This window comes from Hyposmocoma kahamanoa, unplaced genomic scaffold (genome assembly GCF_003589595.1).
Source record: "Hyposmocoma kahamanoa isolate Upper Pololo Valley unplaced genomic scaffold, ASM358959v1 95, whole genome shotgun sequence".
In the NCBI taxonomy this organism is placed as follows: Eukaryota; Metazoa; Arthropoda; class Insecta; order Lepidoptera; family Cosmopterigidae; genus Hyposmocoma; species Hyposmocoma kahamanoa.
In genome coordinates this window covers 58,074-129,483 of record NW_020654972.1, presented here as the reverse complement: position 1 = coordinate 129,483, position 71,410 = coordinate 58,074, and the positions used below count along the sequence as shown (strand labels likewise).

The window sequence follows — 71,410 nt, the reverse complement described above, 5'->3', positions numbered from 1 at the left end:
TATCTTCCTGAATATCGCCATATCTATAAAAAGGTTGTCAATATTTATTTGTAAGTCAATGTATCCAATGTAAAATTTATATATTATCAGTATGTTATGTAAAAATTTACTACTGAAATACTACAATAGTTATGTTTTTATCAATGTGTTGATATCTTTATGGAAATTATTAGACACCTACTCCTAAACAACATGTAGGCATTGGTTTAAATTTTTTAAAAGGAGAGTAAGAGTAAGCTCACGTGGTAACGCCAGCCACAACGACCGTGACACTGCGTCTTTACCATCTCATTGACGTGCAAAGAATCGCTAACTGGACCACATACAACTGAAACAGAGCCCTAGTCCATGCAACAGTCGTGTGTGATAATCTAAACCATAGAAACCTATGCTATGCTTAAATCTTGAAGCTGCGTGTGGCGGCTACGGGCGTCACCGTGTAAGAACCGCCTTAAACAATAATTTCTATTTTACGATATATGTTGCGTATTTAAGTACCTGGTCAGTATGTACTGATATATGAATGTTTACATATTATTTAAAAATAATACATATGTCATAAGTATTTAATGTTCTATATACATTATTGTAGGTGTTTGTATGGACAATTGTTATATATGAATGTGGGTATTAATCAAATATGGAAGAGCAGTCCTGAGTACCGAACACTGGAGTTTGAACGTTCTCACGTGTGACGATGAGACCTCCTCCAACGTCATTCCACCTTTTTATCACCTATCTCTGGTTCGTGACCACTTATTTTCAAATTTTGAATTACTCTTTATCAATCTCACTTTGTTTCGTTCCGTCGTCACTCTCTACCTACCTAATGTTTGAAATGAGCACTCCAGCTCGTCTTCATCACTAACTTATCTGCCTCTGCCTAACATTTGTATGGCCAGCATTTATTTCTCTCGTGAGTTTGGGTGTAATTTGTGATTGTCTATGTGTGTGTCCATGGCACCCGCGATACAGGGTTTCCCTAGTGCGGGGTTATGTTGAGTGTGTGTGTTATTATTATTATCACAAAGTTTGATCTGTTTTTACCAGTTTCCATTTTAAATCATGTACTCCATTTTAAATCGTGTTTCCATCAAAATCCTGTAATATTTGTAAAAAATGCGACCCTTTCGGGGTAAATTTTACTGTCTCACGCCTTTTATAATATTTAAGTAAGGAGTGTTTTTGATATTGTACCTGTGATTTTATCATTCTTTTTGATATAGCCGTTCTATATTACACAATAAATTCATGTAGACCAAGTAATCAATTTTCCTGCTCCCCGTTGGCGATTTACAGCCTTTTCACACGTATATAAACAAAACATTTGATAACTTATACTCATTTATGAGCTTTTGGATACCCTATACAAATTTTTACCTGTATAAGAATACGCCGAAAATAACATTTGTAAACTGATCTCATTTAGTACTTACTTGCTTGATAAAAACGAACAGTTCTGAAACAAACGTTTCCGTCTTATCATCTATTAAAACTGTGCTCTGTAATAAATATTGCATGCAAATGCATACAACTGTCGCCCTAAATATCGGTTACATCTCGTTTGAACTCTGACCAGCAAAACGCAGTCGACACGGGCGCTCGTGATCGGCAGCGCATTTAATCGCCGCTCAACCGAAGCTCGTTAGGCTAATCGGAATCGAGTCGTGATCGGATCGATCGGCCCCGTTATGCCCTGGGACATAGCGTAATTTGGGGATCACCGCCGCCAACTATTCGGTTACGGGATGCAGTACAATTGGTGCACGATTGACTGCGATTTGCCAATTCGAAGCCAGCGTTTGCCTATTAAAGAGTATAATTACTTCATCGATGGGTACTTCACTGAGTTACTCCATCTAATGGATCTAAAGAGTACTTACCTACATCAGTTTTCTTACACAATTCAAATACTTTATAAAGTTAGCTGTATAATCGTATCGATGTTATCTACTGACAATTTTACTAATTTTAGCAATGCGTTACTTTTAGATGTAAACACCTCCGCGACTTTTCTTTACTTTGAATCAATATCACATGACCAACATCCATAGAAAATATCTCTAAAAACTCTATTACACAAAACAAAAATCCTTGTTATCTTTAAAGTCGAAAGATTTTAAAATCTCTACTAAAAATACAATCGAAAAAAACGAGTGTTTCCGTTTTTATCGATTGTATATTTATTATTTCAAATAGGCAAAGCTAATCTCATATTAAATGACGATGTGGCCAACGATGTTTGTCTAGTAAATTCCTATTCATTCTATCCTAGACTAGTCCTAAATAGTAGCTTTTGGAAAACACAGATGCCGGCAATTTATTCCATTCCTTTGGCGTACGCTACGTAGTCTTATTATGGAGGTGGTTGTGATAGCAAAAAAAAAAGGTGTTAAAGCAAACTCCCAGACTTTCGGGGTTCTTTCAGAACTCGAAGAGAGGCTCATAGAGATGTATTCAAAACATAATCGACACAGAATCTTTAAAACTAAATTCATGAACAATGAAGGTCTGTTTTCAGAAAAGTATAAGTATGTCAAAGTCAAGTTTGCGTCAATGTTTTGCCAAATCTATCTGAAATATATCAATCTGAATTTACAAAAAAACGAGCACACATTGCATGTTGAGCGCTAAGTAGTTGTTGACTTATATACTCCGCAAGATACTGCGGACACCAAAAACTGTTTACAGTCAAATCCGGAAATATCTACCATGAGTTTATTGTGACAGTTGTCGCTAACGACCGCGTAAATTACTTCACAATTTTGTATGGCAAATTATACAGCGTCATAGCAGTCACAAGAAGAAACAACATTTTGTATACAAACATTTAAGCGATAAATGGCACTGTAATCTCATGGCAGAGGTACTAGATTCACTAGTGGAACCAAAAATGGAAACAATCGGCCGAAAAGCAATTTTTCGACATTTCTCAATTCTGCCTCCTTGTCGTGGCTAACGCATTTCAATTTCGATAACTGTCGAGACTTTGGCGCCTAAAATTTTGCTTAACAATAAAACTAAGCCTACTTCAACTTCAATTTTTGTATCTATGGCTCCGTCGTTTTGAAACTAAACCCAAATAAGATATTAAAAACCGATTAGAGGGTGTTGTACGAGGGCGGTTTGAATTTAAGGTTAACTAAAAACTTTTTACGGAATTTATTTTTATTGCTTAATTTAGAACACTTTACTAAGTAACTGAAGTTACTTTTTAAAATTGGCGCGAAAACAAAAAAAAGTAGAAATAAAAAAGTTAGGTGAGGCCGATATATTTTTTGAAGATGGAGAAAATAGAATTTCGAGGTTGAAACAGAGGCTTTTTGATGACTTGTTGAAGAAGTTGGCATACCGCTGGTCAAGATATATAGAGTAAAACGGAGATTACGTCGAAAAATAAACCATAATTTAAAAAGAATGTTTTTTGTTCTTAAAGTCACGGACTTATCAAACCACCCTCTTAGATCTCGTTTCGCTGATTCCTTGTTAAATTGTCGATTATGGTGATTACGACAAGGAGGGCAGAATTGTTAAATTTGTTTTCTATCGAATTATTAAGAATTTTTAACAAAACGATTTTCCAAATTCCATAGCGTTGCCACAAAATTTATTTACTTCCTCCACATTACAACATCATTAAAGAACTTACATCCGTTCCTAGCTTTCGATTTTGAATCCCCGTACAAACGAATATTAAATCGGCTAACGGTCACACAACGAGCAGTCGCGCATTCGCGTTAATGTCTTTTGTTCTTTCAGCAATTAGGCGCGCGCATTTTGCTCGTACTTCGCATATTTTCCTCTTTACACAAAAAATGCTAATTTATTATCGAATATTGACCTTTGCCACATTGAAAATATTGACAATAATGCTTTAGTAATAGAAATAATGCTACGATTTGTGTGGTTATTTATAAATAACCACTCGAAAACTGTAACAACCTATTCACTACAATAGAGCTTTATCTTATGCCCGATTTACCTTAGTATTTATCATTATTGCGTTTATTTTAGTATTTATCTTTGTAGGTGATCTACACCGCCTAAGTAATTCATTCTACTTACTTTAATCAAATTTAAAAATTCTCCACATTCAATTTAATTTCAAGGTGCCCTAAAGGGCTCTACGTACGATTTCTTGGATAAAGTAGATCAAACATTACATTTTAGCAAAATTATCTCAATATTTACACTACGCCTGTGCCAACAAAGTTTACATTGTCTGTCTTTTATTATTAATTAAAATGCATAGAACTTATAAGGTAAATAAATTAAAAGCCCCATTTATATCCTTTCAAACCCCCCGATGCAAAGTAACGATAGTAAATATTGTTTACATACAAACCCGAGTCCAATGCATATTGTTCTTCCAAGTCAGTAAGTCATATTCGGCCTCGGCGCTTCCTACATCTCGTCGCAACACCTCATTACCGCTTCCTCTATTCGCCGCTAGTGTATATTCGCTTTACATTTACCGCACTCACTAGGTCAGTGCGCAAGGGCACTAATTGGGTTACGCAATTGTTTGTTTTATTTAATCATATATGTGTAACTAGTTGTAATTATTATTATGAGTAACCGGTTACGAAATTTTGATAATATAATGGAATGGTTTAAAACTGTTAAATAAACAATTTGTTTCGCTTCTTAACACCAAAGTTCTAAGCAAAATCAAGGCAAAGTCAAAAAATCATTTATTCCTAAGTAAATAAATTTACACTTGAAAACATAATTTTTAAGCTACACTTCCCTGAAAAAAAAAAGAACAAGCAAGGAACTCTAGGGGTTGCTCTTTTCAAATAAACTTAAACGCTATGGAATACCCTTTCAATCATCTTTCCATATATCTTTATCTAACACGTAGTCTTCAATTTTGTAATATGACATTTCAATTAAAATATTTTTAAAGTAAGTTTTAAAGTAATGAGAAAAATATATGCCCCGGAATCTTATCGTGAAAACGTATACCGTTCCCAATAAAAGAATCGTTTGCTTTAGTTAAACGAAATCGTGATACCATGTGTTTGGACTTAACTCTAAGGTTAATATTATAGATATCTTCTTTTGTAATGAAATTATGTATATTTTACGGTTATACAAAATATTTGCGTTAATGTGATGCCACAGTCATGATACCAGTCAGATTTACAAATTTCATGAAAAAAACATTAATTTAAATACTGCTTCGGGTCAATGCTTAAGATTATTGACTCTCATAAAGGATACCTTTTTAATTTAGAGGTCTGCAGTACGAATCCTTACGGTATACACCGTTATACTAGGAAAACCAATTATTTCACAAAAAATTTACTATAAAACAAATGCAATTGACATTTCAACGACGAATATTTCTTATAAATACCATGGTTCATCTACGCTAATTTGTAACCGATGATTTCACATTAAAATAGAAATTATTATTATATTATTTATATATATATATTAACACATACACATTTTACGGACACTATCAGGTAAATATTTACATTTTACATTATAATGTCGTTTTCATTTGCCTATAGTTAAGTCATACAGATAAATAAAAAACACTTATATACGTTCATTTATGCTACTACTAAACATGTAACTTTTCGCCAACTGGGAAGAAAACCATCATGATAAAACCTGGATACCGAAGAAGGTTCATATCCCTTGGAATACATGTGAAGTCCCCAACACACAATTGGCCAGCGTGGCGGACTAAGTCCAGCCCCTCCTTGGAGGAAACTCGTGCCCAGCAATGAACCGTATAATGGATTTTTTATTAAGTCCAATAGTTATATTGCCTTATAATTGGCATCCATAATTGAACAGAAGTTAATAGCAAAGTCGATAGAAAAGCATCGACTACTATTGCATTTATTTATTAATTTGCAGACACGTATACATTTAAAATCTTACACGCACCCAGTAAATAACAAATGCTATGAGCTGAAGTCAAATCGTTTTATTTTAATTATTTATTTTTTACATTTTAGGAAAATTCAAAGACAAATAATACAATTATAGAATATTTAAATATAAGTAGTAATCCAATGCTATTTACGAATTTCCACCAACATGAAACTATTTAATTTTAAAGTGCTTGACAAGCTAAAAAGAGATTTTAGGAGAAAAAACAAAGAACACAGTTACATAAAAAAAGTGATGCACTGTAGGAACGTAGAAAACTTCAAAATTGAATCGGTTTCTTTTCTGATGCACTTTATTAATATTGCTTGTCACAATATATTATAATTTTGCAAGCTCGTAACATTAGCAAATCCTTTAAGAACGCTTATGATACCAAGAGACGGAGCGAAAAAGTCGTGCGCCAGGTGGTAAAGGACACGCCTGTCCATAGCAGTTGTCACTGCCACTTAGAGCTTTAAATCGCAAAGATAAGAGGTTGACAAGTCCCATGTGCCTGTAATTTCACCAGCACCCTTCGAAACAGAAACGTAGTAATGTGAGTATTGCTGCTTGGCGACAGAAATAGGTAAGATAGCAGTACTTCCCGGGACGAATTCTTTCACAAGGAGCTCTACAGCTACTAGATCATTTGTACGCACACAGCTTCACTTAAGCTAACGTACTCGCAGCATTATAAAACACAAGTTTTGACAGTCTGGAATGTATGTATACGAAAGGTATGCTACAATTTCCCACACATCCATGAATAGGAGGCGGTTTTCTAGGGCCTAATCTAAAAAATACCACCTCACTGAGTCTTTGCGTGAACCGCGCATTTTTTATCGGATTACCCACAATACGTTAAAGCGCTAGCTGTGTCACAGATTATGAATTAATTACAGACACTAAGAGTGGTTACTATTGTGCAAGTAAACCGGGGGCTGGTGAGAATATCAGTTTAACTGCTCTTTAATTGATAATCATCAGTTCTTATTAGTTACAGTAATAGAATATCAATTATGTAGAATTGTTTTCCCTATTGCATAATATCAATAGCATACTACTTAAACTCTCATAAAGACGTAAGTTTTTTAGGATTGTGAACTTCGCAATGTTTTTCAACCCGTGCAGAGGTAATGAATGATACATAAAGATGTGAATAAGACCTATTTTTGTTTCTAAATTCGTGAGACCGGTGCGTCCTCGGACGAGTCGAAAAGCTGTTAAAGTACAGGCGCATGGGACTTGTCAAATGCCGGGTGACGAACGTAGTACGAGTAGTAGTGCGCCTCATCTCTTTCAGATTCTAAGTTAAAGCTTTCAAATCAAACCAAATTATTTATTTCGGACTAATCAAATCCATTTAGTACATGCAATAAAATGAAAAATGTTAATGAAACACATTAAGAAATAAATAATTAACGGACTATAAAAATTAATTACACAACATAAATGTTATAATCAAAATAAAAACGTAAATGAAAACACAACAAATGTCATTATCATTGAACTACAATTTGAAAAATTTACATTAAATATAATACTATTTTTTTGTGGCACTGCAACTGTAATGGATAGGCGTATCGGTTACCACCACCTGTTCCTTTATATTGTTCGTCCCGTCCCTTTATATCATAATAAACCTTTTTATTTTAAGAATTTCGTTATTATTTATGGGTTCACGATTTTTCAAAATCTAAAAGTTTATTTAATAATAAAAATGAATTTCATATTTATTAATTGCATTTATACATTTATAGTGCATACTGTAGCACTATCTGCGTAAGTATTTTAAAGTATGTATAGGTACTATTACAAATTTTCTTACAAGACTCGTTCTCATACTTTTCTAAGCGGGAAGCAAAGTATTTACATCTTGTCATCTGTACAACATGTCACTATTCACATGCTCTATGACCTAAGGGTATGTTCACACTGCGGCGTGCAAGACGGTAAGTGGCGGGCGACGCGCGGAACCACCGTTAGCTACGACACGCTACGCGTCACGTGACAAAGAGCGATTCGCACCTCATATCCGTCAAGGTAAGTTGCCGAAACGTATAAGATCGTTAGGGGTTAACTGCATTGCGAGTGGAAAAAAAACTTTAAACAATTGTTTTTGTTATTACAATTTAGAAATAATTTGTTTGTCATTTGATAATAAATTACCATGTGGACTAGGATGTTACACGCTTAGATAATGCCAAAATCACTCTTACCTCAAATATTGCTACATTATTATCTTGTATCAAATGTAACTATTGGTCGACTAATCATCACTGTTGAGTATCCTGTTTGAGATAGTATTTTTTACTTGATTATAACAGTTTAATCAGAATTAAGACTCAATTGCTCAGACTGCCGATTTTTAAATTTGTAAATAGTTTTCACTCAAGCAGCCCGTCAACCTGGCGTCACATGGACCAAAATAAGCACCATGACTGGTGCTTTCCGTTCTTCTCGTTTCGTTTTCTCTTTCATTTCTTTTAATAAAATAAAACGAACCTTCCAAATTGGAAAACTCGAAATTACGATGCTGAATTTACCCTATTGATAATTACAATCCGTCTAAAAGCTTTCTGATAAGACACGATTACTTCAGCAAATTATTGTTCACTTCCTCCCATTGTTCCTTGTAGCATAAATAAACGTAACTTCATTTAGCAGCAGTAGATCTCCTTATGAAATAGTTCGTCCAGGGAAGTACTACAACCTTGCCTGTTTTTGTCGCCAAGCAGTAATGTCAGCATCACTGTGTTTCGATTTTGAAGGGTGAAATTACAGACACATGGAATTTGTAAACTTATGTCTTAAGGTGACGGGCGCAGTGGCAGAGCCCCTCAGATCTTTACTGTTATGCACAGGCGTGTCGACTACCACCAGGTGCAAGACTTGTTCGTTCCTTGTTACCATAAAGAATCTTACAATTTTGGCGGAATAATGTTATGTTTTATCATATAATGAAAATAATTTCGTCACAATAGTAGTGCACATTCATTATAAAGGAAATAATAACATTAAATAATATTACGATAATATAATCGAATATGAAATAATATTTCACTATAATATGTTCGAATACTTAAATAATAAAACTTGCCATGGAAAGTAGCCTAACCCAAGAATAACCGTTTAAGCGTAAAAGTTTATTACAATCTAAAATTTTTAAATTGTTTTCGTAGCATATTTAAAAAAATTATAGAAACCATTTAATTGCAATGCCACAACACAAACATACACAGAAATAAAAAACAAGGCAAAAGTAAAACAAAAAAATCGAATCATCGAAACAGAAATTTTAATTAGTCAACACAATTTGAAGTACGTTAGTAAGTGTCATGTGTGCGGCTGTAGTGTACGCAAGAGGCCCAGCTAATGCCACACCCGAGATAACGCTGACTTTCTAGTGCACTTTAAACTCTACAGGTAGCTACAGCGAAATTAATACAATTAGATGTGGTTTTTGTATTTGACCCGTCGTCCATTTATTTTTAAGTCAATGCACATATACAAAAAAATACTGTCAAATTGAGAACCTCGTTCGTTTATTAAATTCCATTAAAAATGACTCCCTAGGGCGCGAAATTTTAAATCTGTCGCATATAAATCAAAAACAAAGCACTGCATTGAACCAATATCCTACGGCAATTTATTTATTCGGAAACGATTCAACGAAAAGCCATCAGCAGCTGTGCCCAAATTATTTCCAACACTCAAATCGATGCCGTTTATTTTAACTAACCGAAGCGAGGTCATAGAACTAGTACAAACAATTTTGTTATGCCAAACTCCTCAAAATGAATTAATATGCCAATTCGCAGAATTACTTTCTTGTTACAAAAATGTATTATTTGATTGACCAGAGCTTTAATAAAATTCATGTGAAAACTGTAAAACAAAACTGTAACAAAAGCTTTTTAATGTTCATAAATAATGTTGTTGGTTGTAAATATAATGTGGAACTAATTTATGACAATGTTTAGAATTTTCAGAAGGCTGTTATCATAATGTACGTTAAGCCTCAAAACAGTTTTAATACATTGTAGCTTTGACCATCTTGGGTTAAACATTTCCATTAGCTATCAAAAACATATATGCTCAATGACTCCTCAAGGACATATTTAAAGGAACGTCAAAAAAGTTAGAATTATAATAACATCGTTCATATAATCACTGACCTGGATATGATATCCCACTGATGTCGATTCTCATTCTGTATCTTGCATTTAGTCATATGTACGTACAACATACAGTATCTTTATCTTATCGATATACAGCCCACGAAAGATGCGAGACTTTTTCACATGAATAATTGAAAAAAAATGTCACGAATTTTTTTTTTTTCATTTTTTTTAGTATACAGTTTCACGGAGTTTATTTGCTATTTATTTCACCATAACAGCAACATTATTCTTTTATGTTTCTACTAATAAAGGAAACAAAATGGACACAAATGTCACAACTTATGTAGAACTTGGAACCAATTTTGCATACATGCTCACCGTCTCACTTTTTCTTATTAATTTGAAGTCATTTTCAACACTGATACAGTAGACAGAGCAAAAAAGTAACAAATAATACTCTCTACCCCACTTACCTCACATTTAGCACCATTTTGCACTGATGCACTTAGCGGTTCACTTTTATTCAACTACTGTATTTAATGAGCACACTGTACACTGCATCGGCTGTCTAAAATAATGATACTCCTTGTATTGTTTAGTGGTCACAGAAAGTGTCCTTGAAAGCTTGCGTGAAGTTCGCGCTTTAGACGCAGTGGCGGCTAGTGAGTGGCAAACGCGCGCAGCCCTCGACGGTTGGTCTCAGAGTGGTGTCTGCACAACTCAGCCTCCACTGTGTGTCCTCATCCGCGAAATGCTTTAACCTGGTGACTAAGGGGGGCCAACGCGGTAATCACTTCCCAAACCATTGGGGAAAAGAAAACTCCAGGTGCGAGCGGTCGTCACGCTCAATCCGCTTTATGTGACGGCTAATGAACTCTAAACGATTTCCGAAAATTGTGCCTTTCGCATTCAAACAACTGAATTTTCAAACGTCCAAATATCTCTTTGTTGATCGGAAGTAGTTTTTGAGGTCGCAAAAAAATTTGCGTAGACTTATCGCATTAAGTTCTTATTCTACTCTATCTAACCAGGTAATGGTAAATAGAATGATGGAAGAAATGTGTAACGCATACTTTTTTATACACGTATATTACGTATTTACAATTTCTATTCATGAATTTTTCCGGTGAGGGTTTACAATTTTTTTTATTTTAGGACATGACAATAAATATAACGCAAAAGCTGATAACTACCGTTGCAGTTTACTATTTTGCAACAATCAATTTCAAATGATAATAAATTTACGTAATATTAAAAAAATCGATCACTTAAATGCCGACCGCATACTTTAATATTCATCTACAATGCACATGCTAGACACTAGGATCGTAACCTACAGTGTATGTATCAATTTTGGATTCAGGTATGTATCCTAAGATCCTTTCCAACCTCAGAAGCAAGTTGGAGCCGACCACCACAGAAGTCACTGTAACCACCGCGATGGTAATCTTCATTGGCCTGTTAAAAACACATTAGGTGACTGAACTGTATAAAACTAAACAAATGCGTAGTTGAAAGGCTCACAATAGTCTTTGATGACAAAGGAACGTAAAGGATGAAAGGAAGGATTGAAAAGTTACGGAAGTCATTACGTACATACAATTCGTCATAAGAACACAATTTTAAGTAATTCTCAGCGATCTGGTAATTCGAAAACAATATTGTACGGCATCCATCACCCGTCGCCGACCGCCATCAAGGAAACCAGCCGCAGTGGAGTTTATGCCATCCGCCACGCCTAACGTGTGACATTCCGCAGAGTTCCGCCGCATTGTATTGCGTTAACACCTTAGCTATTTATTTACTTGCATTCCATAAAGAGCATTAGGTAGAGAACTAAAATACTTCAAATTCAAAAATGTGGCTGCAGAAAAATTACCCACTGTAGGAACTTCGTAATTATCCCTTTATTTGATTATCTTGATGATCTAGTGGATGCTAAATGAGAACGTCGCAGATTGGATTCACAGTATTTCTCAAATTGATCAATATGAGAAATTAACTGTTTCGTCTGGGTATTCTACGCCATACGAGATAAAAAATTGCTTAAATTTAAGCAAGAAATTTCAAAGTAAATTAAAAGTTTAATTTAATTTCGTGTTTAAACTTAGGTTACTAGCTTAGAAAACTAGCTTAAAGTTCTTTTTGTAAATCCAGAAAACTTGCTTAACTCGACATTCTTTCTTAGTCGAAATTAAAGTTCGTTTTATAATTGTGCTTTAATTTTCTTGCACTCGTAGTACAACGAAGTCCCTAGTTTAAGTCCAGGTGATTAAAACGGTTGTTTGGCACATTTCTAATTATAATTTCTTGTTATAAGTCGTCAATAAAATCGCCACTAATTAGCTTAGAAAAATATACATTTTTTTAATAAAAAAATAAGTAAGTAAAGAGAAACGCCTCTGCCTAACCCCTATGTAGATAAATCCCTTTTCGATTTTTGGAACCCATGGGCAGAAATGATAGTATTGTTTATTATTGGCAACTAAGCAGTAGAAGAAAGGGTTTATATTTACCCATCAGCATGGTGGAAGTAGAGTGCGGAGCGAAGCGTAAAGTACACAAGCTGCATGTAGCAGTAGATAAAGTAGTAGAGAGCCAGCGCTGTGGCCGTTACTGACAGCTGTATAAGGGACGTTATCTCCACAAGAATCCGCCACGCGCGGCACTGCGACTCCACCTGCTACATCAGAAAATGCTATTTTAAATGTAAAATCTTGTAACAAAAAATAGCACACATGATTGCGTAGTTTCTACTCGTCCTATTAGAAGACAGACTTGTCAATAATCGCCTCTCCCCCACTAACCATCGGTATTTGTTATTTTTGCTAACTGAATCAAACGATCCTACTCGGTTTTCATAAGCAAATATTCTCGACAAATCATCGCACTTTAAACATCGTACTAATTTTTAATATACGAATATAACCTCTTTGATAGAACAAATTTAAGATAAGATGAGATACAGTCGAAGATGTGAAATGTTAAACGAAAATAAACACGTAGTTCTGAAAAACTGCCTAAAGTTAGTTATCACAATTAGGGTGTCTCCGCACTTCTTGACACGGAGTCTTATACTACAAAAGCTTAATAATCATATAATAAGAGCGATAAAGGCGATCTGCGGTCCAAGAGGAAGTGAAAAGCGCAACGTTTTTTTATTATGTTTCAACGGTTCTGTAATAAGTGTTGGTTGATATTAAAAATTCGCAATTTATGAAGATTAAAACTATAGTGAAATGAAAACTGTACACTGAAGTTTATTAAACAGCTTCTGTGTACTTGGATGACAAAATCCATGTTAGTGACCTTTTTAGCTCTTGCAGGTTGTCTTGATCTATCATATTTAAAATAAATGTTGTATATAATAAATATACACTAATGTTTGTTTACAAAAGGCAACCCCAACAGTTTCTTACTCGTTCTTTTCAAAGGAATCTGCTTTACGAGTTTAGTCAATATGACGATTTCAAGTGTAATTGGCTTAGCTACGAAATAAATATTGAGTTTGATTTAAAAAAATATCCCCTATTTAAGTTGCACTTTATTTAATATTTAGGGAAACATTGCCCGCTGCCAGAATACTCTATTGTTTTTTATGACCCAATTTTTGGGTAATTTTTAGATTAGTTTTCTCTACCTAATTTCAATGTCAATTTTTGTTATTCGAGTATAATATAGTGAAGAATGAAATCATAATTCAGTTTACTACACTGGAATATGAAAATATGTTTCATGATAATATGCTACGATATTTAAATAATAAAAGTTGCCGCTGAAATTAGGTGGAGAAAACTAACCTGAAAATTACCCTTTTAAATTGTAAGCATAATAATTACCCCTATTATAATGCTTATAGAGGTCAATATACCTAAAAATTAATAAAAAAAGTTATAAGGTAATTAGCGCAACTATCAAGCGAAATGTTGACGACTAGCAAATTAACACATTAACAAAATAACCTGATTATACGAACATTAATTGTACTCTTGACCGAGAGATTCTTATCTTATTATACTTACCTTAATTAAAACATTTAACAAAAGATTACTGCAACCTCATTAGTGAAGGTTCCAATTTGTTAATCGTCAGCCGATCATTAGACGATGTGATTTTTTTTAAGTGCTATATCATGAGATGAAAAGATGAATGGAAGAAGCAAATATACTGTGCCGTCAAAGCACAGAAGAACAATAACGATAATCTTGGTTACACAACCATGTCATAAAACTTTGTAACAATTATGTTTACCCCTAGACTTCCATATGTCCCAGCCGACTAAGGCAACCACTTCAGTTCCAATGTTGGTGGCGTTGGTGGGTTCGCACATGGTTTGTGCAAAGATCCTCGCGGACTGCGGGCATGTGAACGGAAAAGCAAAGGGTATCCTTTTCAAAATTTTAACTGATTACCGTAGATGGTTGGGCTTTCAATTCAGTTCGTTACACTTAAGATCAAGCTCCGAGAGCCGTTCATCTTCAAAATTACAGACTTAGATTTTGACCAGCACAGCAAACTCGAACTAGTGTTGCTTCATCGTGTCTACCAATGCGTGGTTACCAGTCGGACCGAAGGAATTTCTTATTCGTGTTTGTTCTAGCGAATTGTTTGATCTTTGTACCAATAATAATAACAAACTAGTGGAATATTTTCACAACAAATATATGAAAATCATGGCAGAAAAACATTAAATAAATTTAAATTAAATAACAAATAAAAATATAATAAAAAATACGGATAGTATCATCAAACAATTCGCTATCCGCGATATCTACTTTATAAGCATAGAGCCTTCACGATACGCGATAGTCCATCCGCCGAATATATACGAATAGTTAAAAATGCTACCAACTTATTGTTATCGCGAAACAAAGACTGTACATACAAATTAACGCACACACACACGCACACACTCAACATAGCCCCGCACTAGGGAAACCCTGGGTCGCGGGTGCCATGGACACACACATAGATAACCACAAATTACACCCAAACTCACGGTAGAAATAAATGTAGGCCATACAAATATTTATCCCGGCCCGGGAATCGAAAATGGAACCTTTACGTGGCAGTTCGGCGATTTTTTATTTTATTGAAAATAAATTAAATTTATTTTATTGGAAATTATTTATTTTATTGGAAATTATTTATTTTAATTAAATTTTGATTGAATTGATATTCAATTATTTTTTGTGAATAATTTATTAAAAATCAATTAAATTTATTTTATTGGAAATTATTTATTTTATTGGAAATTATTTTATTTTTAACTGCCTCCGTGGCCGAACGGTTACCATACCGTACTGCCACGCAGAGGTCCCCGGGTTCGATTCCTGGGCCGGGAGAAATATTTGTATGGCCTACAGTTATTTATCTCGTGAGTTTGGGTGTAATTTGTGGTTGTCTATGTGTGTGTCCATGGCACCCGCGACACAGGGTTTCCCTAGTGCGGGGCTATGTTGAGTGTGTGCGTTATTATTATTATGTTATTTCAACGTTAGCTGTAAATACATTATAAATAAATAGTAGCAAATGCTGTAGCTATTATAATACTGTTTCAGCCAGGTATAGAGTTCCTAGAGTTTTTAATTAAGTTTAGTGCGGGGCTATGTTAAGGGTTATTACAATTATCCGAATAAAAATTAAACCATATATTGCTTTCGCAAAACATATTTTTTACAAAGAACAGTCTCGGGTATGCCTAAAACGTAACATCTGTATTGTGTTTAATCGTCATATCAGGTCATCTATGAAAAATTCCAGAGCCATTGCGTAGGCACGAAGAGCGTTCGCTAGCTGGGAACTATTGTCGCAGGCGTCGGCGCCGCGCGTCACGACTGTCGCGATATTATCGCCGCACGAGCGTCCATTACCGCATCTCTCGCCATAGGATCGGCATGCTTATACTGCTATCGCACCCTTGTAAATCTACGCTAGTTTTTATTTGCACGGATGACCTATGTCCTATAAGAAAGTTGGAAATGGTCACGCTGCTTTTATTTTTCCAATTTTATTAATTTTTTAGAATCATTTTGCTTCAGGAATATTATTGACCCGTCTTTGATTAAAGACCGCAGGGAACGGCACACTGTCTCAATTTCCTCTAATCCGAAGAACCTTTCGCCATAACAAAATCAATTTCTTACACCATATAACAGTAAGATTTAAGCGAGTGTTACGTGACTGTCTTGTTAGGCTTTCTCACCGTTCCTTAAGCACTGAAGTCGGTAACAAGACTTGACATTCCTCAGTAACGACAGCCCATATCGGCAGAAGCGCGGGGCGATGTCCGATAGGGAGCAGCGTGGGGGCGCACGACCCGCCGCCCCCACGTCACGACACCAGGAAACCCGCCGATACTATCACCTACCCACCAATTAGACAATAGCTCAAGACTCCACTCCGCCAAGGGTAGGTCGGAACACGACAAAATCTACAATCATTTGCCACGATTGCTCTTGCCTTTAATACCTGGGATTTATTTCGTAATTATAACGCCGCTTGCTTTCAAACCTTATGTAATTTTACAAAAATTGCTTAATATTTAAACTATATTTATAAAAAAGAAAGAAAAAGCTTAATATTGTTTATTATTCTTAGAACGGTGGGTGGCAATAAGAGAATTACGTTCCTTATACACTTGATGCTCCGACACTCTGCATGAGTGAAAAGCAAAAGTTTTCATTTCATAAGTAAATTTTAGAAAAACTATCAAAAACAAAGAAAAATCTTTAAGTGCCATTTTCGCAAAACTGTGATTAAATTGGTTGAGACGTTTTTGTTTATCAGCATTCAACTTAATAAAAAACGAAAGTATACTAACGTCCTTTTTCTCTTCCGGAACGCATTCCTCTTTAATAGACTGGGCATCACGTGTTGGCGGCAAAGGTTGAGCACTTGACGACTCATACAATGGCCCAGATTGGGTTTGTAGATGCAAGCAATGAGGCATGCAATGAGACATGTATATCTTTGAACTCGACTCACTTTGCTGAAATTATTTACATTACTTCATAATATACTATCATTAGCCATCGTATATCTATAACGTTTGTTTTACTAAAGTTCCAAAACCAAATGGTAACAGCCTTTAGTTATTAGGCTTTTACTCGGCGACGGAAATATATTTATTTATTTTCGGAAGATGTACAGCAAATTTTTTGACAATAAATATATTTTAAGTAACAAGTGAAAGTGCTAATTACAAATCTCCACAAGTGCTAATCAAGTAGCATAAAACACCATATTCTTTTCAGAAGCGCGTTCATGTCTTTGGTATGCTAAGTTATGTTTCTGCATAGTAAAGACTTTAACGCGAACTTACTTTCAATGAGTGCATAATTTTTAATATAGGATATCTTGATAGATCTTGAGGATCTATAGATAGGTACATTGAAGTTGGTAAAGTCAATGGTATCGTGTGGTATACAAAAGTCCGTATTATATTTAAATATTACATTCCGAAAAGACACTTTAGCATACTATGCCGTGTCATCGTATGGTCGCGCATAATAAGATAGGATATAGTATTTACAGGATTATTAAAAAAGGGAGACTCTTTGGGTGTAGGCGGCGGCGGCGAGGGAAAGGAGTTGATGATCCGTCGCAGCTTTTCACTTGTCTTAAGGCAGCCACAAGCACGCCGCCATGATTCCAAATCGCCACCTTCGTGAGTGCTGGACTTAGTCGTAATCATGTGCGCGTGGAGCGCGTGGTAGTTCTCGGATTCGCGGAAAGCATGCATTGCAAATACTGGAATCATGCATGAATAACATATAACACTGTGAGATAATCCAGCCGCAATCAAAGGAGTACATAGTTACTTAGTACATAGTATTTTGTATAAATTTCGTGCTAGAGTTATAAAATATATCATACCATTTACATACTGCAAATATAAAAAGATACAAAAGAGTACTTACTTGAGAATAGCTCTTTTGACTTTTGTTCCTTATAAATTAAGTATATGATATTGTTTTGAGTTAATGACGATTACATTACACAGGATTTTTCATAAAAATACAAATAAATAACATTAAAACCAAAATAATAATACAAAACTCAAAATAAAGTAGTTTTCGCTTGTTAAAATATTTTTATAAAAGTAACACTCAAATTTAAATTTCATTTCAACGGTTGTTCTTAGAGATTTTCAACAAAGAGATCCATTAAAGAAAAATTGCAATGGCCAGCAAAACCACTTGTCTCACTTAGACAAATATAACAATAATAATAAATGTTTTGTCCGCAAGTGGGTTAATTCCAGCTAGCCTTGCTGACAACTTGACGCATATAGATTTCTGTGGCATATCGGTTCCGGCAGATAAGGCTCGCATCGGTCGTCGGTTCATGAACCTGAGTCCTTGACTCTGGTCGACTGTATCATTGCCAGGAAATACCGCCTATCCCATTTTAAAATTCAAAATTGAATTTAACATTTTTCACTTTGATTATTATACATATTTACAATAAGTATTTTAAATATAAATTATAACAAAATTAAGGACGTCCTTATAAGTCTAAATCAAAAATAACAAAAGCACCCTGTTAGGAGCACTAAGAGTTCGTCCTGGGAAGTACGGTCACTTTACATATTTCTGTCGCCAAGCAGTCAGGTGAGCATTACTGCGTTCCGGTTTTGAAGGGTAAGGGTGCTGGTGAAATTACAGGCACATGGGACTTGTCTCTCAAGATGACAAATACAGTGGCAGTGCCTCTCTCATCTGTGTGATTTAAGGCTCTGAGTGGCACTGGAACAGTTATGAACAGGCATGTCGCTTACCACCGGACGCACGACATGTACGTGCCGTCACTTGGTGTCATACAAAAAACGGAAATGTATTACTCATCCTCACCCTACGGCTTCAACTTTTAGAGTATACAGATTTCGTATAATTGAATTTTAAGTATCCGGTAAATAACGGTTTTGTATTCTTCGGAGGGAGTAAATTTGCGCGAAATGGCACTACACTATAGCATTTGTAAAAACTTATATTTTAGTAAACTTTGTAGATAAAAAGTTACCCTACAAAATAAGACGACTTCAATAATGAAGTAAAAAACGCCTAGTTCACTTTTCTCTGCCTCATATAAACAAAGAAAAGTAAACTAGGCGTTTTATGTTTCTAAAATATCTAATATGCTGTTGATATTTTAGAAAGACGGTATACAAAATACTATAAAATAAATTTTGTAATGGATATATTTTATAATATAATCCTAGATATTGCGAGCTGGCTTAAAATTGTATCTCCTACAATTTTATGTCAAAATATATAAGTACTTATAATTTTCTCAGCACTATCTTAAAATTACTTACTGTGTTCGTATCTTGATAGCTGTCGGCAAAAAACTAGGCCATGCTTAGGTCAAAATAAAGCACGTATTAACCGGTGATTCCGGTAAACAACACAGCTTTGTAAACAGGCCATAAAACCGCACTAATTGCGTGTCAAACGGGGTGAACCGTACCAATTTATACTTCCACAAACAACTGTTACTGTTACAGAGATATATTTTTATTTTTGCGAACAACACAAAATCAAAAGAATAACGCCTTTGGAATAAAACCTTATTGTAGGTCTTTCCTATGCAAAATTTACTTTTAATCGAATGTATTCTTAGTTGTTATTGACCTACCAACAAATGGACGTCGGGTCTATTGGGTCTAATCTAAGCGGATGGAGTCTAATACAAAAACCACGAAAAAAATGTCTTAAATTAATATAACAAACGTAGTGACATGTGACGAAATATAAAAAAAATATAATCTCAGTACAGAGTACTAAAAAAACCGGCCTCAAAAGTACGTGGAATTACGTCTATTTGCTAAGCTTTATTGAAATATCCTTAAATTCGCCACTATACAGGACTTGACACTGGAGATAATAAAAATCGGTTCTCACTACTCAAAGAATATTGAGAGAAAAACGCCATGAATTGGAGAAATAGCAAAATCAACCATTAAAATAATTGCTCCTTAAGAAAATTTAGGCGCTATTTATAAAAATGAATCTTCATACGTGAACAGCCACCCTTAGAGGTAGATGATTTCCTTCAAAATGAAATGGGACTACTATGGAAGTACCCCCTTTCCAACAAAAAAGAATCATGAAAATCGGTTCACAAATACCGGAGTTATCGCGTAACATACATAAAAAAACATACTGTCGAATTGAGAACTTCCTCCTTTTTTGAAGTCGGTTAAAAACTAAAACATTTCATTGCACTGCCTAATTTTGCTGGCAACAATTTAAGGGCCCAAAAACACCATATTCAGTGTCTACTAGAAACTTAACAAAATGCACCATATTTAGGTAAGACAGAAAATTACTTGAACACAAGAGTGATGGAGCAGCCTTTATTGTATTAAAGTACAATCACAGGAAAAGTGTCTTGAGATTAATTTTTGAATTTAATCATTCCAAATATATATCGTACTCTTGGTATAATAAAGCCATGTGATCATACATCAGATGAGTTTTTATTACGAAAACCATACAAATAATACAAACAACATGAAATTATGTACATGTGAAATTTTATAACTCTCCTATTTAAGGTCTCCTCTATTTATATGTCCTATTTATTTAGAAGTTATCGACTAATTTCGTTCGTATAATCTTAAAATATATGTCCTGAAAAGTAATAATTTTGCAGATGTGGCCTTACTACACCAAGAACCCGATATGTAACTCAAAAATGACCGTACTTTACCCGCAAACCGATATTCGTAAGCAAAACCTGGGATTTGAATACAGAAAATTGGGAAATTTCATTTATTTCTTATGTTAATTATGCATATTTATTGCCTATTTTATAATAATAATTACGTGGACTGTCGTCCGCGTATCTCAAATAAATTATCGTTAGCGCTGACAATAAATATTCAATTGTTACTGCTATTACAGAAAAATGGCGCTTAGCGGTTTTCGTGCGAATTGTGGACATTTTGCTCATTATCGCACTATAGCTGCAACTGCGACCGTGAGATGGTCGCTGTTCAATGGTCAACGAGTCTATTCATTTAATAGGTATTTACCCACGTATTTACTTAAACACACAACCGTGCCTCAGAATGTGTTCGTAGCGAATTTTTCCTCTTTAAGAAACATTTAACGGATAGTGTCTTTCCCTTGTAATGTGAGCTGGTAATCACAATACCTAAAATTAGTGCACTCAATCGTAATATTAAACAACGTACGTGAAGTTAGTAAGTTATAAACTTTTATTAACGATCATCAACATCATATCAGCTGGAAGACGTTCACTGCTGAACATAGGCCTCCCCCAAATATTTCCAGACTAGCCGATCGGACGCGACGTGCATCCATCGGTTACCCGCCTCTCTTACCTGTTCATCTGTCCATCTAGTAGGGGGCTGTCCCGCTGAACGCCTTCCGGTTCATGATCTCCATTCGAGGACCTTTCTGCCCCAACGGCCGTCAGTTCTACGAGTTACATGCCCTGCCCACTGCCTCTTTAACTTGCTAATCCTTTGAGCTAAGTTGGTGACTTTCGTTTTTCTACGTATCTCCTCATTTCTGATTCGATCACGTAGAGAAATGTCGAACATTGCTTGCTCCATAGCTCGTTGAGTCACTTTGAGGCCCATAGTAAGTGACCACGTCTCAGAGCATCGCTGGCACGCTCTGCTCGAAGACTTTTGTCTTCAAGGACTACGGTATTGCGGTCAACAACTTCGAGAGTAGAGGTTCCCACTGTCATAGGGTTGGGTACGACATGGACATTGGACATAAGTTTCGTCTTGTCCATGTTCATTTTTAGACCCACCTGCTGGGAAACTCTATTGAGGTCACTGAGCATTATTGATATTGGAATATAAAAACGCACACGCACACACTCAACACGAGATATGTGTGCGCAAAATTTTAAATTTTGACGAAGAATAGAATTGTCCTCTTTTAATTGTGTAATAAATTCCTTCCGTCATATCTGAGCTGCCCCTCGGTGCAATAAAAAAAAATTGCGTTTGGCGTACCTAAGTCACGCAACGAGTACAGTATAGTACAGTACTTTTACAAAACAGTGTAACATGAGTGTAACGATGCCCGAATTAAATCGATTACGTGAGGCGAACCATGCAGTTTAACAGTTCTTGAAGGTCATACGTAGCCGTAACAGCACATACGATTAAAACGGTCGTAGCCGGCAGAAACTTTAGTATTAGGGCTTTTGACTGCATAGAACGTCGAGAACATTTCTCTGCAGTAAGACGTATGTGAGTTATAATGGTGGGTAAAAGTCAATGCACATATGAGGAGAACTAAATGTATTGGTAGATAGATAGCGGAGGATAGATAGATGGATGGCGAGACTGACTCTTCTTGCCTTTTAAGTAAAATAAATATCTGCATAAGGCGTAATCCTCGAATACCTAGCTAGACGAAGAATAACACTTTCTTTTATAATCCCCTGATAAGAATGTGTCGGCTTTACAACGAAATATGTGTGAAAACCTCTGGTTTGGATATTTTTGACTCAACAGAATAGGTATTTAAAGGAGTAGTAACTCGCCTAACACTTACATTATTCACCCAAACCCATTTCGTTTTTGCATTTAGTAAATTAGTGGGTATATTAATTAAGTAAGTAAGTTATTAAGAAATTGTGAACAGAAATTGTGTGATCTTTCTTGTTACTTTATAATGATGTGTACATAAGTAGGGTTACAATCTAGTACAGAACTTATGTTTAACTCTTTTCAATGTAATTTGATTATTATCTGTTTTATTGTCCGTATAATTAATAAATAAATAAATACTTTTTTATTAAAAAAACCGACCTCAAAAGTTCATGGAAGTACACATATTTACCACCAAACTTTATTGAAATTGGTTACCGGAAAGTGCGCGAAACCGGATTCATTCCCCAGTTTGCCACCCTTAGAGGTGGAATATTTTCTTCAAATTTAAATGGGACCAATACGAAGCCTTTCCTACAAAAAAAAGAATCATCAAAATCGGTTAACAAATGCCGGAGTATTAATATAAAAAACTCATAGGAATTGACAACTTTCTCCTTTTTTGAAGTCGGTTAAAAACATTTCAATTACAAATTCATTAATCAAAACATTTACAAAGATGAAGAAAATCATAAACAAATCGATTTTTTGCTAAAATGGCCGTGACTCAATATAATATGAGATGCTATAGACTTTTAACAGTTCACATAGCTGATTCGATGAACACAAATGCCGTGATACCAAAGTACCTACGTCATATTGAAATATATGAAACCTAACAGTAAATACAATGTTGGAATATAAACTTACATACATTTAAAATTGTTATTGTTTATAAGCATTGTTATTGAAAACGAAAAAAAAAACTTCATAAGTTGTTATTGCAGAAATTAATAAATTAATACACAATAGTTATGTGCCCAAAAATACCTCGTCGTTACACTGAACCTAATGGTTTGATTTACCGCGTCTCAAGCGGAGGTCGTGGATACGAATCCGGGCTTGCATCTCTGAGTTTTCGGAATTAATGTGCAAAATTTAATTTGAAATTTACCATGAACCAACAAATAGGTGAAGGAAAACATCTTGAGACCTGCACACATCTGCAAAGCAATGTATGATGTTCCCAATTAGCAGTGGGACCGCGAGGGAACTGTAATTCAAGCCCAAGCATTGTAAGAGGAGGTCTGTGCCCAGTAGTGGAACTATAAGTACGCCGAATATTTAACTATCTTTTGAGATAGGAAATGAAACTATTGTTCAATACAAAAATTCAAAGATCACATAGCTAAAAATAAATTTAAAATGTTTACCGACAATACAAATACAAGCGTTTCGTAATCAAGATAGATACGATGCGACTTCGTGTTGCGATGAATTTTGAAAATGTTATATTAGTCTGTAGCACAATTTGTCTTTGTAACGTTGTTCTTTACTTGGTCTTGAGGGACAGTGTTTGTGCCTCTTTAATACGGGAATACTTTGTACAGAAGAAAGTCTATAAATATATTTTGGAAGAAAAGATTTAAGAAAATTAAAGATATATTTTTATTTTAGAATTAAAAAATGGGGTACAATTTTCTTAACAAATCAAAACTTTCAAGTATGTGCTGGTGTATACATTATAAAAAATTATTATTTTTTAAGGGACGAACGAGTCGTGCGCCTGGTGGTAAGCGACACGCCTATCCATAACAATTGTAGTGCGACTCAGAGCTTAAAACGCAAAGATTTGATCACTGCGCCCGTCATCTTGAGACATAAGTTGACAAGTCCCATGTGCCTGTAATTTCACCAACACCCCTACCCTTCAAAATCGGAAAACAGTAATCGAGAATTTGGCGATAATTCGGAATTGCGAAAAATGCGGTGCCAGACGAAGGGTTAAAAAATTTTTTTTCTGTAAAACAAAATTCAACGTAGCTACAGAACATTTTATTATGATAAATTTTATAATCACATAATGCTTTTAAAAATTCTTTGTTCTTAGTTAAGAGTTTGTTTATGTTGACAAATTTTAAGAGCATTATTTGTTCTTAGTTATATAACGCATAAAAGAGAATAAAAAATAAAATTTTTATAATGATAATTTACACTCTAGTCAGGATCACCTCATTAAGATAGATTCATGCCACATCTTTGCGATTCAAAGCTCTGAGTGGCACTGCAACTGTCATGGACAGACACTACACAGCTTACCGTCAGGTGCACGACTTGTTCGTCCCGGTACTTGATATTACAAAAAAAAAAGATTATTATATTGTCCATCCGACTGCCAGGATAAGGACCTAACTGGGCGACGAGTCCCAGGTTCTCAATATACATTGACAGTGTGACATGTACTGTGCTCCACTGGCGGTATTGGCGGCAATTCGGAATAGTACATTTGGTACATGTCCATCGCGTTGTTTTGCAGAATGTTGTGCTCCATACTCTGAAGATTATATTTGAACCTTAGCGACGATCTTATTTAAAATACTAAAAGCCTTTCTAAATCTGTTATTCCTTACATGTCCCAAGTGCATTAAGTGCATAAGCACATATACTAAAAACGTATATCTTATATAAGATACTAAATAAAACTCATATGTGGAACTTAAAAATGTTTAAACAAATAAATATATCCCGGTTTATGTAAGTATACTTATGGAAATATGCGAATACGTAGAGACAATACATAGAACCAACTTGTACCACTTAATGCAGAAAAACTGGTCTTCATCCACCATAATTTGCCTTTATTGAAATTTGAGTACTAAATTTACAGATAGCGTTATCTAACTTCATAGTTCTTTCAATGACAAGTAATAAACAGATACCGGTACATTTCTTATAGTACACGCTTATTTTCACATTTGTTACACATTTATTATACCTTTAAGTGAATTTGTACAAAATTGGACATAATAATATATATAAAAAAATTAATTAATATTTCTGGAGCCTAAAGTATTAAGACCATAATATTAAGGAATAAGTATGACTAGTCATTGTTGAGATAAAAGATGTTTTTATTTGCGTTTAAAGCGTATTGTGTGATTTTCACGCAATGAAATAAGAATATTGTCAGCACTAACATGCGCGATGCCTGAAGCTGCGTAAAACACAGTTGTTCTACCTATGTGAAATGTATACATACAAACACATAATACGATGAGATCACTATTTTTACAAGCGAATTTTCTTGCATATACACACGCTATTATAATTTATATAGATACTAACTAAGCCGCTTTGTTGCTCTTTACGTTGTAAATGTTTTTGTTGCCTTAATAAAATATATAATATTTAGATACATATATTATTTTTAATCTCACTTAATGTGCGGGTAGGACCTGGTAAACCAAAATTTCAATTTACTATTAAGTCCATATAACCAAGTACGAAGTAAATCCCGTCACTTGATATATTAAAAAGAAATACTTACTTAATAACTTTCTACGAGCTTCTTATGCTTAATTTACAATATTTCTCTACACAGCTACAAACTCATGCCTCATTCACTTATCCAATCAAAATTCCCACACATTACCAACTTACATATCATCAATTGAACTCTGCGAAGCACCGCATACCTATAGGGCTGCGACCACCTGCGTGTCGCGAATAGCCGGTCGTTCACTCCACCACCATTACAGGCAACATTGACGAGTGACGGACGACTAACCGCCGTGCGTTATTGCTCTATTCAAGATCCGATTAGACCGATTTCTTTCATTGTTTAGGATAATAGCTAATCGTACAACATTTGCCCTGTGCAATATAGGTACCTATCTATTTATAGGTAACTAAGGAACTCATCAGTCTGTTGTAGTAGAAATGTTCGGATCTTAGGAAAACGTTGCCCTTTACGTTAACCATTTATTATTATTCATACTCCATCTGACTGGCTGGCCAGCGAAGCACGTACAGGTAACTCATGCGTAATATGCATAAACCTGTACCAACGTGCAGGTTTATGTCTACATCACAGAGTCTATTAAACTTTTTATTTTTTTTTCTTGTGTGTTTTATTTGCAATCAGTACTTTTCACTATAATGTGATCCAGGTGACGCGCTGAGTTTGTCCGTCAGCAAGGATATTCCTCCTGGAATATCCCACTGTATTATCTTTCCATCTGATTCGTTTGCTATAGCTGACTCGAAGATGTGACGTCAATGCATTAGGGTGCCTACACAATTATAGCAAGTAATTACTTGCTTAACTTAATTACGTTACACATCGAAAAATAAAATCAACTTTCCTTACATTTTTATAGCAGATGACGAGATGTTTGTATAATCGAAAAAACTTTTTCTGGATTCTATATTTTAATTATGCCTGAAGTTGTCCAGTGTTGTTCTTTTGTTATACCCTGTACCTACATATAGCATACCAATGGACTATACATTTACAAGATATTATTACATACTATTAAAAAATAAGAAGTTATAAAAGTAGTTACTTATACTTACGTACTTGTCGTTTACGATGTCATCCTATAGTGCCGTAAGTAGATAGCTTATGAAGTCAAAAACAAGCATCGGAACAATTATTTATAGACGATTCACGACTGAGTAAATCACGAATGCCGTGAAAGGAGAAATGGCTAACCAACATTACACGAAAATGGACTCTTATAGACAATAATAGTAATAAAGCACCAACTTTAAAAAGTGGTCAACAGTAATCATTGCCAATTTGTCGTTACGTATTTTCTTTTTTAAAAGTTCATGCTTATGCTGACCCAGAAATACTTCCCATCCAACTCGACATTCGCTTTTGAAAATACCTGGAAGCACGGTACTATTTTCTGTCCAAGCTTTGAATTCATTCGAATTTACGGAAACATACGAATATATCTAGTCTAATAAAATTATTGAGTAGGTAATTCTTCAAGTATTAACTTTTAAACAGTTTAAGTACCACAAACTAATAAGAGGTACCATTAAGTACACTTTTAATTATAATATATACAATAGTGAACGATTAAAAGTGAAAATAAAATAAATTATACAATAAGTATCTTTCGTAAAATTCGAATTATTCCGAGACTTGCAATTACTATATTAATATAATAAGCACACAATACAAAAGGCAAACTAAAGTACATTGCGTAGCATACAGAGGTTGTAACAACTTTAGTAGGCTGTTTATAAACTATAAGTAACTCTATCAACCATTAAGCTCCAACAAAGGTGTGTTCCGCAAATCCCTACTAAAAAATCGCCTCCTCACAATTCCTTCTGTATTGCTTATACACAATGATCTTTCCAACTTATATAGAGTAAAGAAATTGACACAATCATTCAATATTCACTATAAATTTCTGAATAAAAAAGTTTTCATTTTTTCAAATGTCAAAAAACGAAGTATATGTAAGTACATACATACATACCTAAATCGGTTTTATTAAACAAATAAAGTGAAGGGTTAACAATGCGTATAATAAAGGAGATAAAAAATAAACAATTACGAATGTTAATTGTAATGTAAATCATCCACGTCAAGGTGAAATTTCATGTTAACAAGAAAATTGAAGATGTAACAATGGCCCGGTGGCAAGGCCAGGTGCACAATGGCCATGCAGATAGCGATTTTGGAAAAGCGAAGGCCACAGGTGTCGCTCAATGCAGATAAGCCCTTCCTTCTCGTTGCCCGAGATAAACAATTACATGCAACGCTGAACACGGTGCTTGCTGACTAATAGAATAGACCCTTTTGAACATTACAGGGACTACTATACAATTACCGGTAAAACAATACAATGTTATTATTGATGCAAAGATCGAACAACACAAAGAAAAATTCTTTCGATCTGACTGGACTCAAACCAGTGTGTGTTGCCATGCCGGGGCCACCGCTCTTTAACAACGAGCTACAGTCCGAGTCAACGAATCTTACGAATTTCTCTACACTTTTGTTACAAACCTTTGTATAGGATTTAACCCTTAATAAAATAAAGGTAAATAATCGATTAACTATATTACTACATTCTCAAGTTTTAAACGTTATAAATGGTAAAATTACCATCAAAAGAAAACATGATGTTCTTCTTTTAAAAAAAGTTAGCCATGGAAATGGCAGCGACTCTTAATTATAATAATAACACTGCAACATAAAATAAAATTTAAAAAAACATTTTATGGATAGGCCATGAAAGCTCAGGTTTGTTTAAAGGTTAAACAGCTTTTTGCCGTCAGCGCCTTGTAAAAAACTTTTCGTGGGCTATATTCGTTCAGACATAGGCCCCTACCGCTGTGTACCGAAAAACACCGTGCGGCATCCCGCATAGATATGCCGGTTATTTGTGTGAAGTTTCGTAGCCAGAGCAAAACCGAAATACCGCGCCATATCGCCTAGCAGCTTGATTTTGATTGCCTCTCCCGATCGGAAACTGCGTCTTTTTCATGTCGAGGCGCATAATTGCGATTCACAACTGGCCGATCGAAAACTTTTGACATTTTTAATCGGAACATTAGTTGATTTAACTCACAAATTAGAAAGATATAGTAGGAACCAGGTTCATCTTCTCGCTCAGAAACCCATCTCACTTCAAGACTACCCAAAGGGATCGAATCCGATTTGAATCAAAATCAGGACGCAGGTCAGCGGTAGGTATCTTTCGCTTGCTTTGCGAAACAGATGGCGTCACACGATGCTGTGGCAAATTCATCCCTACGCATACGTACTTAATAAATAATTAAATTATTATATTCATTAATGATTTTGACATTTTTATTTATAAGTCAATGCATTTCACCGCATTTTTTTAAATATATAATAGAAACACGCTTGGCCACAATCTTACTTGATGTTAAGCGACGATGTGACCGACGATGGGACTCGCTTCCCTAAAAAATGCCTATTCACTCTAGCCTTGAATAGCCCCAAATTGTACTTTTCGGGAAATACGTATAATATATGCTATACTATATATCTATATATAGTATAGCATGCCAATTATTTTGATTTGTATATGTACACTATTGCGTACTTATGATTTACTATTATATAATTATTTCTCTCACTTTTCGAAGAGTAGTACAAAAAGAGTAGTACAAAATGTCATGTAATTGTATTTGAACGAAATTTGTCATGTTGAGAGAAATAAACTAAACTACCCCGCAAGTCAGTTAGCGTAGCGACGATTAGTTGGCATCTTAGGTTGACCTAATAATAACGAATCATAACGAGTAATTGATTTCACTACCCACAGTCAGCGGCAGCGAATAACGCCTATATCTGACCATATAGGCTACAAACCTCCTATAGTACCTCCAATAATGTGAACATTCGAGTAGGCACAAAAACAGAATTTATAGAAATAATTATACGACAATTTATGATTAAACCTTTATTTTATAACTAAAAGAGGATCTAGAAATTATATTTTAAGCTTTAATTATCCAATATTGTTCTTGAAGAGTAAAAAAATTCAGTCCGCCACACTAGCCCAATACGGGTTGGGGAGTTCACACATCTTTCTGAAGGTTGTGAACCTTCTTCGACGTGCAGGTTTCATTACGATGTTTTCCTTTACCGAAAAGCTGATGGTAAATTTTAAACGCCCATAAATTCAATAAAACTCAGATATACTAGCGCGAACAACTACTGCTTGAGAGGCAGTACCTAAGTCAAACCATTAGGCTACCAGAGCTGTACAACAATTAATTTATAACTTTTGAAATACGTATAATATCTGACGTTCATAACATTCTGTATTTGTTGATTCCCTAACAAGGTCATTTGTATGCACATTATAATCTTTAGTAAAAGAAAGCTGATGATGAAGCTGATTTTGAAAGCGAGCTCGCAAGCCCGGATTGGAACCCATGACCTCTGCTTGAGAGCGGAAGGTCAGACCATTAGGCTACCACGGTTTCTTAACACTTAAATAATCAGGTTCAATAAAAGTATTTTAATTCCCAATGATAATCCCACCCTAATGATTCCAAAATATTCTCGTAAAAAAAGAATGCACATGATCATAAAATTTAATTCAAATAAATAAACACATAAAATACATTTGACGTTGCTCAAGCATACAGTGGGACCAGCTTTACATTATGGATATCGGTAAAACATTACATTACTCGTACACAAACTTATGACTAATCTCGATAAACATATTGTAAACTTTCAAATGAGACCATATATCACGTAATATCTACTCATCTCATTACCAAACACAAAATAAACGGGTAAAAAAATCTTAAACCTTAAACCCTGCGGACAATATTTTTAATTTCCAAAATATTTTACAATACAAACGGATCATTCCAAATAAACGTTCAAGAAAGAAATCAGACTTAATTAATAATCAGGAACTAAATTTTAGGTAGGTAACTAAAATGTATAAGTGGAAACTGCCTTCGCGTTGACTTCTTCATTAGAAATCACAAAAACAATTAAATGAAGCACTTTCAAAAAATGCATTTTAATGCATGATGCATTTCGTGACTTAATTTCTCTTTCGCCGAATTCTTGTCGTTGTTTTCATACGATTTACCTTACCAGAGAACACAGCGAAAGAGATAACTGTAAGTACATAGTTAATATAAAATATAACAATTAAGGAAGTTTATGAAGACACGAACACTAACATCGACGACACTAATAGCGTATTTGCATCGGCAAGTATAGAAAATACAAGTAAACGTGAGCAAATAATGGTCTCCGATATGTACCAAGTGAACATAGGGTGCCTATAGATCTGGCGAATGCGCCGCAAATGCGACTGTTTGCGAAAAGCTCGCGAGCTGCACACGAGCATTAAGTTGCGCGATGTGTTCGCATGCCGCTCGCGTGCCACATAATATTAACATGTATTTAATTGCACGCAAGCAGCAAAAGCACGCGTGCAGCGCGCATGCAGTATGCGAGCAGCGCGCGTGCAGCGCGTTCGCGCCGCATTCGACAGATCTGTACGCACACATAGCTATAATTATTTTCGTATAAGTTTTCAATTTTTTATCCATTTGAATAGGCAAAAGTTCTGCCGTACAGCCTCTTTATATATTAATAGCGAGTGTGATTGCTATAAATCGCTATTGGAGTTTTCAACGAGTATCGAATACCTCTCATAATTATCTTTGTGAACTATGAAAAAACATTTCACTCCATCGAGTACTGGGCTAGAAAAGGCTCTCGCAGATTGCAGAGATACATCACACTCATTAAACAGCTGCAGAAAAATAGTACATCATCGGTTAGATTGCACAAGCCCAAGGAATCTTTTGAGTTTGGCCGCAGCATCCGTCAGAGTGACACAATGAAATTGTTCCCAACTGCCCTTGAAAGGATAATTAGAATCTAAATTGAAAAGACAGGGGATTAAATATCACCGGGAAAAGGTTGAATAACCTAAGGTTCGAGTACGACATAGTTCTCCTGTCTGACAATATCGACGACATGCTAACTGTGCTAGCAGATTTGTAGAAAGAGACCCCCTAATCTAAAGGTGAACATCTCGATAACAAAAATTATTTCTAACATTCCAAGGGTAAAATTTTATCAGTTGCCTGTTGAAGTTGTTGACCACTACATTTATCCAAGACACAAAATTGCTTTAGGCCTACTAAACCAAACAGCGGAGTCGATAGGCACATAGCACAGCTTGGTCAGCTTTTGGAGATAACAAGCAAATATTGTAAATAAATACACAAGCGCAACCAGTATTCACCTTTGGCATGGAAACAACGACTCTGACGAATAAGTCCGCAGAAAACTTACGAATCGCATAGAGGGCACTGGAAAGAGCAAAGTTAGGAATAATATTGCCCGATTAGATAACCAAAGTCGGTAACGTCGTCCACAAAATTGATAAGATGAAATGGAAGACGGCAGGACACATAGCTAGAATGGATCGAGATCGGTGGACTAAGAGAATCACGAAGTGGCGATCATAGGCCAACACGTGCGGCAGAGGTCGTCCGCTACTTCGCTGGGTGGATGACATAAAAATTTTCGCGAGCCCCAAAATGCATGTGGCACGGGAGCGACATAAATGAAGAAATATAGAAGAGGCCTATTTCCGAAGACGGATTGAATACGGCTGCTAATAAAAAAGCTGCTCTCTCTCATTTTTTATCTTATTGCAACGACTTTGTTCAACAACATTTTTAATAATTATAACATTTTTAAGGTTATGAAGTGGTTATGAAACTGAAAATGGAGAGTTTTTCTAGTTACAGTTTTTTTAATAATATCAAGCGACGGGGCGAACAAGTCGTGCGCCTGATAGTCAGTTACACGTCTGTCCATAACAGTTGCATTGCCACTCAGAGCTTTAAATCGCAATAATCTCAGGGGCACCGTCACTGCGCCCGCCCTGAAACATAAGTTGACAAGTCCCATGTGACTGTAATTTCACAAGCACCCTTACCCTTCAAAACCGAAAAACAGTAATGCTGACATTACCGCTTGGCGGCAGATATACGAAAGGTGGCAGTACTTCCCTGGACGAATTCTTTCACAAGGAGCTCTACTGCTACTAAACATAAACACTAATTTTACTTTAAAATTATTATAACGTTTTAAGATTCTTAAATCTTAATTATTCGTTACTTGTTTAAGCTGCAGGCTCTATAGCCAATGCTCAATAAATAATAAAAAAAAATCAACACTGATATCACAATATTCTCATATCACTAGGAAAAAAGAGCAAGTTTAAAATTGTGCTTGAAGGATATGGATGTTTGATTGAATTTCAATGGAGTATAAGATACACCACGGCCAATTAGATATCTAGATGTGTAAGATCCTATCGCAGTTATAAAATGAGTACAGTTTGCCAGCGTTCACATCGAGAATATGGTTAAGAGTGGAGATTTCTTTCTACCTTTTTCTTGCGCTCACTTGCATTGTTCATATTATCCCGCCGATGGAAATGCATCTTAAAAATTGTGCTCTTTAAGCTAATACGAATAACACCTTACGGCGAGTTGCCTCTACATCTATGTGTATTTTATCAGGCTCCCGATGGAACAATTTTCTTTTCTACCCCTAACTATTGGACGCAATAATTAATGACATTTCAATCCTAAACAAAATCAATTACAAGTAATTATAAAACAACCAATTAAATTCATTCTTTTTCTAAATAAGTATTCAAAATAAAGTACTAAAATATTGAAAAGCCTGGGCTATTTTTTCAATATAATTATTAATTATGCGTTGATACCATGTATCATTTGTATCAGAATTTATAAGGGAGTCACCAAACTTATTAACGCGAAATAGTCTTGATGCGATCGTCTTTGATCACACTTCGCATTGATCCGATTCGCCATTGACGCCAAGTCGCCCCTGTTGTTTCTAAATCAGGATCAGCGGTCGTTGTCATCGTATGGACGCGATCGAAAATTAGCAGGAAGCAGATTCGTTGCCGACCTGTGTCGCGCCATGTTCATACGAACCGATGCGAAACGCACTTATTTTTCACTCTTACATTCAAGGACATTAAAGTTTTTCCTACGACTTAATGCAATTATGTGTAAATTAATGTGGTGACTCCCTAAAACAATATTGGAAATTCTAATTAGATTTTTGTTCCACCGAAATCTGACACTAAAGTATTTAACATTTTGTATTTACCCTAACTACAGTCATCAATATACTCTGCTCTACAGTATACGGACTACAATACTGTACTTTAAAAATATATTTTGTATAAATAAGAAAATATGCACAAGAGACACACATTTTGATAAAATATGACTTTTTTAAGCGGAGGTATTGAGATACACTGTTTTGGATAAACATTTTGTAATCATTATCGACGGCATATATTGACCCTTAAACAAGTTGTTTATAATAACTGGCGGGGAATTGGAATAGACAGACAAAATGGTTTCAAAACGAGAGTTGAAAGTTTTGTAGAATTTCAAATAATGCGACATGTAACATGGCATGAAACTGTGTATAAGTACAACTTTTAGTTTGGAAAAATAAGCTTCTAGTGTAACTTTATTTCCGTAATCGTAATAAGCAGTAGAATATAATGTTGAGTAAATTCTGTAATACATTACATAATAGTATTTTGTACGTGGAGGTATGACGTATTTTTTTTACGAATTTATATATCACAAAGTACTCACAAAAGCGTCTATTTGTATAAATCTGCATAATACTGAGAATGTTTTCTACATTATTCAATTTTATCTAACGGCAGCCTTGATTTTCACAATCTACGACAACTAACACTGAACTACTTCTATACGAAATAAATTGACACAACTTAGAAGCTCCTATCATTGTGCCTTCTACCTCCCACTCTCGTTCTATATAATAACAACTTATTACCCCACAAAAATTTGCATACAAGATAATTCTCATTCTCGCTGGCATATTTTACAAGCACTGCTTCAACTAATTCCAAAATTGGAGAGACTAGGATAAAAATATCAATTTTGTTGTTGTAGGTACGATTCTTAGAGTATACAATCCTACGGTATAGAGCGCGCGCAAAGAAGTGGGAACAATAGGCACAAGTGAGAACAAAATGACGTTCCCGCCACGAGCGCTCGCAGTCGTTGTCAAGTGCTATCAGTGTGCGTTCCCCAAAAGATTTTTTGCTATTTACGGATTAAAATGGTCAAATGTGCAGTTGAATCTTGCAAAAACGATACTAGAAAACAGACAAAATTGAAATCCAGTATCACATTTCATCGGTAAGTCGATTAAAATACTTATTTTATTAAAACAAATTACGAAGCACGGGGGTGAAGGAGGCGGGAGAGGCGAGCACGCATAGGTACGCCCGCGCACCGCACTCCCCACTCGAGATTGTAGTGATGTGACGCGACCAATGCTGCAGTCGATAATTTATATTTTTATCTCTTTCTTTGAAATGATATTATGAATTTGAAAAATAGTGACAAAACAGTTGACTAGTTTAAACGTTGTAAAACTTTTTTTATGTAAATACGGCTGTTTTTTTATTATCTATTACTTCAAAATAATTTACATGTGTGTGCGTTGTAATTTTTACGATATATCCACTTTTTAATATTTTTAATGCGCTTATTATTTATTATAGCGTAAAAGTAAATTATGAATTGTTACTATATAACGTCTAAATTACTTAATTGATTTTGAAAAATTTTGGTAGGTGAAGAATGAAGTAAATAAAAAATAAATAAAATAAATTTTCAAGTTTTCTTATATTTCAGCTTTCCAAAGGACCGAAATTTGATGAACAAGTGGATTGTCGCTTTAAAACGAACAAGTTTTAAGCCAAACATATGGAATAAAGTTTGTTCAGTACACTTTCATGATTCCAATATCTATGAAACGAAAAAAGGACTACGCAAATTAATAAGTACGGCTGTCCCATCCCTTTTTCTTGGTCAATCAACACCTGCTGATAATAATTCGACGGAAGCAGCGTCATTAAATTCAGGCGAAGTACCGTTTGCAGAGCACGAACCATCTACTTCAAACAATATGCATATTGATCATGAAGTGCCTTCAGCCGTATGTCCACTTCTCCCAAATGTCGGCGATACCCCAAGAAAACAAAAATTGAAAAAACAAATTATTCGATTAAAAGATGTAGCTAAACGTCGCCGAATGCGATGCAATGCGCTTTACGCAACACGCCAGCGTTTGAAAAAAAAAATTAATAATATGTCTCAAGTATTAGACGAATTAAAAGAAAAGAGATTCATTACACAAGAGCAAGTTGCTCTTCTAGAATCGTGTGAAGTTTCTGCAGCAGCTCTCCTTAAGAGAATGATGAATAAAGGCAAGAAATATTCACCAGAGCTCCGCACATTTGCGCTAACACTCCATTTTTATTCTCCGAAGGCCTACTCGTACATAAGGAGTACATTTAACACATGTCTCCCACACCCAAGTACAATCCGGAAATGGTACCAATGCCTCAATGCGTCTCCAGGTTTTACTGCCGAAGCATTTAATGCTCTTCGCGAAAAAGTAAAGGCGACCGAAAATAAAATTTTATGTAATTTAGTTACCGATGAAATGGCCATACGTAAGCTAAAAGAGTTTGATGGCAACAAAGTTGAAGGTTTTGTGGACTTTGGAGCAGGAATTGATGTACCCGGAGATACAACCGCATTGTGTACACAAGCCCTGGTATTTCTTTTGGTGGCGGTAAACGGACGATGGAAAATCCCTGTGGGATATTTTTTGGTGGATGGCGTTACAGGAGATCAAAGAGCAAATTTAGTTCGAATGTGCCTTTCCAATTGTCACGAAGTCGGCGTAGAAGTTGTATCGATGACATTCGATGGTTGTCCGGCAAACATGGCTATGGCTCGCGAGCTCGGCTGTTCATTTGATCTAGGACAGTTAAAAACCTATTTTCCGCACCCTGAGACGGAACAGTCTATCTATGTGTTTCTTGATCCATGCCATATGGTCAAACTTGTCAGAAATACTTTAGAAAGTAAAAAGGTTTTTCAAGATAACAATGGAGGACTTATTAAATGGCAATATTTTGTTGAGCTTAACACTTTGCAGGAAAATGAAAATTTTCACTTAGCTAACAAATTAACAACAAGACATCTTCATTTTAAGAATCAAGTAATGAAGGTAAAACTAGCAGTACAATTATTCAGCGCTAGTGTGGCAAAAGCTATTGAATTTTGTGATAAAAGGCTGCATTTGTTAAATTTTGCAAACTCTGCTGCAACGGTAAATTTTACTCATGTGATAAACAATGTTTTTGACATTTTCAATTCCCGGAAATTTCTGGGAATTGACTTCAAAGCTCCCATCAATGAGAATAATGAGACAAAATATATAACATTTCTAGAAAATGCTAAAACATACCTACAGACATTAGTGTTCCCAAATGAAAATCGACAGATTGTACATTCACGAAACAAAATTGGATTTCTCGGACTTTGTGTGTGCATTGAGAGCATGAAAGAGTTGTACATAAGGCTGGTTAAGCAAGAAAAAAAAATTAATTTCTTGGCTATGTACAAAATAAGCCAGGACCATCTGGAGATCCTTTTTTCAGTGATACGATCCCATGGTGGGTTTAATAATAATCCGTCGGTCTCCCAATTCAAAGCTATCTACAAAAAGCTTTTGGTGCATATGGAGCTTAAAGAAAACTTTTCCGGAAACTGTGCGTCCTTGGAACAAATTACTCTGTTAACCTGTTCTTCATCCGTTAATCACATAAATTTAACTACTAAAGGACACAGGTCATGTTCACAAGAGGATGATGCTATTGTTGACGAACAATTTATGAGTAATTTTGAAGATGATGTGAATTTACCCACAACGGTAGATTACTCAATTATTTCACAGCACGTCATCTCCTATATTGCTGGATATGTAACAAGATATTTACTATGTAAAATAGAGTGCGTTGACTGTTTATCTGCTTTAATAGCAACGACACCTTCTCATTATAATTCGTTTATATTATTTAAAGACAGAGGAGGTCTTATGTATCCATCTGAGGACGTGATTCATTTATGTAATGCCGCTGAAAAAATAGTCAAAAGTAATATAGAATCGAAAAATGAAGCAGATCGTGATGCTCGAAGCATGGTCAATAAAACGCTGAAGTTGTTCATTGGTACAGATATATTTCATGTGCTTCACGCGCATTTATTTGAACAAGAACCTTGCAGCAATCATTTACTACATTTGCTAAGAGCTGTGATTCAAAAATATATTGATATACGCGTGAAATATTTAGTTCGAAAGTTAAATATTAAGAAAACTAAAAGACAGCTTTATAATAAGCTTACGCTTTTTAGCGGTCAATAAAAATTATATTAATAATAGATAATTATTATTTGATTTATTAAAAAAATCCTGCACTGGATCTTTTATTTTACAAACCATAATCTAACTAACAGATTATTATTGAACCAATGTCGATATCGTGCAACAGTAGCGGTCCAATCCCTAAACGTCACCTACTCATCAATATAATTAGCTATAGTTTACTTGCCTACGCTGCGAACTAGGCGACTAGTGCGATATGCGCGCTCTATACCGTAGGATTGTATACTCTAAGGTACGATTACATTAATCCGTCGCTAAACCCTCAACATTTGTTTCGTCAAAAAATCATCATTAAAAGCAATTTGACAGACAAACACAAACACCTCTGAATGTTTAAACTATCCTTCTACCTACATTGGAATTAAACATCAGTCTCAGTTTTGCTGCTTGTGCGACGGCTCCTGCCTGTAGAATCAGGCGTCGCCCAATAAGGGCCACTTAACAAGAATTTCTTCACGTTATATTCCATTCGCGCTAAGTCTTCGGGAGTTATTTCACCGTTAGCTTTAAAAGTCTCCCTAAATTTTTTGGATTCAAAATTGGTAATATCACTCCTGCTAGCATTATCGTTTGTTTCGGTTACAGCCGCATCATCGCAATCAACGGGGAAAATTGTTTCCTTCGTAATATTAGGAACAGGCTTCGCGTGAACCACGGCGATACTTTGCGTCACCAATCTTTCCGGCTTTGCGTTATGGGCCATGTTGGTGTTGTTATTCACCCAGGAATTATCAGTATCCCTTATGTAAGGCTTGGCATACTTACTGACCGGATGAGGCATGTTTAACGCGAGCTCATTAAGCGTCGCAGTCAATCTGTTCAATTTACTATCTCGTCGCGCCATTCGGGTATTAAAACTGACCTCGTCTTCTAAAGGGTCGTTGAAATTATTTTGTTGCTCCAAATTCTGCTCTACCCACTCGGCGACTCTTAGCAATTGCTGCTTCTGTAAAATCGCAGCACTATCGTCACTAGATAGTGAACTCGTACTTTGTTCGTTTGTGAACAATATTTTGTGGTCATTCGCCTTTAAATGAGTTTGAGTCAGATTCGGGTAAACATTGACAATAGCCGGCAAAACAGATTTACTAGGATCTACTTTTTTGTCGATCTTTGTAAAACCTCCCTGAGGTGAGAAATCTTTGGAGATTTTCGTATTTTCAATAGAATGGAGTTGCGACATATCAATTTTTCTTAAAGGTCGAGGTATGTGACTAGTAATTTTGTTTTGCTCATAGCGGTCGAAGTTAAATATTTTAACATCATGCTCATCTGTAGGAGTCATAACATCTAGTTTCTTAATATCTTTGTTGTCCAGATTATTGTTTTGTGCGTTTACTTCAGTAAAATCACTTAGTAAAATATTATCAACTTCGGAAGTATTTTGTGGACTTCCAATACTCAGTGATTTATTATTATTATTTTCAGAGCCATTGGAAAAATTATGAGTCTTCAATGGTTGTAGTGGTGATGAAGAAACATTCAATAAGATAGGATTAATTGGAGTACTCTTGGCGACTATACTAGGTTCTTTGCTATTGTTGTCAACATGAACATCGATAAGAGTACTTTCTACCACAATGTTATCATTCTTAACGTCTTCTTTGGTATCGTCTTCAGGTTTTTGTATATCAATAAAATTATCCAACCCTTCGTTGAGATCTTTGTAGATGGCGTTTTCGTTACATTTACTCTGACGTCTGTATAGGACAGGGGGTACGTTGGGCTCGGCATTATCAAGCAGTATATTCTTAGATCCAGCCTGCATGCGTAAGTGACAGAACCTGGGTCCGGGTCCTACTTGAGTATTAGACTTATGAGTGCTCACTGTGGACTTTGCCACTGAAGAAGTCCTGCTCAATGCTCCAATTGAGCTATGAGAATTCTTTCTCAAACTTGTGTTATCCCCTTGTATTTCAGATCTTGGTTTCACTTCTATGACAGGTGTTAAGTTATCTTTAGACAGCAAATCGTCTTGACCGACGCTGTGACTACTGCTTCTCTTGCTTGATATTGAGGTCTTTGTTCTATCACAAAGTTTGTGATGCACAGCTGGTTCCATATTGATACTATTCGGTTTTCTGTAATGCCTCAAGTCTTCCATCGCTTTAGGAACTGTATTGTTGTGTACATTTATATCCACTTTATTCTCATCAACAAATTTATTAATATTTTCATTTATGCAATTGTTTTTTGTCTTCTCACTTGCATCATCCTGATCATTTTGAGCATCAACAGAAGGTTGAGGTATTATGTATAAGGGTCCAGTTAAACCAATTTTCTTGTCATTTATTAGTTTAATGCCTTGAGATGAGGAGCCCTTTTCACTCAAATCGGAATGGTTCGATTTGTTTTCAGAATTGCAAGTTAGACAGAGTGAATTGCTCATTTCACCCGTCAAGGTAGTTTGTGTTGCTACAGAATAGTAACTTTCATTGTAGCAGAATGGTTTGGTTTGAGATTTACTGCAAGAACACGTATCACAGTGTTTGGTGACACTATCCTGAATGCTGTCTTCTAAAATCTTCGTCATGAGGGAGGCGGATATGTTAAACTCATACTCACTCGCGTCGAAAGTGTCGGTTTCGTTACCATTTTTAGATGGCGCGCTGCTCGATGCCTTCGTTGTTTTGGACATAACGTACTGCGAAACACGCGCCTGAGTGTCAACAGGAAGCTGTAAAGCAAAGATATCGATCAAGCACACAGGCACATTCTAAAGAATATGATGGTTCAGTCGGTATGTTTCACTTACGTTGTCTAGTTTTTGCGACACGAAGTTGTCAGGTTTACATTGCAACAGCTGAATGGCTAGATTCATGTCATTTTTGTATCTCTCCTGTAAATAAATATATATTATCTATCAATCATATTATCCGTATGAGCTCCTATTATATTAGTTGTGTGAATTTGATAATTTTAAATGTTGAATATGAACAATTTAATTAGTTTCTTTCTTCTAAAGTTTGCTGTCATGCAAATTAAATAAAATTTAAGTTTATTCCATAAAACAAAAATGATTTAATTAATTTCTTACATTTTCCTTCTGTAACATGCTATAGTTATGCTTAGACTCAGCAAGCCTTACAGAGAGCGTGGCTATGTCTTTTGTGAGCTGACTTTTCTCACTCTTCATCTTATCCACTATTTGAAGTAACTTGTCTTCTAAAACTTGATTTAACTTTTGAACTCTTTTGTGGGAATCATATAATCTAAAATAAAAATAAAATTTAACAAGAACTTTTGATGTTATTATTGATACCAAGATTGAACAAACTCTGGCAAACAATTGCTGGTTCGACGTCACTGGGATCGATGAAAAATTTTCTGTGTTTGATCAATTTTTATTTCAACACCAATGTGGAGTATTTTCATAAAAAATATAAGAACGTAAAATATCATGATATTGAATAAAATAAATAAGAACTTTTGATTTGATACAATGCTTAAATAATATTATCCGTTACTTTTTAAGGCCACATTTATAGTCACGGATTCACATTGAACTGACTAACATTGGCGATCCGGGCGGAAGTGAAACGCGCAACGTCTTTTTCGCACTTATTGCTTGGACATAATGACATCTGACTATGAATAAATGTGGTGACACCCTTATTTACAAATTTAACTTCCTATTACATCATCATCAGTTGGAAAAACAATTATTTTTGTTTTGAATTTTTGTCATAATGTGGAATACTATTAATTTAAATGATAATTTTTGTGTGTAATTGAGAGCGCAGTTTCCACAAACTAAAGTCATTAAAAACAAACAATTAATTGTTACTAACGAAATCTTCGTTCACAAAAAATATGTCGTAGAGCCATACAATTACAACGATAGAAATGGAAGATTTGAAAATTGAGTATTTGGAACAGCACCGCAACTGGAATCAATTACTCATTCCTTAGCGTAACTACTAGCGTAATATATAGGTAACAAGAATATTGAATAAATAGCTGTTAGCACAGGTGTTAATAACATGTATTGTAAGTTTGGTATAGTATTTAAATTGAATGATGCATGTTAATAATACAAATATAATAAAATTGTGTAAATGTGAGCATCATATAAATGAAGCATAGTTGTAACATAAATGTAACCTATGTTTTTTATTAATTTGACATAATATTACAGTTTTAGTTATTAATAACTATGCTAAACAATTTCATTGCTTAACTTTAACACAAGGTAATAATATTTCCAATGCTATGAGTACCAAAGCAATGAAAACTCCCAGAGCAATACCTAGGACATATACCAGAATTGAAAAGGATAAAATTAATTGATTACCTTTCATATTTTTCTCTCCAAGTGTCGACCTGTTCTTCCAAGTCGTTGACTCTAGAGGAACACTTGAGGAATTCAGTTTCAAGCGCTAAAATATGGCCGTCCCTTTCAGCCAGATGTTGCCGCAGATGGAGTACCTCTGCCTGCAACTGTCCATCTGCACCCGCATCGCATTCCTAACAATTATGCAACATCGGAAACAATAAACTTTTGATTAAGATACATTTACTTTTAATCCAAAGCTGAAATATTCAAAAATAATTGAGGAATTTTTGTAATGTAAAAGTTATAGTCAAAGGTTTTTAGTAAAAACTTACTAATTAATACAGTCTACTTTGTCAGAACTAACACTAGGGATAACAAAATTCCTCAAATGTAAATAAAAAAGTTTTGGATGCATTTACTTAATAAATAAAATTAAGTAACCTTGGCAAATAAGAAGAGAAAAGCAATGTGCATTCTGTCTATTAGACACAGTATCTTTTTAGTAAGTAAAACTCTTTCGAAAGACATCAGTGTGATTAGATTATTTACACGATCTTTGTCCTGAGCCTCCCCTTGGACAGTCAACAGACAGAATACTGGTCCAACTAAACACTAGATGTTTAATAAAATATCACAAAACTTGGAACAAACCTCTATACTAAGCAAATTAAGCCTTCTGCTAATTAAATACAATTAAATTACACAACAATGAAAGTTATAAAAAATCTATTACTAGCTGTGTCGAAAATTTTGATAACTCTACAATATTCACATAGTCGCTAGAGCTAAGAAGAGCAGCAGAGAATTTGCCATGATGGAAATAGACTATAGCAAACAAATATCGCCAATCTTTACCTTACAAGGGGAGTTCTTAGTACTCTCATCCATTACTCTGCTAGCTTATTTCTACTTCACATTTCACATCATAGCACGTCCAAAAGTCGGGTTAATTGATACCACGTCACAATATAGTGATTTTATTAGCTATTTGTATCAATAAGCCACTGTTAGAACAAAATAAAATAAAAATCAATCTTGCTTGACACACAACGTGGAATATTTACGTATTCGCAAAAGTTTAGTAGACTGCCAATGTTGAGACGACGTTCTTGCTTTTATACGAGTCAAACTTAATCAAGATATTACGTGACTTTCCCAAATTCCGGATTTCCAAGAAGAAAAATCATAAATCGTGAAAATGAAATGACTGACATTTGAAGGGTTCACATCACATACGATAGTTACAATACAAACTAGCAAAGAGTAAAAGAGTAATATAGAACAGATAGAGTTCACTGCTTCGCAAACTTACTAGGGATGCTAACGCACTGTTTGACTGACTTTTATTTCCATCCTGACGTTGCCGTAGCCCTTACCGTAGCCTAACAAAGCATAGACTACAATGAAACCACAGGCCACAGACTAGGTAGAAGTCTGTTGAAGCGAAATTATACCAAATTAATATACGTAGTATCTCATAGTTTGTGAAATTAATATTCTGCAATTCATTAGGCTAATGCTGCAATGCCATTTTTTTTTTCATTTTAAACGTTTTGTTTTGATAATACAAATAAAATAGTTTCTGCGAAATTTCTTACACTACAGTCTTTACAAACAAATATTTTGTTCCTTTTACTTTAGGCAGAGTGGACACAATACAGTAAAACAACAGTTATATGGACATAATTGATATTTCTAAAAACAAGCCTAATCTAGTATAGCAAACAGTGTTTGCAGCACAATTTTACGAATATTAGTACTGTGGTTTGGAGTCAATACTATGTTGTATGTCTTTTATGCGATTGAATGCTTATGTTTTTTTAAAGAGCAGAAATAGTTATTCTCATTTGCCGTTTCTCGGTGATATCTTATTTAGATGGCGCTATGCATATTTGTGTTAAGTCACAGAATAGAAATTTCCAGATAATGAGCATTAAAGATTTTTGATTGTCTTTGATCATTGCTCCTTTATTTAAAACCTTTATAATTATGTCAAGCGTGGTTGAAATATTTTTAGATTCGCTCTGGACCTTTTGGAGGGGAAAGTGTCGTTTTTATTTTGACTTTCAATTATTTTGTGAAATCTAGTTTAAAATGGAATAGGATAGTGCTATTGTACCTTAATCGAAGATTAAAATGCGAAATTATACGAATCTCGAACTAAAATACCCGTATCGGCCCGTTCTAAGGGATCCCGAGTCAATCCAAGCACGGCGCCGCCTCAAATTGCCTATCCTCTTTGTGGCGGCCATATTTACAGAAACATAATTCAACTTCATGTACCAAAAAAGAATAATGTACTAAGACTTGGCTGTATGGTGTAAAACCTTTGCCTTTTCCTTTATGGAAAGAAGAAAAAAAATGAAATATTTTTACAATACCTGCGGAAAAGTCTCCGTACCACCAGTTTGGGATCCTATATTTCCTCTGATGAAAAATTCCAGACAGACATAAGACTGCAGTACTAATATGTTTGAATTTATTCTAATTTCTATTATTAATTAATAATAAATTGAACTTAATAAAAATTGATTGAATAAAATTATTTGTAAAACGTAATGTAGCGTATATTGGAATGTTTCTTTGTAAAATTAAAAATAAGGTATATGATTAATACAACTTTTGTAACTATAGTGAAAAAATAGGCTGGTTTGCATTAATATTCAGTAAAGGGTCCGAAATGTCGGTTTGTTTGAAAAAACATATATACGCGATAAATCCGAAAAAATAGTTTCATTTCCTTGTGTAACAATTTAGAAAACCTAAGATTTCGAAATGTTATAGAAGTTCAGCATTCGTGAGCCAACCTTTAGTCCAGCACATTGACGTAAATGTATATTATACAAAAATGTCTAAATTTAAAGAATAGGTATTCGATACGACTTGCAATAGTCGTAATAAAAGATGAACAATATAAAGAATTTTTTTTTTAACAATTTCTACAATCTTCAATGATATCGGTTGAAATATTATTAAACTTTATTTCCCAAAGGAAAAGTTTAATAATATATAAGACGGCACACATATAAGCAAAACTATAGTTAATTTGCCGAAAAATACACCGCTTTCTCATGAGACGGTGTGGCAAGTGAATATTTGGCATCGCTGTTTGAGCAAAAAGCCGGTGTTCCAAAGAAAAAAATTAATTCAGAGGCGCTCGGAACGTAACCGAACACCTTAGTTAGTCTTTGAAAGCAGTTGCGATCGTTATGTTAGGTATATTATTATTATTAATTGTATTTGTATTAATAATAAATATATTATAGTAGGTACTCTTATATTGGACTGTATAAACATTAACCAAACAAACCCATAGAGTTTAATATTAATTGAATAAATTTATCATTTTTGGATGGCCTATTCCACTAGTACCTACCAGCTGTCCCCCCTGGTGGGGACAAGTGGGTTTTTTTTCCACTCTTCCCTACCACGCCATCACTTGGTTGGTATAAGTGGAATTTTAGGTTGCCATACCGTTGATTAAATTAAACTTAATTCTGTGCAAATATTTAAAATGTTTTTACGCTCTATTCACTCATCTTTTTAATTGTTTGACATTTGTTTGTTATTTAAGAATTGTTATTAATGACTATTTTCACGATACCGATCATCGTCAAACATTATGTTAACCTGCAGTTTACGATAATCGGTGTCGTATATTTGCATATCTAATAAGTAGCGACAGGTAATTACAAGACTTGCGAGACTCTTGCAGCAAGACCGAGACCAAGACCAAGACTGAGTGTGCAATATCAAGACCAAGACCAAGACTGGGCTTGGTCTTGGATTAGGCAACACTAGCCCCATTCTCAACACAAGGGACAAGTAGAGCTTTCTTCTACGAATTCTATTCTCTATACATCCCTTTTGATAATCAATTTTTACTTACAAGATCCTTTACCTTGAACTTCTCACTCTCTCACCAGTCAGGTAGATGAGATGATTACATAAATCTTCACTTTACTTACTATTCGCATGAACTTCACTCCGACCACATCGCAACTGCAAAATGAAATCAACTCGATCGATTGAACACCCGTTAACTCTTCAATAAAATTACACTAAATAAAAATAATTTCACTGTATTGACATGAAACAGTTTGGCAATCCCATGACGTCACAACTAAGACAACTTGTGTATATAGGCCTTGGCCCAAATAGCACTAACGAATGGATTGTCTATCATGTAATAAGCTTAGAATAATAACGCAGTAATAAGTCGAATTTTAAAACAGGCTGCATATCGTGGTTGGATCAAGGGTCGTGTAACAAAGGATCCCAACCTTGCGTCCCTTAAAGCAGCCTATAACAAAGCAACCAAGTTTTGCAGGACGGCTTACATAAGAGCGGATGCCCATCGCGTTTCACGGATTGGCCAGAAACTGGTGGCCCATCCCACCGGTAGCCGTGCCTACTGGAGCCTGGCCAAAGCCGTGCAATCCAATTTTTGTCGTTCGTCGTATGCCGCCTTTGAGGTATCCCAATGGATTTTTGGCCTATGGCCCCGAAGAGAAAGCCAATTTATTGGCCGACCTTTTTGGGGCTAACTCGCGCATTCACGACCAAGATGCGCAACCGCCGTCAATTCCCCACTGCGGAGTCACAATGCCTGATATAGTTATCAGACAATGTGATGTCCGCAAGGAATTGCAGACTCTTGACGTGCGGAAGGCCTATGGTCCGGATGGGATACCTCCTATCGTCCTTAAAAGGTGTGCGGCGGAGTTGTCTCCCGTACTGACGCGCTTATACCGCCTCTCATACCAATCTGGTAACGTGCCCCTAGCTTGGAGGGAGGCCAACGTGCAACCTATCCCCAAGAAAGGAGATCGGTCTGATCCGACAAACTATCGCCCAATAGCTGTCACTTCAGTGCTCTGCAAAATGATGGAGCGGATTCTAAATATCCAGATAATCCGGCACCTGGAACGTCACTCCATTCTTAATGATCGACAGTACGGGTTTCGGCCGAACCGATCAACGGGTGACGTTCTAGCGTATCTAATGCATCTCTGGGGTGAAGCTATCGACAAACAGGGCGAAACCTTAGCGATAAGTCTGTATATTGCTAAGGCCTTTGATCGGGTCTGGCAGCGTGGTCTCCTCTCCAAGCTTCCAGCATATGGTCTTCCCGGCCGCCTTTGTGAGTGGCTCTCCGGCTTTCTGCGCGAGTGAAGATTGCGTGTCCTTGTTGACGGAGGCACTTCGCGGCTCGTGACAGTTAATGCTGGGGTGCCACAGGGCTCCGTGCTGTCGCCCACGCTGTTCCTTCTGCATATCAAAGACTTGTTGCCTCTAGGCAACATTCATTGCTATGCAGATGATAGCACAGTGCACGGTTGCTATTATAAGCAATCGTCAAGCAGCCGGGAGGACCCTGAGAGAAACCGGGAAAAACTTGTCGCTGAGCTCAACCATGTTTTGGAACATATATCGTCGTGGGGCTCCCGAAACTTGGTTGAGTTCAACGCCAAGAAAACCTAGGTATGCGTGTTCTGCTCCAAAAAATCCCCATTCCTTTCACTTCCCTATCTTCAGGGTATTGTACCCTGACACTGACGCTGCAGGACAAGCTCAGCCTACTGGGAATGAGCATCCGGAAGGACATGAGCAACAAAAATTATATCGAGAGCGTCATCTGTACCGCGTCGCGCAAGCTTGACATCCTGAACAAGGTGCACCGATTTTTTACTCCAGAGCTGCGATACCTGTTGTATAAAGCTCAGGTCCGAAGCAGCATGGAGTACGGTTCGCACCTTTGGGACGGCTCTGCCAAGTACTTGCTCGATGCCCTAGATGGACTGCAGCGCTACGCCTTCCGTGTTGTCAACGATCCTCATGTAACTGAGCATGCGGAGTCGTTACAGCTTCGCAGAGAAATAGCGTCTCTTAGCGTATTCTATCGCCTGTACCACGGTGAGTGCTCTGAAGAATTATTCAACCTTATCCCTTCCTCTCCTTTCCATCAGCGGACCACCCGTGCCGGACTGCGTTGCCAGTTGGACGGTCATTTCAATACCGTCCCGCACTAAAAAGTTTGGCAATTCGTTTTTATGCCGAACCATCAAATTGTGGAACCAACTCCCGGCGCATGTATTCCCTCCCCTCTATAACATCGGGTCCTTCAAACGTAGTGTGAAGAAGCATTTGGCCAGACCGGCAAAATGAAAGTGACGGAGTGAAGATATTTGTGTTTTCCGTCTGTTACTCTCATCTCTGGACTGTATTCGCACTTTCCATCAGGCGCGGTGCAGTCATTTTGCCGAGTCGCAATAAAAAAAAATAAAAAAAAATTATTGTTCAATAATTACATTGCTCTATATTTTATTCAGGCGCTTTTCAGAGTTTTCTGCAATTTATACTAATTTTTACAATAAAATGGACAGGTTTTTAAACATCGCTTAATCAACCATATTGTCATCATAATTATGTATGTGAACGAACAGCGCTTCAAGACGACGCAACTTTGTTAAAACTTTTTTGTAGAAGGTCGAATTATGTAATGTAGGATCGAGAGCACGTCAAGCTTGACACTTAGGATTCAAATCTAGCTCTATGCCGCTTACGATAACCACGGTCCAAAGTGCAAAGTGTCAGGCTTGATGTGCCCTTGACTGTACAGACAGGACCAAGACCAGACACATCAAGCTTGACGCTTTGAACTTTGAACTATTCATATTGTTAGCGGCATAGAGTTGAATTTATATCTGAAGTATCATAACTTGACGTGCTCTTGACCCTGTGCATATTTACCAAATATTTACCTCGGTCTTGCCTTTGTGGAGACATTTAGGTAGCGTTTGTATTATAAATACGAGAGTACCTACCTTGTTGACTATGTCTACACCTTCTCGTAACCCAGCATTAACACGAAAATGTAATAGGAACGCCTTATTAAAGTTACTATAAACAACAAACATGGGCTTTGGGAAATAAACAAAGTAAAAATAACCAACTAAATCATCAATTTATAACAAATAAGATATAAAAATGAAGAAGTAAAGTTTATATACCTAGACTATTAGCTGCTTATACACGATATATTTCGAGAACATGACCGAGATAATTTTCTGCAAAGGTGATGAATCAGTAATATAATAAGTACGTACTCACGTATAGCGTGTAGCTATTTAACAATGAATAGGTAATCATATGGAAAATAACCTGATAAAATAAAAATGTCAACATAGGTTTGTCTAAGAGGCATGCGCGTTCGCTTTACCGACAAGCACATCTCCCGTTACGTCGGCATCTATCTAATAAAACGTAGACGAACCACGGAGCTGCGTGGTTGAATTCAAGGTATGCGCGAGAACGCGTCTGGTGCTGACGCGGGGGCTATTTCGGGAGCGCCCGCTTCGCCACGCATTGCCTCTGATCCGACCAGTCTACACTCCTTTGTCTTATTAAAAACATCGCTACTTACCTATAATTAAAATTGTACATCCTCGATTTGATTTTGCGACGAAGAATTGAAGCGCGCCTCGTTATAAAAGTATTCCAAAATGGGCAACGTATTCAGTACTGACTCGAACGGGAGGCGCAACGCTTACTACGTCACAAGTGAAAGAGGACCAATGGACGAAATGAGTGCTTCAAATGAAAGTGAAAATGCTGATGAGTTCCATGACACCATTGACGATACAGAAATACAGGAGTCAAGAGCTAAGGCAAAATCTGAAGAGATGGAGGAATTCAGGAGACAACTGGAAATCAAACGCGAACAAAGAAGGGAAATACTGAACAGGCACAGAACTGAAAAACAAGAACTGGAAAAAGCTCTTGAAAGTGAAAAAAAATCTAGATTCGAAGCTTATGAAAGTAACAGAATACTTCGTGAATTGTTAACTAGAAACAACATCGATATTCCTGAGGAACTTCAAAATTCTAAGGAAGTTGCTGACATAACTGCAATGATTGATAAGATGAATGAAGAATTTGAGACATTGAAAGCTAGCAATAACAGGCTAAGACGAGATCTAGCAGAGTCTAACCGTGCTTTGCAGGGTGCAAACTCTGATATTGCGGATCTGCAAACCCAAAATACTGAGTCCATTAAACATATTAACGCCTTAAAAGAGGTTGTATCAGTTAGCAAAACTATGATTAATCTTCGGGAAGGCCAACTTAATGAGGTAAGTCAACATGACCCAAGTAGCTTTTAATGATCTACTACATACCTTCATTTCATAATAGTTGCCTACTTGCATATATATATAGTATGGTGTAGTATGATCTCAAAACCTGTGATACCTTCTTCTACTTATCGTATCATTGGCATATATCATAATACTTCCCATCTTATTATACCAAAATAGGTATTACGACAAAAAATGAGGCATGGGCTACTTAGTTTATTAACAAAGAAAATAGCTACTTATATTAAAGACCAACGACCTGACGAAGTTCGTCGGTCAGAGACCGCGCTGCCTGGTCGCGAAACGATGATGAGCAGATATATCGCCTTCCTTGGCACGCACACTTGTCAATTCGCCAAATGTTGTTAATAAATATCGCCATAATGCCTATTGCACTACTTTTAAACACTCTTGTAGCCATTTCACATATTAGTCAATCAACAATTTAAATTTAATGACACGCTATAGATACAGTTTTCACATCTTTAATATTTATTCTTCAACGCATATATTATTTAGATGTAAATAATAATAACACAACATAATATTTTATTTTTTACAGTTAAAAAACAAATTAGGCGAAATAGAGCGCTCGCTTGCCGACAGAGAAGCAAGTATGCTTTCGGCAGACTTAAGACAAGAATATGTGAGGCAATTGAAAAACATCCGTACATTGCGAAGTCTGTACGAGGAAAGGGCGCGACTAGCTGAAGTAACTAGGCAAGGATTAGTACGTGAGCTTGAAGAACAGAAATTGTTAACCCAAGCCGAAAGCAATAAGTAAGTATTTATTATAAACTACTAATAAATATCATCATTTCATTTACATTATCATCATTATAAGAAATTTGTTATAGGTCTAAAGAGCTGGCGGACAAAGTAGAAGAAATGGAAGCAAAAGTAGACGAACTTCAGGAGTCGATAGAAAATAAAAACAACCATATATCAACAACCCAAAATGAAACGCGTGGCTTGAAAGCCGAAATGTCTGCTATAAATAAAGTAAGTGCTGTTGCCCTTACCTAACAGTAACATTTTAGTAGCAGTAGAGCTCCTTGTGAAAGAGTTCGTCCAGTGTAGCACTGCCACCTTACCTATTTCTGCCGTCAAGCAGTAATGTCAGGATTACTGTGTTCCGGTTTTGAAGGGTAAGGATGCTGGTGAAATTACAGGCACATGGGACTTGTCAACTTATGTCTCAGGGTGACGGGCGCAGTGGTATTGTCCCTCAGAACTTTGCAATTTAAAGCTCTGAGTGGCACTGTAACTGTTATGGACAGGCGTGTTTCTTACCATCAGGCGCAGACTTGTTCGTCCCGTCACTTGATGTTGTAAAAAAAACCTTAACATCGGGAAGAGAAACGGATAAACAAGAAACATTTAAATTTCATATTTTACGTTTTAGCTCTTCTCACAAGTTTTACTGGGTTATAAAACAAAACAAGATTTAGACAAACTGGTACATCGCCTCGAAGAGAATCATGGGCTTCTTACCCATATGGCAGAGAAGGAAAATGGTTCAGAAGCTTCTACTGCTCTACCAAAACTCCTGTTGGAACTTGTCAGTCAGGTTGATGAAGGAGATACCGCCAATGAAGGGCAAATCTTGGAAAAAGAAAGATCTGCCGTAGAAAAATCTGAGGAAGATTTAGGTTTGTATTTTAGGATCAAAATATTTCTTTAACTAAACAGGCGTGTCGCTTACCACCAGACCCACGACATCACCGTCCTATCACTTGGTGACATAAAAGAAATTAGATTTACTTTTTTATTTGATTTTTACAGGCACGTATAGCCCAGTCAACACATCAGCAGAAGAAATAGTTCAAAATTTACCTAAAGTGTGGCGAGTCTTGATGGAATTATTGAGCCATCAAACGGCAGCAGATGAAAGTCCCGGTGAAAAAGTCACCACTTGCTACAAATCTGTTGAGACCAAGTCTGGACCTGTGTTAGTGCCAAGCGTTAGTCAGACGTACATCAGGTTAAAGGTATGACTGCACAACGTTACAATAGTCTTTTTGGAGGCTATGATTCATTAAATCGGTTACTTGGAACCTGAAAATAAAGTTACTATTATTTAGTACTGCAAAAATACAGCACTTGTAACTCTTGGTATTAAGCCAATTTGGTCGGTCATACTAAAAAACAAGCAATAACAACGATCAACTGTGCAAAGTAAATATTCACACTAATAATTTGCGCATTTTGTTTATTTCAGGATCTGATTGTTGAAAAGTTAGCTCTGATAAAAGAAGTAAATCGAATAAAACAACTAAACGTCCACTTAGAAACGCGTTTAGAAGAACAAGAGCGGAGGCTTTGTCTAGTTACCACTGAACTTAGCAAAACATGGCATGTCGTTGGGAGGTTACGAAGACACCACCACCAATTGCATACACACGAGAAAATTCTCAAATATGAACTACAACAGAAGAGAAAGTTATTAAATGAGCTTAAAGAAGAACTTGAGTATTGCCGCGAAAAATGGGAACAGGCTCGAGAAAAAAATTCTCAATCTGAAAGAGATTGGAGAAAATTGAGAAATGAATTTTCAAGCAGAAAATCTAAGTCAAGTGCAGCATTCAATAATTCAGCAGAAAGTGGTTATAGTGACGAGAGACCTTCAGATGATTCATCAGAATCGAACGATGAAAGTCATGAATACGTTACAGAGCCGTTGGTGCGATGTAAGAAAAAGCTTAAAAAGTCCTTTGAAACAATTTTGGACTCCAGCACTGATTTTAACTTAGTAGCAGAAAGAGAAGACCCTGCCAGTGACATGTTAGATGTAGCTGATCTCCCACTTGATACTCAAGATGGAGACGAGCGTCAAGATGTGTTAGATTCTTGCAACAGTGAAAGTCGCCTTAAGAGTGAAAAGCTAAGTGAAGAAACTGAGGAAGAAGTTGGTGACATGGCCCATGATTCATGTGTCGAAGAACTGTCTATTGGTGAGCCCTGCACTAGTAACAGTGACACTGTTAACATAATTGAAGATAGTGATGACAATGAGAGTCAAGCGACTGACAGTATAATACCTGGCAAAGTCATTAATGAAGGATTTCGTATAGATCCTGCAGCGATTCTCAGAGACATTCAGGGGCAAAACGAAAGACTGGCTAAAAAAGACAAAAGGCTTGAAAAATTAGAAAAAAATAGTGCAGCTTTATTGACACAAACTCAGAACACGACAAAACTTAGTGAACTAATAAGTGAGACATTAGATCAAATGATCAACCGTCCTTCATCGAGTAGGCAAAATAATTCAAATGATCCTTCTGATACATTGCTTCATAAGATATTTGAAAAAGATTCGAATACTGACTTATTACTCGAACCAAAAGTTATTATTGACAGAAACATAAACGAAAATACACACGCTTTGGGTGAAATAATCGAACAAAAAAGTTTTACATCAGATCATGTTTCACACACAAATGTAGCTGAAATGTTAACAACAAACAAGAATGCTCAAATAGAAGGGAACGAAGGAGTTGTTGGAAAAATATCAGAAGAAATTGATGCCCCTATTACTGAAACTTTGATTGAGAATCAAGTTGTTGTATATATACCTACCGTCGACTTAAAGACGATACTTGAAAACGTTAAAGCACAAAGCGAACATTTACGTCAAAAAGACGAACGCCTTCAAAACTTAGAGGCCGAATGTTCCAACGTTGTTATGAATATAAACAACACTCTTACCACCGGCCACCAAATTGAAGAAAAATTGGATAAACTTCATGATGAACACAATAATATGGGGGGAAGGGTAAGCCCAGAGGAGAATGTAAATGAAGATCAGGCTTTATCGAGCAGAGATAGTTCAGAACCTTCAACGTCCGAAATGGATCACGAAGCCAGATTTGCAGCTCGAGATCTTCGATTGAAGAGATTGGAAGAGCAAACTAAATCACTCGTAAACAAAGTAAATCACACTACAACAAAGGGAATGAAGATTACTTACAAATTGGAAGAATTACATAATATTTATGGATCTGAAAATTCTCGAGCCGGTACTCCATCCGAAGACAATGAAGACAGATCGCAAAGCAACGATGACGAATCACACGAATAAGTACGTTAATAGATGTAATTATTGGGTTTCTATGTTTTAATTGGTTAGTGTACTTTTTGATGTGGAGTTTTATATGTCGTTTGTGAAAATTGTCAAAAGAAAAAATTATGTACATCGAAAAATAAAATTTATTTAGGAATTCAATCTCATTTTAATTCACATGGAGTCGGTTCGGTAGAGTTACAAATACCTTTTTATTTGCCATTTTATTTTTTTTGCTCTTAACTTATACTGAATTCTCAAAACATGCACGTACGTGCTTATCACCTTTATTAGCATATCACAAATTGTTCCTCACTTTAAAGCTTACATTGTTTAACAATTTTATCAACACAAAACACCATTGAAGATTAACAGTACATCAACTACCTAAACCGCCTTAACTTATAATGCAACTAGTAACAGTAAACACCTAAACTACTTCATGTTTAGTACATTACAATAATCACATATCACAACACAAAGTGTAGTGCAAAAGAAAAGCTCTTGAACGATGACAAATTTTTTTATTAGTAGGTACCACAGACTATATACATCTATTAATACCTACATATTTTTTAGTTCTGAAGTTAAGGTGATTTTGTAGAAATAATGGAAGAAACGCTAACAGCAACTAAACCAATGTCTAACAGTGAATTTCATAAGCCGAGTGAGTGCGGGTGTAGAACTAGAAACTTCGATATCGAAGCGCTATCCTAAACGCTGAAACCCTCTTTTCCTCGATTCCGAAGACCATCTACATGGCTTCGTGAATATGTTGAAACATCATACCGATATGATATTACGTAATACAATGACGGTAGTGTTTCGAACATCGAGCATATAACCAGAAATAGAGACGAAATAAGGGCCATATTTTCCTGGTAACACATTAGCGATACAGCTCTTATAAATATCAACTCTCGTTTGCACTGAAATATAGACAGACCAACTACAGACCTGTGTGTACGTCTCCGTATATTCCAAAAAATATTCTGTGTTTATTGTAATAAAGATAATATCTCTAACAATGCCGTGCTGTTCTATTCGGTGGTGTAAGAAAAACAGCAAAACATCTAATTACAAAACAAACGGAATCACATTTCATCGGTAATTAAATATTAAATGTGTAATTTTGCAATTTTCGTCCATTATGGCAAAACTCAAGTTAACTGGTCGATTTGAAGTAAAACAGTTGACGACAGCCATTGACGACACCCGCCAATTGTTTCGAACTCGGGCTAGCCAATCGGAACGCAGTTGTCACAGTAATGATATGGCAGAATAGTTTTCAAATAAATTAAATGACATTTCGTCTCTATTTCTGGTTATATACTCGATGGTCAAGATAGACTAAATATATCATTTACATTACATTTTTATATCCGTATTATGCACGATCGATTTGTCAATATCTTCTTTTATGTGGCTATCGCCCGACACTGTAATGACTACTTGTACTTTTTCCGATACCTTGCCAGGCGGCTGACAATATAACCACATCGCCCATAACGAAAGCAGCAGCATTTCTAGCATCATTATGATGTTTTGGATCACTGAAAACATAAACATTTATATGAAATAATACCACGTACAATTTAAAAAAGGACGGTGTACCGAAAAGTGAATATTGATCATAGATCTGAACTATTGTTCTAATTAAAATTGATAAAAATGATCGTATATTATCGGTATCCATCCGTGTGTCCGGCCCACGCGATTTTTTCGTAACTGTTTCAATCATCATCATCACTTCAAAAGTATACTTACTATGGACTACAACAGACGGATGCAAAGACATAATGCATGGCAGCGTCATAAATTTAGGCAGGGCTTTAGCTAAGCCACACTGAAGGTTCACGACGAGCAAAACCAATTGAAGAGCGAGGAACCTCGGTCGCGGAGTGAAGCCAGCAGACTCTAAGACGCGTACGCACATTATGGTTCCCCAGACTCCCAATAGAATCGACGCTACTATAAATGGTTGCATGTAAAAGTAGCTATTCAAGTACAGATTCTGAAATGGAAACAAATGAATGTTAGTTAAGGTATATTGCGGACACCAGCCCGTTACACCAAGTACCAAGTAAGGTATATTAAAGTGAATGAATGTCGTAGAAGAGTACATAATATACATCAATCCGGGGACCGTGGACTTAATGTCAAAATTACGTCTTCACATATCATCTGAAACTCAAAATGCCTTGAGCCCCTAAATGCCTTGAGCCCCTAAATGCCTTGAGCCCCTAAATGCCTGAAATCTGGAAAACCTGAATGGTTATAATTCTGATTAAGAAAATGACAATCGATGTACAGTCGAATACAATGTATACATCTTCCTACCTACTTTGCGAGTTAGAAGAAAAAGTAATACATATACATTAGTATGCAGTCTAGTCCAGTGCTCGTGGAAAGAACGCTAGACCCTAAACGCAATGATACCGAGGCTCTTCTTCTGCCACTAATTCTGCGAATCTGCTTCAAAAAAGGAGGTTCTCGATTCGACTGTATTTTTTTGTGTGTATTCTTTTTTGTATAAAAGTAAGACTGTATTCTTTTTGTTGAAATGGGGTACCTCAGTAGCGGTCCCGTTCAAATTTTAAGAATATATAAAAAAATTGGGATGGCAGAAATTGGTCAAATTTAATGAAAAAAAAATTCAAACAAAATTAGTTTTCATTCAATAGAACAACATTTCATTCCATTTGACTAAATTCTGCTGTCTCGATTTTTTCGTCCTATACAATGAAATGATCCTTACATAAAACTGAGTCGATCAGCACCAAAAACAAATGTTGGCCAATTTTATTCATATTTATGGACAACTCACGCTTGACCAAAAAATTGACTATGCCAAAATAGTTTTCACAAAAAAATACTTAATGACTCCTAAGACAGTGCCCTTGTATCTTCTTTGGTTTCGGATTTCCCCATACACAAACACTCTGTATACTTAATTAGTCATTCCATAGGTATTATCAGATTTTAGTGATACATTTAGGAAATACGTCAAAACAATGATTATCAATTATACAGATAAAATGTGAATTACGAATGATTACTTACTATATCCTCAGCCCACAATACCAACATAATGATATACAGCAACGCTTGAACAACTGGCATTTGCATAACGAGATATCGTATCCAAGTCAAATACCGCCTGTAATTAAAAAAAAAACTTTGTTAAATGCATATCTTCTTTCTTCAAATGTTATTGGAAAGTGGTTCAATCGACTTTTATTAATTATACTCGTTTATATTTAAATTTGTACATAGAATTTAAAATTGGCTAACTTTTACATCATTAATATTCACCCCAATATTGGGCACAGTTGGAGACCTGTGCCCATGCCTGTGCCTGCCAGGGTTTAGTCCATAGTCCGCTGGCCCAATGCGGGTTGGAGACTTCACACGTTTTTCAAGGATTGTTGAACCTTTTCGACGTACAGGCCTCATCACGATGTTTTCCTTCACCGAAAACGTCATGGTATTTTGTTAAGTAAATTTCGCCCATAAATTCCGAGGTGCGTGGCCGAATTCGAACGGCCTCTGCTTAAAAGGTAGTAGGTTACCACGGCTTATTATAATTTTTTAAGTAAATTTTGAACCCTTTTATAAAACAAAAATTAACTTGTCTGCAGTCTAAAACGAATTTCTACAAATTTCTTAATTTTTCCCAATTTCACAATTTCATCATATGTGTATTTATCAGAGACCTAGAATTGCCTGTGGTAGTTACAGACAAAACATACCATAAATTCCATAATTCGATTAAGAAATTATCAAAGCGTAAACGATCGTAAAAATTTTGATAACGCAGAAGACATTTTATCATCACAATTTAATTTTTTCATTGATTGCTTTCAAAACAATCATCAACGTCGCTGCACAAGTTTTAAAATAGAATATCCAATCAATAAATACTGGGGCTATCGTTATCTCACCACAGAGTCGGTAAAAAAGTTGATTGACCCAAAAAAATGTGATTTTGATAAACACGTGGGCAAGTAATTTTCTAAATAGAGAAATGAAGTTTCTAATACTAAATATGAAACTGACATCTAAATAATAAATAACCTACGATATAAGTATGTTTTAATCCCTTCATAAACTGAGATATATACATATATACGTACGTAACGTGTTTAAAAAATAAACATTAACAGGTTGGAATAATTACAAAGCGTACTTATAAAATTCTGAACTACATTTTATGAAATGTTGCCCATGTACTAGTTGTATGTATAATATGTCAGCACTTTGTATCCTTATTTATCACCTCATTTAACATTTTCAAGATTATACTTTTAAAGCTAGAACTAAGGTTTTTTATAAGGTTAATTTTCTGTAGAGATCATGGTACTTAAACGTAATGCCCAATATGCAGCTTTTCACTAGGCGCTGGCACTACAATTATTTTATATAAAACTCCACTTCAACAATACGTGTTACAAAATTTTATCGGTCAACTTTTCAGTAAATGAAAATCGACTACTTACCTACTTAGATAATTACGTACCGCTACGTACCTACATACAATATGTTTAGGAACATAAATTTCTAAATCCGTAGAGGGCATACTCCTAGCTCTTTGAGGATATTATCACGGGGAGCCAATTTCATACGTACTCATATCTTTACGAAAAAAATTTATTTAAATAATTTTTATCACCTTTAAATTCTTATAAAAGTGTATAAGGATGTAAAGGTGACGAAAATCAGCAATATCGACAGTAAAACGCATTGTAATTTATTTTCCTAAATTTAAATGTATAATTTCATACTGTTTCTTTAATTTAATATGCTATTAATCAGCATTGTATAAATATAGGATTTTTTCACATTTGGTCGGCTCGATTGCAGATGAGGCAACCAACATTAAAAAGTCTTTGAAGTTTTTGCAGAATTACTTACTTTTAAAAATAAAATAATGTCTCTAAGTAAAATATCCTATACAATATATTGTGTTCGTGTCCCATAGCCGCGGGGACCCCTGTGTAGGTATATATAGCACCCCCGGTAAAACAGTGACTTGATTTACATTTACAAAAATGTACAGAAAATGAGTCAAGATTTTATTTGTTGGTTTTAGGGCTGTTGGGTATATTTGAAGAGTTCTTAAATGTTATACTATAACAGGCATTGCACCCTCTATGGAAAAATTAAGTAATACAAGATGTGTCTCTGTTAGTATAAATTTCATTGTTAAGTCATTTTCACTGTTTTTTGCTGTTATGTCTGTCTTTCACAGAAGAAAGACTACAGGAACTAAATACATATATATGCATAGGAACTAAAAATGTGACCAACAAAACAAAATAAACTGCCTACCTCACTTACATCAAATTACTTAAGAATCTTAGAATAATATTCTAAGTTAAGAATATCAATAACATTGAACAATGTTGAACTTTATGTTCATTTAATTTAATAGGTACTAAAATGGTATGCGCGTTTTTGTATCGTAATTCAAAAATAACACTTAGAAACTTCGATCAAATATGGCTTGGACAAAAGTCCCCCATTTCCTTTATTGTCATAATTGCACAATAAAGCTGAAGGTCTTATTAAACACCACCTAGTTAATTTAGCAAGTGGCCTTGAGTACCTACGCAACACCTCAGGGTGGGGTAATTGTTTAACTAAATTCTTTTAATGACTCAATCACCCTCTATTTGAAGGCCGAAGGCCGCACCCATTCCGTTTAATACAATGCCTTAAAAGTGTCGTTAATAATATTAACGTCGAGTTAATTTTGTGATATTTGTGGGTACCACGTAAGAAATTTGTACATAAATTATAACTACCTATATATTACGTCAATCTTAATTTTATTTCATAGGAGACCCGCACCCAGCAGTGGGACATATAATGAGTTTGTCATGATGATGATTATGATTAACACATTGTTGACTTATTAAAGTAATTAATTGTACGTCAGTATTTTGTTACACGACGTTCGTGGGTTGATCGATGTTCAAAAGGCACCTTGTAGTTAATTGAAATTAGATTATTTATTAACGCCATCGATGAAATATTTTCTTATCAAAAACGTTGGTAAAACAATGTAGGTAAATATTAATCCGATCCCACATCAACATTTCCAATTGTCAACCTAAACACGTTAAATAATTTAGATACTTACACAATTCATTATAGCAAATTATATCCCATTAATTCATTCTCTCATTAAATTTAAGTTTTTGTTGTTTATAGAATACTTTTACGTATATTGTAAAACTAATTCAAAACCAGAACTTACGTCTCTAACTTTGGTTTCGGAATAACACAGCATGGCCAACAGCAGCACGGCAGTACTCGAGTTTCCATTCGAGCTCCTCCTGCTCTCCTGTAAAGCATTATTTCATACTTTAATAAATAACGCACACATTCATAGTCCCGCACTAAACCCTGTATATAAAGAAGTGCCACAACAAAAATATATCTTAACTAAAACTTAAAATGCTGACGTGAGCAGACTAGTGGGTTGAGCCCTAAGGGCGCGTTCCCATTATGTCCTCACGATAGATAGTCGTGCAGTCAAAGTGTCGTGTCTTGTATATTTAAATTAAGTTGTTCACACATAGAACAATACGATTGTTCACGACTTTTTTGACGTTACAACGACAGACTGTCGTGACAATGGGAAGAGCTACAACGACAGTCGCCCGACGATAAATAAAACGTCACATAATCGCAGCTTCAAATTATTCAAATTACAGTTCTTTAGCGATAAAATAAACGTCCACGACACATACCTATACATATGTATTAATTCACTTAGATTAATAAATATTATTCACACTTAATCATAGTAAGGCACGCTACACTTTAAGTGTGATGAAAGATGAAAACGTCACTTAACACACTGAAATAAGTGTCTAATTGTAATCTTTTTTTACCTCACAAGGTTCTCAGGTCCGCCACCCTCGGCGATCATCATGCAGTACAAATGATACATGGCGATCATAACAGCCATCTGAGCCACAGCCTCTCCCAATATGCGCGCGCGCGGCACCACTAGCACTAAGAACGCTGATATAGTTACCAACTGAAAATAAAAACGTTTTGTTGAGATTATGTTCGTAATACATAGAAATAGACAGAAGAACAGAAGGCGGTGCGATGAAATGTTGAAAACAATTCTGGTCTTAAGAAAATTGCCATGATCTTTTTCTTGCACATAGCGTTATAAGGTTTAGACGTCGTGTTATTATTGTGATATATAATACTGTACCCATACTAAATAGTAAGTTATATTTAGTTTATAAAATAAGAACGGTGTTAATACTTTAATAGTGAAAGTACTCTTATTAGTAGTTAATAGTAACACAACACTGTAAAAAAGGCAATTTACATCCAATATTAATCAATACTATTTACAAGCGTAAGTACGTAATTATTAGCTAATAGGTAGCAAATTGCAGAATTTTAATTCATCGAAACATGTAAGAAATAATTCTCTATTGCACTTGATGCAGGATTGAATTAAATCTTCGTGTTTACGAAATCCGATGTACCTACGTTAGACTAAAGTAAGCCATAAGGTCAAGGCGTATTTTACTCGCTATGTTGTTATCAAAGTAGATTCTGGAGACAATGTAAACATGATTATCGATTCACACGCCATGGCGGCGGCGGCGCCGCGCTGCTTTGTTGGTTAAGCACATATTACCTATATACAATGTTGAGTTATTTAACTTAGCAGTATGTATATCTTTTTTATTAACTTTTATTTATGAATTCTCGGTCGCCTGTTCGTCCAGATCAGAATTTATTTATCGTATTTCTTAATACCCAGCAGCGGAGAAAAGTATCTCAAGTTTTGCTCGCTTGCAACATATAAATACGCTTAAGCTTCACAAATCAATAAAATATCATACAAACACTAAAGCTCATAATCTCTTGACTTTCTTATTCGAAACACGGGAGATAAAAACTCACTGGAAATATCTTTAAAAGAAACTGATTTTTTCCTAGATAAGAAACGTAATAAAAAATTTAAATTTTGCAGTACTTTGTTTTTTTATCGAGCGAAGTTTAGTCAATCGTGTTTCGGACCCTATAGTTCACTACCGGAATCTTTTGTTTTCATTATCAACTAAAAATACTTTATATTAAAGTATTTTTAAAGTCGACAAATTGATTTTCCGTGTGGTCGAAATACGTAGAAACATCTGTTTTGGGACTCACTTCACTTTAATGTGTTTAATAATATAAAATAATAACAAATAAAAAAAATGTCCCTTATTCATAATGATTGATGAAATGGTGATTGAACTGAACAATTTTTGATACAAAATAGGATTCATAACTATGTATTATAAGTTAGACCAAAAAAAAACAATTGCCCGATACTTGCTTTCCTGCCGTTAGTATCGCTAATTATGTGTTTTAATTCTTTTAATCAGACATGGAAAGTGACAGTGGGCTTCTTTTATTTCCTAAGGTATCACTGCAAAATTAATAGCATTAGAATAGAACACTCTAGTAAATATTGACGTCGTATTATTTCATTATATTCGTTTTATTATTTATATTCAACCTTATGGCTACACGAATTTTAGGTTGCAAATTCAATAATACTAAATAATGTTTAACCCATTTTTAAACTCTAATACAGGTCGTGAAATAGGTAGTAGTTTGAAATCTAAACAGTATATATTAACAGAGACTGTGTTTATTAACGGTAATGGCAAAGTAAACTTGAATTACGTAAAATGTCTGTAAGCTGCGGGATTACGCTCACGAAACAAACTTAGGTACTAATCATCAAATAAACGATAGCCATCAAATTACGCAAGTTAAATCGGCGTCGCGATTTTTGAGCAATACCTACTTAGTGTCACACAATCCCTGCAAGATTGCAAAGACGCTACTTTGCTCATTACATAAAGTTATATAATTATGCACCGACATCAGACCGACATAACTCGCAAAATCGGTAAGCTTAAGTGGCAATGGGCCGGACTGCAAGACTATCTGCAGGAGGTCTAATAAGGTAAAAAAGAGCAGATCTTGTTCTAGTGGCGAACACCTCAAGGCAAGCGAAATGTAGGACGCCCTGCGACAAAAACTGACGACCTGAGACGAGTAACCGTTTCTTTTTCTTCCTCATTGTTGATAACCACGTGGGTTGTGGTTGTGGAGCACTGAGTCGGTTGTTGTAATGAACACATTACAGCTCCCTCATATGTGTGCATAAGACAAGAGGACATATCCCAGCATGATTCAGTCTCAAATGTTAAACCTTTGAGATCATGGAATTATATTTTAGTAGCAGTAGAGCTCCTTGTGAAAGAGTTCGTCCAGGGAAGTACTGCCACCTTACCTATTTCTCCCGCCAAGCAGTAATGAGAGCATTATTTCGTTCCGGTTTTGAAGGGTAAGAGTGCTGGTGAAATTACAGGCGCATTGCACTTATCAACTTATATCTTTGGGTGACACGTGTAATGGCAGTGTACCTCGGATCTCTGAGTGGCACTGCAACTGCTATGAACAGGCGTGTCGCTTAACACCAGACACACGACTTGTTCGTCCTGTCAATTGATATCATAAAAAAAAATTAATAAAGTATTCAAAGATAATTTTGTACCAACGACAATTAACTGCCGTACATTTGGGCTGAGAAGGTGAAAACTATTATTATGGTATCGAACAGTTGTTTCATTCCGCGATTTTAGTTAAAACTGTTTGTATTAGACAGATGGATAACTCATTTATTTGCTAAATCACAGTACAATACAAAGAAGCTTATGGCACAGGTACAATGGCAGCGATAAAACATGCTAGTCTAGATTTGCAGGGTGGAACTTTTATAATAGTAATAATAATAATAAAGTTTACTTTTTCTTCCACAGAATACCAGTTTACAGTTAAATTTTGGTAAGGTTAATTTTTTGGGAGACTGACGCCTAAGCTAAGCTTAAAAATGTAGGTGTATGGTAACTGGAGAGTTGTAATGTCAATTAATACTGTACATAATGTACCTATACATAATAAAAACATCGTACCATTTACAGCTTTATAAAATGTATAATTTCTTGGATCCATCAACATTTTTTTTTTATTACGAAACCGAAATTAACGTTCTAGTTTGTTCTGACAAAAAGTCTTAAATCGATATTACTCAAAACTCAAATTAAAAATACGGTGCATGAAAAAACACGACGTATCATTCCTTTCCTGGCGTGCCCTTGGCAACACACGGTGAGTACTTTACGTCGTTTGGCAAATCCTTTCTCGACTATGGCAAGTATTATAATAGTGCATGTCATCAATACGATAAGAAGACGAAGACTCGACTTTATCAAAATTTCTTCGTGAAATTAAGTAAAAATAAACTCAATGGCGTTTATTCAAGTGGTTCTGCCGTCGCTGTCGTCGCTTACGAACAAAATTACGAAACGTATTTACGCAATAATGACCCGCTGTGTTTCGCTGCAACTGGTAATCAACGTTCTAAAACCCACTTTGTCCGTGCACCTTAATTTCAAACTCAATTAAATCAAAACCTTTCGCAAAATTGCGGCCGTTATGTTCTCATACTTTAGTGTGTCTTTGAATATTTTATATTAAGTTACAATTTCATTCGGTATTATTATTACCTACTGTACCCAATAGAAAATGATCACACATAGAGTAAAATGGTCAATTTTATAAACATTTCGTCTATTTCTCACTGTTCGAACACATGAGAAATAAGATAATAGAATCAGATACTACAAATATATCTGCGTAGCTTGCCTTATCTGATAAGTATCTGAAAAACAGTTGAGTCTAATCCAGATTCAAGATTTTATGTGCGGTACTCACTGCTACGCACTGATATTGTAATTGTTTTTAGTTTTTATTTATTGATTTATTCAGGTTTGATGTTTTATTTATATACGAGGAGTAGTTCCCACTAATGTAATAATTAGTATACTTAACTTTTCTATAAAAACAAACCAACCTCAAAAGTTTGTGGGATACAACTATTTGCCAAATTTTGTTGAAATCAATAAAAGCCAATGAACCGGATTCATCCCCTAGTTTGTCACCCTTGGAGGTGGAATATTTTCTTTCAATTTGAATGGGACCACTATAGAGGTACCCCCTTTCTAACAAAAAAGAATCATATAAATAGGTTCACAAATGTCGGAATAATCATGTAACACAAAGAAAACATTTGAACTATTGAGAACTTCCTCCTTTTTTAAATAGTTTAAAAAACGGTCGTCACCCAAAAATGTTGTGGCCCGTGTAACATAGCAAACATCTATACATATATCGCCCTAAAGTTTTTTTATAATAACAAGTGACGGGACGAACATGTCGTGCGCATGGTGGTAAGTGACTTGTATGTCCATAGCAGTACTGTGCCACTCAGAACTTTGTAATAACAATAATAATAAATTTATTTGCCATAATAATAATACAACATGCATAGTGTACGTACAGTAAGTAAGTGCCAAAGAATCAGGAGATATAACCGCTGGTACTTAAAAAAGAAAAACCTTTGCTATAAGTACCAGCAAACTTTCCAATGCGTAGTAAAATTTACAATTTATTACGTTATTTTATTCGTACATTTATTTTTGTTTATACTTTAAATGGCAAAGATCTGAGGGTCGAATGGTAGTGCCACTACACGTGACACCCTGAGACGGAAGTTAACAAGTCCCATGTGCCTTCAGTTTCACCAGCACCCTTAGCCCTCACAAAAAAACATTAAAAAAGATTGAGTACAGCTAAGTTTACTCGATCTATTTAAAAATCTTCCGCATAGTGGCCACGGATTGCCTGAATTTACGAGATACTTACAGGATAAACAGCGATCACGACTCCAACATTTGTGTAGCACTCCCGCCAGTAATGCCGCGCTGGACGTATCGTCAACCAGAAGACGGCACAAGTCAACACCACCATCATCAGCCCATATGACCACATAACCCAGGCGTACAAATGTAGCGCTGTAACAATAAGAATATTGTATAAAGGAGAAGCTAGAAGACGTCGGTTCGAATCCGGCCGGATCGAAGGAATTTTTTCTGAATGTTCGATCTTTGTATTAATAATTATAACAAACTAGTGGAGTAATTTCACATAAAAATAATTGAATATCAATTCAATATAAATTTAAATACAGTGAATAGCGACATCTCTAGCCGGGGCTGGTAGCTGTAAAGGTATCTAACTCGGTGACAAAATACTTTCATAAATTTCTCGTCGATGGCGCTACGGCTAAAAGTCGTTGAAAAAACCAAATACGATACGACAACAAGCACAGAAAAATTCGTGAAATCCGCTGGTTCGTTCCATGGCTTAGTTGGCTTTTAGTCTTGAGGCGAAACCTTTTACTTTTCACTTCGATTCCGATCAAATAAAAAATAGTTGCTACGTCGCGTTACTAAAATAGTCCACACACAAACGGACTAACGAGGGAAAATAATTTGGCGCCACCATTTATACGGAACTAAAACCGAACGTAGTCATTTCGTAATGAAAATGGTCCACACACAAGCACTTTTTTATTGAATTTTTACAGCGCAGATATCTATAGGAAACTGTATGTTTATTTGTTTTGATGAATTGTTATGTTCAATTATAATTATCTTTTTTGTTTTTAAGATGTGTTGTTTTAGTTGTAATTATACTGTTTCACTTATTTTACTTTTGCGTTTTGGCATAAAATAGAGCAAGTACTGGCTGTTTGAGTGTGTCTGTCACTTGAAATAAATTGAAAGACTAGGTACCTTTTACTCCCTAAGAATTCAATTATGCTCTTGACTCCCGCTACCTAAGGCTATATTGGTGTACCTACTTTTAGAGCTTGAGAAGTGAAAAGTTAGTCTTTCTTTCGTAAGTTTAGTATTTTATTCGAAAGTATAGTTTGTTTTTCATAGAACTATGATTTTAAAAAGTACTTGATTGTTTGATAAATATGATTAATTTTGTCGGTGTATTATGTGTTTGTTTTTCAGTAGGTAACTCGCTTTAACACAGGTTAATACTACAATTAACCTTGGTTCCCTGCAATGTCATTTGTTTCTCGGAACCTTTATTGTTTCCCTTTGCTTTTTTTCAAATAAACATCTAAACGTCAATAATGATGAGGGGAGAGGGGATGAAAGAATGTAGCGAAGGAGCTAGCTATCTACCCCCGTAAGTGCATATATACCCCAACAGATGGAAGTGTATATGTTTGTTATTTCAACAATCAGTAGCAATGGTGCTCTTTGTGAAAAATTTTGTCCAGGGAAATACTGCCACCTTATCTATTTCTACCGCCAATCAATAATGTAAGTTTATTTTTTTCCAGATTTGAAGTGTAAGGGAGCTGGTGAAATTACAGGCACATGGGACTTGCCAACTTATGTCTCAATGTGACGGGCGCAGTCATAGTGCCCCTCACATCTTTGTGATTTAAAGCATTGAGTCGCTTACCGCCGTGCAAGATTTGTCTGACCTGACTTGGTACCATAAAAAAAGCACACATAGACAGCGATCATAATAAGTCATGAGAAATACCTAAAAATAAACGTAATTAGTAGGTAATAATATATATAATAATTGACTGTAAATAAAACCTCGTCAAATTTAAAAAACAACTAATAACCACATGGACTATTACAATTCGCCCTTGCTACACACTGTAAATGAAACCATACATATTGAACGAGTATACGCGATGTAGATCAGGAAAATGGTTTCATTTCCAATGTACACATACAGCAATCGTGAAAACCTAAAAAGTCAATAATAAACGTATTGGGTATTTAGCTGTCGCAAAGGGTAACCGTATATATAACACGATTCCCATTAATTTGCCTACGAAATTCATTTTCCAAATTGATCAGATAATATTTGTGTTGTACACCTTCTACAACGGCTTACCCTCTTCAAATATCAACCCTTCGCCACTAATATTTATTGGTAGGTCAATGTAGGTATTAATTACTAGTAGGTTTATAATATACAGGTAAGGTACAATAAAAGCTTAAATACTAGGAAGTAAAACTAGGATTTTTAAATTACATGAATAAAATTGGGTCCCCGCGGTAAGGTGCCCAAGATGCTGGCAGCGTTCCTCCTTTCAATGGCTATGCTAATGCGTTGGGTACGGTGGCTTGGGTTTCCCAGACAGTTTATTATATTTTAAAGATAAAATTTTGTACAAATGAAGGGCACTGGGACCCCACGGCTATAAATAATAAATAAATAAATAAATAACGCACACACTCAACATAGCCCCGCACTAGGGAAACCCTGTGTCGCGGGTACCATGGACACACGCATAGACAACCACAAATTACACCCAAACTCACGAGAGAAATAATTGTAGGCCATACAACTATTTCTCTCGGCCCGGGAATCGAACCTGGGACCTCTGCGTGGCAGTCCGGCATGGTAACCGTTCGGCCACGGAGGCAGTTAAATAGGTAGTCGGAGCCGAGAACCTGGTACTTATTACTTTTTATTCTTTCTGCCAGCTCTGCAGCGGAGCCAGCCCTCTTGCTGGTGTGCTGAAGATGGGATGGGGCAAGTGTGTCCAGGGTACATGTGGCGTACCACACCAGTGCCCGGCCAACTCACAAGGGATGAGAGTCATTCCGTCCGGGCGTTTGCCATCTGCGCGACATGCCGCTTGGTTCGAGTATAGCGGGCATGTTAACCGTGGCTAAGGCCCGACAGATGATGTAGGTATTTAGCATATTTTTTACTTTTATAATAATAATAACGCGAACATTCAAAACTACGTACTACGGAAATTCTGTGTCGCAAGTGGCATGGGCGTACACATAGACAACCACAAATTACACCCAAATTTACGAGCGAAATAAGTCTAGGCGATAGTAATATTTCTCTCGGCCCGAGAATCAAACGCGGGACCTTTGCGTGGCAGAATAGTATGGCAATCATTCGGCTACAGGCACTTCATTAAATCTCATGCGAATATTTGTTATTATACTTAAATAAGGTGCGACGACAAAATTAAGTTTCATTTTATTATATCAACGATTGCTTCTCATTAGAGAGATCCACTGTCGACATTCATTTATATCAGTGTAACTCGATTCCATCCGACTGCAGCTTGCCAAAGATATTCCTCATATTGCCAAAATTGTGCATATCTTATCACATAACTAACTTGTACATGTACAGTGTAATGTTCAAAATTTCATAACATTTAATAATACAAGCGTATTTTTTTTATACCACGACAGTACCGGTTGTCGGACGCACAAGTCGTCTGCCTGGTGTTGCAGTGCCGCTCAGAGCTACAAAAAGACTGCGCCTGTCACCCTGAAACAAAAATGGACAAGTCCCATGTGCCAGTCATTTCACCAGCACCAGCTTGCCCTTCGAAATCGGAACGCAGTAATGCTCATATTACTGCTTGACGGCAGAAATAGGTAAGACTACCCTGGAAGACTTCTTTCACACGGAGTTCTACTGCTACTTAAAACCTGTATTAACCTGTGCTTGATGCTACAGAGTGCTATAGCGTCCCGATAGATCTTAGTCAACGACAGCGCCCGTTCCATTGCATTTTTATTCACATAACTCCGTCAATTCAAATTACACGAACAACTTCCAAAAGAACGCTGTAAAACTTTGGTTTTTTTTTTATTTATTCATTTTTTTTATTTATTCATTTCAGCCAACATGACATGACCAACATAAGTAATATAATGATTACCTTACGAACTAACATCCATACAATATAATATAACAATATGATAAAACACTATTTATTTATTTACACGTATGGACTGCGACTTGTGACAAGTTGGGTGTCCGGCCGGTAATCGGCCTTGTAAGCGTCGATACATGACACCCTTAGGCCAAAATTCCTCCTTCAGGAAGATCGACAAATGTTGAGTTGGTACTCACACCACAAATTAATTTAAATTCCTTTTTTGTGGCGGGACACCATCCGCTCGTCTCTCAGGGTAGCATTGGCTTTTACTCGTATATAGTTTACAATATCCGCCAATATATAAAAATGACCGCCGAACCTGATGAACTTCGTTGGTCTTGACTAGCATTTCCTTACATTTAAACCTTACTATCAAGATTTTTGTTTAGATAGGTGTTTATTTTCATTCCGAAGTCACTATTGAAAATTTTGCACTTCTATGTTTAGTAGCAAATCAAAAAACTCCAAAACGTATGAAGTCCCCAACACATATTGAACCCTCTCCTTAGAGGACCCATGCCGAGCAATGGAACTTAATCAACTCACCTATCGCAATATTATAATCGTAAAAAAAATATTTACATACACGTGGGTTTATTTCTAATTTGTACAATGTAGGTATACAACCTGCTAGGAAATCTGAAAGGCTTATATTTCAAGGTAAGTTCGTACTTTAGATTCTCGATTAAAAATCTACCAAAACGTAATTGCAAATTTACACTCGGGTACGTAAACTTTGGGGTATTATTCTCTAGTTTGGAACCAAGTATAAATTAATTAGAAATGCTGTTTTGTACATTATTATTAATAATAATTTGGCTTGTTGTGCAAAGCCAGAATTACACACGTTTCATATAGGATGATGGTCATGCGAGAGATATGCGAAGCCGTTGCATGCAAATGCCATAGATAGTTGCGACATAAGGCAAACATACATTGGTTGCATAAAATGTGGTTAGAGAAATTTACGCCGATGTGATCTCGCCAT

At 35.8% G+C, this 71,410-nt stretch overlaps 4 protein-coding genes across 4 annotated transcripts; 1 reads left to right on the top strand and 3 right to left on the bottom strand.

The window, feature by feature from the left end:
- Window positions 1-11,118: 11,118 nt before the first annotated feature.
- On the bottom strand, window positions 11,119-17,956 carry LOC113238254. Its single transcript, XM_026475062.1, has 5 exons — window positions 17,939-17,956; window positions 17,551-17,768; window positions 16,840-17,007; window positions 12,533-12,699; window positions 11,119-11,474 (listed from the first exon to the last, which is right to left on the bottom strand). The coding sequence occupies exons 2-5, from the start codon at window positions 17,758-17,760 to the stop codon at window positions 11,330-11,332; spliced, it is 690 nt and encodes a 229-aa protein (XP_026330847.1). The 5' UTR covers window positions 17,761-17,768; window positions 17,939-17,956; the 3' UTR covers window positions 11,119-11,329.
- Window positions 17,957-38,500: 20,544 nt separating this feature from the next.
- Window positions 38,501-43,795, bottom strand: LOC113238127. The gene is made up of 5 exons (XM_026474863.1): window positions 43,392-43,795; window positions 42,555-42,727; window positions 41,298-41,472; window positions 41,016-41,099; window positions 38,501-40,937 (listed from the first exon to the last, which is right to left on the bottom strand). Exons 1-5 carry the CDS (start codon window positions 43,422-43,424, stop codon window positions 38,622-38,624), a joined length of 2,781 nt encoding a protein of 926 aa, XP_026330648.1. The 5' UTR covers window positions 43,425-43,795; the 3' UTR covers window positions 38,501-38,621.
- A 5,936-nt stretch (window positions 43,796-49,731) lies between these two features.
- LOC113238225 (chromosome-associated kinesin KIF4) lies at window positions 49,732-54,890 on the top strand. The gene is made up of 6 exons (XM_026475013.1): window positions 49,732-50,671; window positions 51,237-51,454; window positions 51,532-51,676; window positions 52,080-52,326; window positions 52,460-52,665; window positions 52,896-54,890. Exons 1-6 carry the CDS (start codon window positions 50,042-50,044, stop codon window positions 54,753-54,755), a joined length of 3,306 nt encoding a protein of 1,101 aa, XP_026330798.1. The 5' UTR covers window positions 49,732-50,041; the 3' UTR covers window positions 54,756-54,890.
- A 249-nt stretch (window positions 54,891-55,139) lies between these two features.
- Window positions 55,140-66,701, bottom strand: LOC113238226 (organic solute transporter alpha-like protein). The gene is made up of 7 exons (XM_026475014.1): window positions 66,543-66,701; window positions 61,640-61,788; window positions 61,000-61,086; window positions 57,801-57,897; window positions 56,505-56,751; window positions 56,097-56,290; window positions 55,140-55,580 (listed from the first exon to the last, which is right to left on the bottom strand). The coding sequence occupies exons 1-6, from the start codon at window positions 66,666-66,668 to the stop codon at window positions 56,106-56,108; spliced, it is 891 nt and encodes a 296-aa protein (XP_026330799.1). The 5' UTR covers window positions 66,669-66,701; the 3' UTR covers window positions 55,140-55,580; window positions 56,097-56,105.
- Window positions 66,702-71,410: the final 4,709 nt, after the last annotated feature.

Bases quoted from the DNA above. Each gene is read 5' to 3' on its own strand.
- LOC113238225 (XM_026475013.1), top strand. From the start codon at position 50,042: ATGGGCAACGTATTCAGTACTGACTCGAACGGGAGGCGCAACGCTTAC. The intron at 52,327-52,459 runs GTTTGTATTTTA...TGATTTTTACAG, and splicing joins AAAATCTGAGGAAGATTTAG to GCACGTATAGCCCAGTCAAC. The intron at 52,666-52,895 runs GTATGACTGCAC...TGTTTATTTCAG, and splicing joins AGACGTACATCAGGTTAAAG to GATCTGATTGTTGAAAAGTT.
- LOC113238226 (XM_026475014.1), bottom strand. From the start codon at position 66,668: ATGTGGTCATATGGGCTGATGATGGTGGTGTTGACTTGTGCCGTCTTC. The intron at 61,087-61,639 runs GTAAAAAAAGAT...AATGCTTTACAG, and splicing joins GGACCTGAGAACCTTGTGAG to GAGAGCAGGAGGAGCTCGAA. The intron at 56,752-57,800 runs GTAAGTAATCAT...TTTCCATTTCAG, and splicing joins TATTGTGGGCTGAGGATATA to AATCTGTACTTGAATAGCTA.
- LOC113238254 (XM_026475062.1), bottom strand. From the start codon at position 17,760: ATGCATGCTTTCCGCGAATCCGAGAACTACCACGCGCTCCACGCGCAC. The intron at 17,008-17,550 runs GTAAATACTATA...AAATAATTTCAG, and splicing joins CTCCCTTTTTTAATAATCCT to CAAAGTGAGTCGAGTTCAAA. The intron at 12,700-16,839 runs GTTAGTATACTT...TTTCTGATGTAG, and splicing joins TTCCGGAAGAGAAAAAGGAC to CAGGTGGAGTCGCAGTGCCG.
- LOC113238127 (XM_026474863.1), bottom strand. From the start codon at position 43,424: ATGGATGAGAGTACTAAGAACTCCCCTTGTAAG. The intron at 41,473-42,554 runs GTAATCAATTAA...TTTTTATTTTAG, and splicing joins TGGAGAGAAAAATATGAAAG to ATTATATGATTCCCACAAAA. The intron at 41,100-41,297 runs GTAAGAAATTAA...ATTTATTTACAG, and splicing joins GCATGTTACAGAAGGAAAAT to GAGAGATACAAAAATGACAT.